General features: G+C 40.6%; 1 protein-coding gene and 1 long non-coding RNA gene across 2 annotated transcripts; one reads left to right on the top strand and one right to left on the bottom strand.

Annotated features, from left to right (window-relative positions):
• Positions 1-7116: 7116 nt before the first annotated feature.
• On the bottom strand, positions 7117-24395 carry METAP2 (methionyl aminopeptidase 2). The gene is made up of 11 exons (XM_072865584.1): positions 24158-24395; positions 23210-23311; positions 19838-19903; positions 19395-19497; positions 14633-14794; positions 12714-12895; positions 12535-12629; positions 12351-12447; positions 11736-11839; positions 9156-9271; positions 7117-7907 (listed from the first exon to the last, which is right to left on the bottom strand). Exons 1-11 carry the CDS (start codon positions 24336-24338, stop codon positions 7655-7657), a joined length of 1461 nt encoding a protein of 486 aa, XP_072721685.1. The 5' UTR covers positions 24339-24395; the 3' UTR covers positions 7117-7654.
• A 166-nt stretch (positions 24396-24561) lies between these two features.
• LOC140661621 (uncharacterized) lies at positions 24562-34020 on the top strand. The gene is made up of 4 exons (XR_012045829.1): positions 24562-24877; positions 31938-32074; positions 32545-32610; positions 33938-34020. It is a non-coding gene; the product is annotated as an uncharacterized lncRNA (long non-coding RNA).
• Positions 34021-63346: the final 29326 nt, after the last annotated feature.

The following is a 63346-nucleotide window of genomic DNA, read 5'->3' as shown; positions in this document are numbered from 1 at the left end:
TTTTCTTCCCCCAAGAACATCTCAACCAGACATGTAGGGGTCATAAGAGACTGAAGTATTAATGGAAGAGTCTATCCTGGGACCCGTAGAGAGCGATGGGAGGCTGGGAGTTCATTAGCCTCAATCATCAGTATTAAGCACATACTCAAGTCCCTTAGAAAGAATCTTACTCTGCAGTCTTTTCTAGAAGGATTGCCTAGGCTGTTCCCCTGCATTTCCTCTCACCATAGCAAGCATTACTAAGTCTCAAGGCTTTCTCTAAAAGACAGCATTAGCTTAGTGAAAGCAAATTCTGCTTCTTCCCATTGGTGTTCTCCAGGGTAGAACAAGAGAAGGGAAGGAGAAAGGACACACTCAAACATAGAGCAATAGTCATAATCCAAGCAGTGGGAAGGGGAGAGAGATGATTGCTGCAGTCCAGCATAAGGATGAGCTAATTCAGGTGCACTTCTCAACAGTTTCTGCTTTGGTTCTTAATACTTGCTGGTTCATAACTATCTAGCTCTGCACCCTTTATCTAGAATAAAGCTTAAGCACAGCATGAGTCTATGTGCTTATACGCTGCCTTGCTTCGCTCAAATAAGTGTTTAAAATAGAGCTCTAACTGGAGCCAAGGAAGTGGCAAGGTTCAGGACCAGTGACAAAATCAGCAGCAATACCATAGCCAGTGCAGAAGCCTGCATCACGCTGTAGGCCTGAGGAGACCAAAGGCCACACACCCATTTTAGCAGCAGCTGTTCCTGGGGTCAGGGTTCCACAACTCACTTGCAGGAGTTCTGCAGAGCTGTAAAGCTAACGGTCCAGGACCCGTATCAGCAACAAGGGGATAGTAACAGACCACTCCACCTAACAACAGAAGAGACCCAGGCAAACTCACCTGATGGTTCCAGAGCTCCCTCCTTTATCAACAGGGAGCTGGTCTGGTAGCCAAGTTCTTTGCATGAAAGACTAATCGTGTGAAAGCACCTCAAGAAGCCATAACCCTTGTCTCCTCTCTTCTCCACTTTCATTTTAATCTACATTCAGAAAAACAGGTTCAGGTTGAAGATTCTGCTCCACTGCAACCTTGCTGAGCTGTCTCGAGCCCAGATACCTGCTACCTGGTTACCTAGAGCTCCATATGCTGCCCTTGCTGAATTTCCTCTCATTGCACAAGCTATCAGTGCTTATAGGAACCTGGTAAAGCAATTGTGTAGTAATTATTTTTAATGAAGGGTTCAGGACCACCTCACACACACAGTAACGCTCCATGAGTAGTAATTTGGCAGCCAACCACAGTGTGAACATGCACACAGACTATCGCTCAAGGTAGAAACGTTACCAGTAATTACAGTTTTACATGCATTTTTGAGTTCACTTGCTGACTCCCTTCCTCAGCCCTTCAGGAGAGAGGCTGAATTTTTTCCCCAGGTACACAAAGGAAGTGGTACTGCACCATAGTCACCTACCAAGTACATTCGAGGAGAGTGCACAAAATTGTTGATTGAAACGGGGAAGGGGCCTCTGGAGATTGTAGAGTCCAACTCTGCTCAAAACAGGGTCAACTAGAACAGGTTGCTCAGGGCTGTGTGCAGTCAGGTTTTCAACAGCACCAAGCACGGAGACACCACAACCTCTCATGGCAGCCTGCGTCAGTGCTAGACCATCCTCACAGTAGAAACAGTTTCTTCTTATGTCTAAACAGAACCTCCTGTGTTTCAGTCTGTGCCTGTTACCTCTTGTCCTGTCACTGGCACCACTGCGAAGAACCTGGCTCAGTCTTCTCTACTCCCCCCCCATCAGGTGTATATACACAAGGATAAAACCCACCCTGACCTTCCCTCCTCCAGGCTGAACACTCCCAGCTCTCTCAGCCTCTCCTTGTATGTCAGATGCTCCAAGCCCTTTCATCATCAGTCTGAAGTCCCAGTAAGTCTGTATCTTGTACTGGGAAATGCAGCCCTGGACCCAGCACTTCAGCCGTGTCTCACCAGGGCTGAGGAGAGGGGAGGGATCCCCTCCCTCGACCTGCTGGCGATGCTCTAATGCAGCCCCGGAGGCTGTTGGCCCGCTTTGCCGCAAGAGCACGTTGGTGGCTCATGGTCAGCTTGTCCCCCAGTCCCTTCTGTGGGGAGCTGCTTCCCAGCCTGTACTGGTGCCTGGGGTCATTCCTGCCCAGGCGCAGGACGTGGCATTTCCCTTTGTTGAGCTGCATGAGGTTCCTGTTGGCCCACTTCCCCAGCCTGTCCAGCTCCCTCTGGGTGGCAGTGCCCCCAGCTGGTCTACCAGCCACTCCTCCCTGCTTTGTATCATCCGCAAACTTGCCAAGAATGCACTCTGACACATCATGCTGGTCAAATTAGCCCATTCTTAAACTGAAAATACCACCATTTTCCAGGCCCAGCTGGTAATAGATATATGCATCCAGACAGCATGCAGTGGGATTATGTGCCTTCACTTTAGTGGTAAATAAGGCTTCTATAGAGCTCTCTCCAATTTAAGGGATTCAGAGATTTGGCCTTATTGAGAAAAAAATGTTAACTTCAAAAGCTGTGGAAGCAGGCATCTAAAGCTCAAAGACAACTAGGCAAAAGCCTTACTCTTCATCTTAACTGCTGACTAGTCTACATACATAGCTTTTTTTTTTTTTAAAAGCACTGTAGCTTTGCAAAACAAGAGAGAAGTCAGCATCAGTGTAAAAGCAAAGCCAAAAATCTATGACTTTCAACCTTAGTTACACGAATTGGGTGGCTGCCACAACAAAAACACAAATCAAAAATCCCGAAAGAGTCACAGCAGTTGTCTAATTTTCTCATTTACTTTAACCGTAAATTTCAATTTAAATGTACATTTCAATTTGTAAAAACAGAACTGCCTCCTGAATCCATGTAGAAAAAAAAACATACCATTGAAAAAATTCATATAAAAATAACATCGTTTCAAAGCATGCTATGCTGTTCTCAAGTTACATGGTCTTTATCTCTAAACACACCTTCATAAAAAACCATTTGGCAGAAACGTTATCTTGTGAATGGACTTAAGAAAATATACTGCCCACCTTTGTTTATGGGCAGCTGATTGATGTTCCACAGAATGCCGAGTACCAACAAGTTGGAAGTGCAAGATGCTTGCAAATGATTAACTATAAAAAGCCTACCTCTCTTCTTCCTTCCTGTAAGAAAAATATTTGAAATAAGTAGGATTTGGCAAAGTTCCTCTACCTTCAAACACCACCTGTAAAAATCAAATGAACAAATTCCAGTCATGTTTACACATCACATCATTAAGTTTCCATGATACCATCTTACTGGTTTTGTACTTTTATGTAATACTATTTTGATTTGCTGAAGGTAACATAACACAATGAAGTTGGAAGACGCAACAGCCATTTTCTCACTGTAACAGCAACTTTATCTCCCTCCCTAGGTGGAGGGAGATTCTATTTCATAGAATCACAGAATGGTTTGGGTTGGAAGGGACCTTAAAGATCATCTAGTGCCAACCCCCCCCGACCATGGGCAGGGACACCTTCTACTAGATCAGGTTGCTCAAAGCCCCATCCAACCTGGCCTTGAACACTTCCAGGGAAGGGGCATCCACAGCTTCTCTGGGCAACCTGTTCCAGTGCCTCACCACCCCCATAGTGAAGAATTTCTTCCTCACATCTAATCTAAATCTACCCTCTTTCAGTTTAAAGCCATTACCCCTTGTCCTATCCCTCCATGCCCTTGTAGAAAGTCCCTCTCCAGCTTTCTTGTAGGCCCCCTTCAGGTACTGGAAGGCTGCTATAAGGCACCCCTGGAGCCTTCTCTTCCCCAGGCTGAACAACCCCAACTCTCTCAGCCTGTCTTCAGCCTCCTCTTAAAAAAGTTAGTTATACTTAAAATGCCTGCTCCCTTGCAAGGCAGGTTGCTACACAGCAGCTTCCACAAAGCTAGTGCTAGAACTGCTTTGTTATTTCACAAGCTGGAGTCTGAAGTAGAAGAGCATGTCCCTAGGGATATACCTTACAGTTGCTACTTAGCACCAAGTTTATTTCCATTTTCAATAAAATCTGCTACTAAAAAGGGAAACCCCTGATCTTTCTGGTAAGGTGGTATTTTTAAGCCAAAATGTCAAGTGCAAAACTCCAAGGAAATCTACCATCAACACACAAGCTGACATTTTTAAACAGGAGACCTGTGACTTTGAATACTACTACCTCTGATTCAAGTAAAAGCAGTAAAATCTATCCTTTAGAAGGAAAGCCCCTCTAGCTTTAAGAAAATTTTTTTGTTTTCTACAAAGTACCCATGCTGCAGAAGCTTTGAGAAACAAAGACGACCAAACCCATCCCTCCATGCAAGACTTCCACTTTATGGTTGGCTGCGTTTGTATCTGCCAGCCCCGTTTTCCCCATCCCACGCTACAAAAGGCATTTGACACGGCCTCCCACGCGGTGCAGTCCCATGCCCAGCTCCAGCCAAGGGGCAGTGCCCAAGGGAAAGCGCCAGGGCAGCTCCAGCGCTCACTGTTTGCTGCAGGCAGTTGCTTTCTTGGCAACTGCTAGAGGCTTTCACCCAAACTCTAATGCAATAGAGCTTTTTGGGCTGGGACAAAGTCAAGTTCACTTTGCTTTCGCAAGCTGCAGTCCAAAGTTTCTGCCTCATCCTGCTGCTTTCGTACAGGTAGAGGGGGCAGGCTTTAAGCATTTCAACCACCTGGGAAAGAAAGACTCCTGCAAACTGACAGTGCCTGCTGCCCCCAGCGGGCACATGCACTGCATTAGGGTGCTGCTAATGCAATTAAACACAAGACAAAATAACTTTGCTATTTTACAGTTAGAAAACTAGTACAAGGCTCCATGAAATTAACAGAAGACTTAATTAGGTTGAAGACTTATTCAAGCAGGTGATCAAAAAGCAGGGGGAGGGGGGGGAACCACCACATCTAAGAGGAGAAGCATGTTGTTTTAAGTCTAAAATTAGTCTCCTGGTTAGGAAAGCTTTAGGCCCTACCTTCACCAAAAGGACAGATCATACGAGGTCAAGCTGTGCATTCTCTAATGATGCATGTGTCTCACACAGTCTGCACGAAGGAAAAACCCTGCAAAGCAGGTTCTGAACTCTCTGGCACCTCTAATAAACGTACTCTCTACAAAAACTATTACCATTTCTGGTGCTGCATGTACTTGAGAAACAAGATGATCCCCATCTTCTGGGTATTTGAGGAAGACAGACTTCAACATCTGGCTCAAGAGTCTTTGATCAACTTTTGATTTTGTCAAGTGACAAGACAGTACAGTCCAGTTATCAGACAGCATGGCCAGGACTGTATAACTACACTTACAGCAATAGGAAAAGGCAGCCTAAAGAGCAGGAAAGCAGTAGAGGAATTTATTTTTTTTAAATGCAAGGTGCAAGGAGGAGGTGGAAATAGGGCTTGCCTTCTGCACCAACAGGTGTAAATGTAGGATGGTCAGCAGCACAGGAAGCAGTATCCAGACAAACCCAATTAAGTTTAATGGCAACAAATAATCACCATGTTCTGCAAGTATTTTTCTGAGGCATTTCCTCTACAATTTGTTATGCATTATTATCAGCTTCCATATGTGAATTAGCAAACAACCAGTAAGTTAAAAAGTTAAAAGAACAGGCCTTAGTCCATAGTCCAAAGTAGCTCTGCTAGTTTGGATCTTCCTATTATGCTCAGGTCAAAGAAAAGACAAAGGGATGAAAACAAATAATTGATCTGTAACACTAAGTGTTCTTGAAGTAACCATCAGTGAAGATAAAGCCTGAAGCTGTAGGAACAGTATCAAGTGCCACTGAGCTACTAACAGACTACCTTTCTAGAGAGAAAAGTCTGGCATTAGTGGATAAGAGGCTGAGAACCAAAGCACATTTGTCTTACTTGTTTCTAGCAGAATTTGTAGTAACCAGGCTTCTTACCAAAATAGGGTAAGTGAGCTGGAAACCATTAATTCTACCCTGTTCATCACAGATCCTTTCAAGTGCCAGTTTTCACTTTGCAATGCACAAGCCCCTACACTAGCTACTCTTTGTTTGGAAGCTGAGACACACATGCCCACACAGCTGCATAAATTACTTAAAATTCATTGCTGGGATGCCAAGACTCCCAAACAGCAACAACAGAAATACACATTTCAGTATCCTATTAAATCCATTTCTACAAGCAGAGCTAAGTTTAAATAATACTTATAACCAGGAAAAAAACCCACCGATGTCTATTGTTTTTAAACTGTAGGCAGTACATGACACTGCTCCCCTCTAAATTGCAGCTCACATATCGGAGTTTTAAAGGACAAACTGCAGCTTTTACCCAAAGACAGAGGGGGAAAGAACTAGTATTTCTAAATTAATATGAACTGCTCTGTAACAAACACATGCTGTCACTGTAAAGGAACAGGTGAAGTGTCTCTGTTTTCTAAGCAGTTTAAGGCACTGTTATTGACCTATTAAAGAAGCTGTTGTTTTTGTTACCAGTAACTACGTAACATTTTAATATGTGAGTCATGAGGTAAATATACAGCACTGGAAGACATAAGGCATCTAGACCTGAAGAGCCATGGGATTTAATTTACCTTTGCAAATGATATTCACCAGTCAGATTTGCTGCAGTGGGAAGACAGATAATGATCTCTTATGTCAAGAAAACATCAAATACTCCAGACTAGTTTGCCTGTATGGAAGAACTTTCAACACTCCAAAATAAATTAACATTTTCATTGTCCCCACAACTTGTCCAATCTAATGTATACTTAAAGGAGACTGAGAATCACATGAAGGAAAATTCTACTCCATGCAAAAGGGCACGCCAATGGCAAAGGATATGTGGGGATATATACCAATATTCACAGTTGACTTCAGCCCAAAGTTGCATATTGCTGATAACAGCAACACAGACCATGAAATGCATCTGACATGTTCCAAATACAGCTAAAGTCTAAGCTGAAGACTGGCACTCAAAGCCAAATCACACCACGCATCTCTACTGAAGTCACATTCTGTCCTGCAAAGAGTTGGTGACTTCTTGCCCTGTATTCCAGCACTGACAAGACTATTTAAATAAGCACTAAGAAGCAAAGTTTCACATTAAGGGTAAGACAGGTCCAGTTTCAAGACAAGAAATGGCAAATCAAGTTTGTAAAATATTTAATAGAGCAGTTTCCCAGCAGACTCCTGGCCAGAATCATCACCAGACTTCTAAAAAGTATATATATTTTTAGATCTGAAAATTTGTCTTTATTTTTTACAAAATGGATTCCAGGAAGTTTAAAAGGCAATATCATAGAGGACTTGGGCGCAGAAATCAGGTGTAGTCATTCAAAGCATTCAAGTAGGAATATGGTAATATAAATATTTGAAAAGCATCTTTTATCATAAATGTTCAAAACAAAATGTATAACTCATTCCAAACTAAAAACTGAGCTTTATAGCACGTATTTCCCTGAACAGAAAAAATAAGTAACTTTTGAAATATTTCTAAAGGCCTGAAAGCTTTTTCCTTGGTTAGTTACATTAGAAGACTTGCCTTTGATTAAATTCCTTCCTTTCCAAATATGGAAAGTATTACATCAGTCCACTGTTAAAACAGACAATATGTTGCAAATTAATTCTGGTATAGTATGTTCCAACAAAGCCTAGAGTGTAAAGGTGCTGAGGTGGCTTTGAGTTTAGTAGTCATCTCCTCTGCTGACAACCTCCTTGCACGTTGGGCGCAACAGTATAGTATGCTCAAACTGTGCTGTGTATGAGCCTTTAATGTCGCATAAGGGAGGATATGGATCCACTATACCCAAGTCGCACAGGTTCTTCAACGCCATTAGGTATTTACTCTCTCCCAGGCGATCTAGCCATCTGCGGCAGAAGGCAAGAGTACCAAAGTTTTCATTGATAACATTTAGCAAGTGTTTTGCTCTTGGAAGCCTGCAGAAAAAAGAACAACATATTTGAGAAGAAAGAGGTATCACCAGCAAGCATTCACTACAGAAATAAAACGCACCAATTAAGAAAAAGGTTAGATTTCAAGGTATTTTAAGACATCTCGGGATGTCTTTCTACATCAATCAGGTGTTCTGTTCACAAAAGAAAGTGCGTTTTCCTCCTGCAAAAAGAGATCCTTCCAAACAAATCTGAATGCTGCCAAACACCCTGGCCATCCATTTCAAATAGGGGAAGTTAGATTGTGAACATATCTGCATCTAACTACACAAGCAAAACTAAACGCAGTGACAAGAATAATTCTTTTAAATAATAAAAGGATGATTCATTTAATAAAGAAAAACAGAATTCTTCCTGATCCAAAGTGGTTAATAATCTGAACTGATTTAGGCATAAGCTTGTTGGCTTAAAACTCTGAAGTTTTACTTCTGAAGTCAAATACTTGGTAAGCTTTTTGTTCATCCTTCTTACAATATATAAGCCTAAGAATTAGAGGTTTATAGATCTGCTAAGAAATAAACTTATTTCCAAGCATAAGCAATTCCTTTCCAACCCTTAGGCTAATTCTCCACCCCCTCGCCTTTTTCGTATTACTAGATTGTTCTATGGAGACAAAACAGAGCTATCTGGAAAAGCATGTCTGCCTGCTATGTTTCTAACGATAATAGCCTTCACTTCAGGAAATATGCTGCACCCCCAGAAATGCCAAAATGCAATCCCAGTGAAAACTGAAAATTAATAATCTATTTCATTTTATAGCAATATGCTGAAACAAGAACTTAAAACCCACAAAATATGCATACAAACAAAACAGATGACATGAATAGCTTGATATATTCTGGGAACAGTACTAAGACGAAGATTGTGCCACACAACCATAATACAGATGTTGATTAAAAAAAACCCTATACATTTAATATAGAGAGTAATATACAAACATAAGCTATACATTATTAATTATACAAAAATTACTAATGACAGGAAGACTGTTAAAAACAACCTAGATTTCTGAAGATGTAATAATGTATTTTCTCTGTTTCCAGATTCTTTGGAATAATTCCATATTGTTCCAGATTTACAATCCAAGCATATTTCATAACAAGAACATTGCTAACACCACCCTTTGAGTCCTCTGACAGTCCTATTAATTAGTGAAGAACCCATCTCAAATTTGAACCCTAAGAGGGTGGTAGCTCTAGCACAATATACCAACAAAAAACAACAAAATCCAACCTTATTGGCACGTGCCCAACATCGAAGTTCTTCATATAGTGAGAACACTCCATATCATCATGAACAACACCTTTTCCTGTGCTACCAAAGGTTTCTATAGCATATACTTCACCTTCCTAAGGACAGAAAAAAAGGGAACATGTTGCAATATGAAGTAAGTGACATTGGGCCAGTCCGATACAATGATCTCAGTATAACAACTTCTGAATACAAGTAATTAAATGTGAACAGATTCAATCACCAAATCAATGCAGAGAAAAATTCAATACGGAGATTTCACACAGTAAAGTTACAGACATCTCCAAATCATCAGCTATTTATGTTAGTACCATTTTATTTGTTTCAAGCCATAAATATCAGCACATTTCTAGTCACAATTACTCAAAGTTAAAACACTGTCAAAGCATACATCTAACATAGCTAAGAAACTACATTCTGCTGCAAAACATTTGCTAACTGGAAGTAATTCTCCTTTGCTATTCAGATAGAAGTCCTAGGAAATGTATAGCTTAGACATAGCAAATAGATGTTGATTACAGAGACTTACTGCACTGAAGAACTTTCTGCCCAATTTCTGCAAGAATTTTCTGGTAACAGCTGCTAGTATAAACCCTTAACCTGCTCATTTCCACTCCACAAGATGAATTTCTTCAAGAAATGAAGGTGATATATATCTGCAAGGGCATTATCAAAATTCTAGCCAAGAATGTACTGAAATGCCATTATATAAACTCATTTCTGCCAAGTGCATTCACATATCCTTAATGGTAGGACTGTGAAAGGGACTTAAGATAGGGCACCAACGATTAACAGACAGCAGGAGCTGGAGTTTTTCAGTTTATTAAGCTACTTTGAAAGTCACAGCCCAAAAATAAGAAGCTGTATGAAAAACAGTGACAGGCTTCAAATTCAAGACAAACTCTTAAAGATGGCCCTGAATATTCAACTGATTTCATTTAAATTAAAAAAAAAAAAAACAAACACAAAACCACAAAAAACCCCACACAATGCCACAAAAAAAATTCACTTTACACCCACTTTTTCAGAATAAGGATTGTCAGAGGCTGTATTTCTCTCCGTCACAAAAAACTAATTGGATTGCAGTTTGATACTATAATTAGCACAGTACAGTAAGAGCTTGGCTATGCTCCACATTCTTCATTGGCAAAACTCGCTGTCTTTAACGATGTAGGACTGTGTCCTAAATAACCTACAGAAGCTAAAGAAAATAAAAAATGACTTCTCCCCAGTGTCTGGATATTCAATTAAAACAATCTCAAAGCTCTGTAATCTTTAAGTAAGATTTGCTTAAAGAACACTTAAGTTTTATACTAGTAATATACTGATGATTGATGATATACAAGACCTAACCATTCACTAAGCTAAAACAAGGAGGGCACACAAGCTTTTTCTACCTTCCTTTTCCAATACTCTTTAATCCCTTTGCACACTCCTATAGATAAGATGATAGTTAAAACTTTGTCTTTTTGCTCTCATCATTAACAAGGGAATCAACAATTATGACAAGTTTTAGGTGACTAGAGTGAGCCTACCTCAAAAAACAATCCTGTCCACACCACACCTGTCCCTACTCAGCGCTTACAAGTCTTATCTACTCTGATAGGCTTACTAGTGATCACTCCTGATCAGTGATCAGGCTTAGGATGAAATCAAAAGATTCTTATCTCATTACCAATCTTTAAAATAAGCCTTCTTAACTTGTTAGAACACAAGCTTACATCAAAATGGTGGCTAAATCTCAGGTTATGTATTTTAATACTGCCTTTCCCATTGGTATAGCTTGCCACATCATTTACAGCAATTTATCTTCCCTGCTCCAAAACGCTATTCAAACGACATCTTTCATCTAGCCTCTCACATTAACTAGAAATATACTTAATTATTTTGTATCTGCAAAGAAAAACTGCACTGGAAGCTTTTCAAGAAAGATATCATATCTAACTTTACTTGCAAAAAGTCATCCAAAGCTACAACATTACAGAAATATTTCTCAAGAATTACCTGAGCAAGAGAAGATCGTTATTTTGTCTTTTTAATTACAGAGTGAGCAAACAAGGAAATTGTGAATGACTGGCAAGTCCAAACACCTTTCAGGAAAACTCTCGTACCTCAAGTTCACCCCAAAATCTGAATTTCTGTCCTTTTCCCTGCTCCTCAGTGCAACATTCCTAAGTGCCACATTCCAACACTGCATTTAAGTAACAGATACACATTGAGAAATAAATATGCAAGCATTTCCGTAAGCTCTGCTAAGGCCATTCAGATTTCAAGGGTTTTTTTGGGTTTTTTTTTTTGTTTTTTTTAAATAGTAGGGTTCCAAGGCTTCAATTTCAGAAAGTGTTAGATACCAGAACACTCCAGGGATAAGTGGAGAAGCCACTGAGATGAAACAAGAGTGATCACTCCTTTACAGGAACACTATAAAATACAGCAAAGTTTTTCCTCCGCTGCTATTATCCACCAGGATCACAAACACCACACATTAGGACTGCACAGGAAATATTATTCTTGCAGTGACAGTTGAGGAAACTTAACAGAAAGATTTAAGATAACATTTACCTCCATTCTTGTGGCTTCTCCTCCTTTCACAATGGGCACCGTTTTTCCAGCATGTATCCTATATGGCCCAATCGAGTGTCCATTCAAATTGCGAATTGGTTTCACTTTTGAAGAAAACATTAATATTACAGGCAATTTCCTAACACGTTAAACCCTTTAAAGCAATTTGGTTTGTTAGCCCATACTGAAAGTACAACAGCGACTCATCATAGTGCAGAGGAACTAAACACAAAACTATCCACGCATCTTGTACAAATTCCAGCTAAGACAAGTTAGTTTTGTATGCGACATCAAAACTTCATTATTAAAGACTAGCAACTCCAACAGTAACAAAAGTTTATTAATAAAGCCAAACAGCAGGTACCAAATAATTTGTACATTTTGAAACCGTTGTTTAGCCTCCATGTTATCTGTTAAGGATACAATACTTGGAAGGATAAGCCAAGAATATTCCCCCAGAGGAATGGCAAGCCAGCCAGAAACACGTATTTATGCAAGTCACTCAGACCATACTTCTAGTACAGAGGTCTTTTCAATATGATACAAATAAATCAATATTTGTACAAACACATATACTCTAAGAGCAACTATCCTTATATAAAGAAAATAACTTGCCTTGGTATGTTTTGCCATCAATTTCAACCTCGTAAGACTCCATAACTTCTTGTATGGCCTCCCCCACATCACAGAGACGTACGTCTATTCCAGCACACTGAAAATAAAGTGCAAATGTAAATGGAAAATAATTGCAAAGTTCGCTGTAAAAAAACTTGGTAAATGACTTACATAACGATCATACCTTTATTCCAGTATTTGTGGCATCCTTTACAGCTTGTAATAGTCTGTCATATTTTGGATTGAATGTGACTGTAAAAGCACAGTCAATAATACGACCTGAAATCAGCAGAAGATAATTAGCTTCATAGTCTTTGCACTGAAGAACGTTCTCAAAATTTTAATTCATAAATGAAAACTAACCACTAATATGTGTCCCAAAATCTATTTTGCAAATATCATCGTACTGAAGGACTGTTGGATCTCCGGCATTGGGAGTGTAGTGGGCAGCACAATTATTCAGAGAGCACCCAGTAGGAAATGCAAGACCTGCATTTAAACCATTTTCCTTTATCAGCTTACGTGAGCAGTCTTCTAGTTTTTCACTAAAAGGCAGAGGGGAGGGAGAGGAAAAAAAGAACATAACAGTTGTCATTAATAGTTCTTATGATGACTTCAAATAAAATCAATGCAAGGACAAAACCTCAGAAAAATATTCAAGCAAATGTTTTAATTTGAAATCTTAAACTACTTGTATGCTAACTAGAAGGAGACTCTAGACTGGAAAACATAAGTATAACATAACGATCTTCAGTTCTTCATGTTGTTCCTTCTACCCTTTCTTGGGCAACATTGAGTACTTCGCTAGTGTTTTTACTCTAAATTTAAAATATCCATCCTTTACAAGCGACATTTAACCCATTCTTCCTGAGCAGCAGAGGTTATACAAGTAAAGGTTAGGCAAATTAAATGCATTTTTTCAATTACTGGGATTTAAAAAAAAAAAAAAAGGCAATAGTATAGTCCTCATTTATTAAAAAAAAAATCTAATTAAAGAAGGAAAATAATATTTTTTTTAAATTTAAACAATAACTGTGATAAAATTAAACCTTATGAGACTAGCACTTGTTCTTGGTTTTTGTCTACTCTCAAGCTGTTAGCCACTGGAAAGCTACAGATGTCCACCAGTGCATACTCCTATAGTGGCAGTGAATGATGTAAACTGCAGCTCACATCAGTGCACCATACTCTGATTTTATTTAAGCAAGCTATTCACTCAGAGCAATCTGGAAAAAGAAGAGAGCTTATTTTAACAGGCAAGTCCCCATAGCCTGAGGTACTTTAGGAAAAGTCATGTTTTGAGAAAATTATTGCTTTTAACTGTAACAGTCAAACTGTATAATTCAATATGACACGTTTGTTTCAGCCAGACTAGTGATTATTAAGGCAGCTGTCTTTCTTCTACTTTCCCTGATGGTATATTATTTCTTTCCGTTATCCTCTCACAGTTACCTTGAGAATCAACTCTGATTAGCTTTCTTACTATCCTACTCTTGTCAGCACAGTCCTCAGTCATAGCAGGCTGAAAGCACTTTATTTTGGAAGCTAAACTGTCCTGGATCAGTGTAGTACTTGGACAGTAGATATTCACCCTAGATAAGCTGAAGGACAGAAAGGAATAGTTGGAAGAGTCAAGAGAATCAGTCCAGGCTAATTATTTCTTTAAACTTTACCTTAATCAAACTCATGTTTATCTTAAATAACTGAGCAAATGGATTATCAACTGAGAACAACACAAAGTAACACTGTGTTTCTCCAGAAACATCAGTCCGTGAAGACTAAACACAGACAAAATCTTCCTGCCCTGAACTGAGTACGCAGCCATGCTGTTTTTATGCCTCTTCACCAACTCCCAGCCTCAGACAGCACCTGCGTTGCTCATCCACACAGCATTTCACTGACAATTCTGGCAAAAGCCAGGATGTTTACTACTGCTACTGCTGCTTCTCTCAGCACCGCTTGCAGAACTTATGTGCAAGAGTAGCCAGGGCACAGAACATTAAAATCAAGCACGTGCTCAAAATAAGTGAACATAACTGAAAGCTTAGTTTGAAATTCAGTATGATCCCAGGCCCTGTAAAGCTGCATAAGCTAAGAATATGTTATAAGGGCAAACTTAAAGGAAATAATTGGGGATATTGGTTGCATACTTCAAACAGAAATCTCTCCCAACACTCGTGACACAGTCAATTAAGCACACCAAATTGAGACTAAATCCCTCCCCCGCTGGAGAAACAAAAAAAGTCTACAGCAGAGGTCTTTGAGAAGATCTGTGTCCTCACCAGATTTCTATCATTGTCATTCCAGGTTTTATCCAGCTCATAACGTATTTTCTCACTTGTCTGTGTGCCTCTGCAGCCTCCCGAAAATCATTCCAGGTTTCCTCACTGGCTTGGTCTAGTGCTTTCTTTTCTTCACTAGTTGTTCTCCAAGCAGCAGTTCGCCTTCAAAATAAATAAAGGGTGTCATGAAAAGTTACTATAATCACAGTAGTCATTACAACTTGTCTAAAGCCTGCAAAGCGTATAATAACCAGTCAGGCCTATATTCCCCTGTGCAACAGTAAAGATCCTGATTTATAAAATTTTCAGAATAAAGGAAGCCTATAAAAATCTACCAGCACCACAGACTGGCACCTGTGAAAGGTAGTTACACTGCAGCAAAAAAATTATGTATACACAGAAATTTAACTCAGACCACGAACCATACTATTCCCTTTACATTTTCAAAAGCCTTACCTCCCAACCCTCCCAAAAGCCCAGAGAAGCAGTGTGCTTGCAGGATGCATAATACTTTTCAAAGAGACAGAACAGGCATATAAAATTCATATCAATGCCTCAATTCTACCTTGAGTTTAGCAGGGCAACATGCTCTGCTCATGCAAAAAGTTTACTTTTTGCACACTCTTACTCATTCAGACAGTGCTCTTCCTGTATGGAGAAGAATCTCAGCTACACTGTAGTGTAGCTACTTGGCCCAGAAACTGTTACTGACACAGAGACAATAAGCTCATTCAAAATTTAAGAGCTTGCAGTTCCAGTATTACTTTCACTCATCCTCAGAGTATTTAGGTAACAACACCTAACACAGTGCACAGTAACTATGACACATGCCAGAAAGTTACTTTCTAGATTTTGTGGATGGTGAATTAACATTTGTTCCAGGAGGATACCACTCATTTTGGCTCTTCAGTAGGTTCATAGAACAAATACAAGAATCATTTTCAATACAAGACTAAATATAAGATTAGTTTTGAATATATTTTTTAATGCATGAAGCCACACAACTAAGGTTCCAAGAAAGCAAACAAACAAAAAAGTAATTTAAGCACTCCAGCACCTGTCAGAACTTAACTAAAAGACTACTCTTCTGACTACAAAGTAGAGATACCCTTCAAATGGTGAAGCTGGAGCCCTGTAATGATGCTCAAAGAACTCCGTACATGCTATGCAAGACAAATACTACTAAAAACAATACATAGCTGCACATCCTGGTCGGTGGGTCCTAAAAGAAAAGGGAGGATAGACAAGATGGAGCAAAGATGCTGAACTACACCAAAGTTTCCGAATTTAGAAATTAACTTTTACCTTTATGTACGTGAGCTGATTCTAAGCAAACAACTGAATATGCAGAGTTAAAGGATTACTTTTTGAAATCCAAAAGTGTAGCTACTTACCTGTTTCATAGACATTGAACTTGGCCCCACTCCAAGAATTTCCTTCACAGCCAAAAAACAGGTATGAGTGAGCCAAGAGACCATGCCCTGCAATTTTGCTGTGTTTTGAACTGAGTATTTACATAGTGTTAAGAGGCCTGCAATCCTAAAGCCGAGTTGAAAAGATTAAGAAGGATGACAGGCTATTCCATAAAATTTTTCTCACAATGACCAGAGGATCCAAGTATTTTGAGACCCTTTTGCTTGTTTCCCTTGAACTTCCTGCTCCTTTTCAGATAAAGTAACAAAAGTGTGAAGGAGAAATCCCATGCTTACTTTTCTGAGCAGTTTTCTTGCTCCAATAGCAAGCATCACATGTACTACTCTTAGAATTTGCCTTAACACTGGTAAATTCCACCAAAAAAAAAAAAAAAGCAGCAGGCTGCAACACCCAAGTCTCCTTACTGCACTTGGAAATTGGACTACTGCCACCACAGTAGTCATGGCACAAGAAGATGGAAAAGGTATACTGCAGAAAAAAGTGGGGAGAGGGACTCGAGGATCCTTTCAGACTGCTCTGGATTCCAGCAGGGAACACCCTCTGGTAGCAAGAGTGGCTGACAGACTCTGGGCAGCTGCTCTGCCATCAGTCACAAACTTAAGCGCAAACCCCAGCAAACTGGCAGGAAGCCGTCCTCACTCTATCCTGCTGTATTTCAGCATATAGTCACTCCATGCAAGACAACTGGGGGACAAAATAGCCTCTACATTTAAAAATACTGTATCAGACCCAAAGCATTTTGCTGCCAAAGCTGCACCATTGCCATCTGGGAGCTCAGGAAAGGAGGCGACAAGAAATCCTGCTTGAGCCTAAGCACTTCAGGACATGTGAAAAATCAGTTGATCAGATAAAGGTCTGGCACCAAACATCAAGTCCTCCAACAGGTACATGAGCTAGCAAGCTTTTCTGAGAACAGTTTCCTAAAGTGCTGGCTACCACATAAATCAGCTTAAGAAGTTCACCTCCAAGCCATTTGTTCCCGTCTTTTCACTCCAGTTCACAGCCCCAGTTTTCACTAGTACAAATCTTTATAGGATTGTGCTGTAACCTAGATTTCAGTGATCAAAGATAAGAATTCCAGAAAATAACTCCCCCAGATTATTTTAACCCAGATAACAGCACTGGGGCAGAAACAAGCAGGCAGGGACAAGAAATCCTTAATCCCACTTTAACAAAATCAGTGTATCATGAAATATTGCTTATAGCTTTTCCACCCTCTCTGTTGCATCATTTCAAATCCAGGTGTCTTCAACAAAAAACCACAAGCCTTCAAACAGAACTAAACACCCGAGATATAAAAATATCAAAGCTGTTAGTCTGTTGCCTATGTAAGAACTGATTCTCTGCAATTTTTTCCCCTGAAAATTGAATGATACCCACTTCTAGTTCAACTTCCTGCACAAAATACACAATTCTAGGTTGAGGAGAGGTAACTTTAGAAAGCATGCGACATCAAGAGTTAAGATTAGAAGTGCAACTCTTTAAAAAAATCAAACACAAAACCCTACTGACCTCAGCACAAATAAGAGAAGCAGCACAAAAATGCTTCACCAATATATAAAATGAAACTATTATTCAGAATAGGAAATATCCAAGCATTCATGTCAGCTACTAATTTAAGTAGCTGCTTATGTTAGGAAATGCTGAAGTAGCATCATAAGAGTTAAGATATTTAAGTTAGGAACAACACTAAGCATGTATTTGCTCAAGGAAATTATATAAAGAAACTATTTCAGGTTCCTTAGACAAGTATATTCTTCTTCCACAACAGAACATTCTTCGTACAGAAAAGATGCCCCACTTAAATCCTGTTAGAAAAGGTGGTTTGTTTTTGTTGGTTTGTGTTTTTTTTCCCTTTCAAATGAATAGCAGTGAACTCAGAGTAAAACATTTAATCTTCAATAGCTGGATACATAACAGAGGTGTAAAAATAGTGTGTCATTTGTTAATAAACCATGAACATGCTTAAGATATTTATAATCTAATTTCCTGGATTGCTTAACTCATGTCTTTCTGAATGTGGCATATGCATATACAGACAAACATTTAACTCTTAAGCATGAAAGAATCACTCCTGGATCAGCCCATCAGGACTACCCTGTGGAAGTCCTTCATTAGCATGCTAATATTGTGCATACAAACAAGGCAGCCATTTATAAATAAATATGAGCACACCTTGTGATCAAATTGAAGTCATTAAAAAGAAGAACAGGCTTCCTCAAAACCAAATTTTAATGTCATAAAAATGAAACCATATTATTTGTGAATATCTGAACACAATTTATAGGATGTACTAGACTCTTAAGTATGTTGCCTACTCTCTATGAGAAACAGGCATTGACTTTAAACAACCAATAAATGTTTCAAAGTAATTTGATTCTGGAAAAAAAAAAAGTCATTGAAAACTAAACAATGCTTTCAGAAATATAAATATTTATCTACTTTGGCCCCCCCACTTTGGTTTAAACTATTTTTTCAGAGTTTTGATTCAAAATTGCCTGGGAATTTTTCAGTAATACTTGGTCTTTTCATTCAGCTTTTCATGCAATTCAAGTTAATGCCACACCCTGTCCCCCGTCCCGTCCCCCCCCGCCCAGTAAAACATGACCTTCCACAACACTTCATGTAGGAAAAAAATCAGGAAACTTGGTCAAGCTGGTATATCCTAGTTCCTAACAAAGCATAAGGAAATAGTAGGACCCTATGAAAATGTAAGGATGCAGATCTTTGTTCTAGTAAACCACTAGAAGCCGTTGCTTGTTTAGTAAAATTGCGCATTATTCCCACTTCACTATGAATTATAAAAAACAGTTTAGGTTATAACGATTATATATTCATACAAACAAAAAGAAAATAAGTGCAGAATATACCACTTAGACTTTTAAACTGAACTGTCTCATACTCCGAGATTGACATGTCTCTACCAAAAAATAAACAAATAAAAATAACAAGAAGCTGACATCTAGATGCCCCCAAAACTGCTGTATAACGGTGTCTCATCTCCCTAAGTTTTAAACGTTATGGTCTGAATTAGAACTGAGTTATTTTTCTTACAGGCTGCCTACTGAAATCCTGTTGGTCCCCTGCCTCATGGCAATTCAGCTCATACAGGCTATACCATAATTAAAAGGGTAGGGAAGGAGGAACATTTCTGGCCCGAAGACTTCTATTCATTAAGTTCTTAGATGATCCAGTTAAAAAAAAAAGGGGGGGGGTGGGGAGGGAAAGCACATTACCACTCACTTTGTCCATTTAGTTGTACGTTAACAGTTTTGCAATTCAGCACATCCAGATGACAGCGTTTATTTTTTAAGCTTAAAACACTCACCCATCTTGTGTTGGTGGGTATTCACATTCTTCTCCCTTCGGGAATATGTTGCTGGGAAATAGCTCACATATTGGAATAGAAGGTGGATCTGTCTGGACCTTAGCTGTTGAGTACAATTTAAGAAAGTTTTACATATGGTACACTGGAAATACTAAGTATCTTATTTCAACCATAAAAGTTAAACGGCAAAAGTTACTTAAGATCCCCTTACTAGAATTTGGGCTTCTACCAAGACAATCACATAATGATGTCTTCATATGACTTTATTTGGCCAATGCTCAAGGTGGCATTCAGGGATACCAGAAAGAAGAAAACTCAGCCAGACTTAGTCTACAAACCCAAACCAGCACCCAAAATTTGTTTCAACTGCCAAGAACAGCACTTACACATGCTTATACCAAATATTCATGCAGTCTATCTTTACTTTTGTGCTTGATACCTACGTCCTTTCTTCTTTTTCTTCTTCTTCTTCTTCTTCCCTGTTGCTCCATCTCCTTCACCCTCTCCGTCTACAGAAAAGAAAGTGCTCAGGTGAACATAAAATAACCTTAGATAACCACCGAATTTTGAATGAGACACAAAACCATCTGGACTATCTGGAAATACTTCTTTCACAGCAGAATTTAATGGATTAAAAGACAACAGCTAGAAGCTGCCACCAAACCATTAGCATTTTCAGTCCCTACACCAAACACAGATCTAAGAAAATACTTTCTAAAGTTGATGACTTAAACATATCACCAAACAGAGAAAAAAAGAAGCTCAGGGAAAGAGTTTTCAGAAAGTCCTACTCCAAATTCCTCTATTTTCAATTCACCCAAAAAGATGCCTGGGACTGGGGGAGGGCATGAGACAGAACTGTATTAGACACAACAGCTAACACAAAGCTAGGAACTACTGCTTCAAACACACCTTCTGATGCTTCAGCTAAAGGAACTTAATGCATCTGGAAAGATAAAAAACCCAAAGAAGATGACAGCACTTAGGTCAGGATGAGTTTAATCTGGAGATAACAGGGAAAGTCACAACCAGCACTGAGCAAAACTACTGCGTGTGGGATGTACCAGTGGGAGGTTTTCACAGAGCACAGCATGTAAACACCAAGAATCGCTACACCATGTTACAGTCACATTTGGGAGTTAACAGCAACCCTGTGGACTTGGTGTTTGGCTACATCTAATGCTTAGTTACTTCATACACAATGAAGTATTTATCTAATGTGATACCATCTAACTAAACCTGCTGGACCTAACTACAAGTTAATTTCAAAATGGGTAAGTACTAGTCATCCACATTTAGAACATTTATTTTTATCTAAAACAAAAAGTAAAATTGAAAGAACTTTTAGAATCAAGTCAAAGCACTGCCATTTCAAATGCATTTATACAGAAATTTGTATTTGCTCATTTATTTAAAAACCAAACCAAAACACTGACCAGTTGTTCCAGTCACTAGATTTCAAGCCTCTCATGACAGTCAGCGTCATCTGCGTTTTTATGCTGTAGTGACTGCTATAATCCTGCAGCTGGGGCAAATTTCAGTAATGTGTCACCCCTGTCCCTCCCCAGCTCATTTTGGCATTAAGTATTTTATTTTAAATTTTTGTAAAAAATTGCAGGTATAACTTGTACTACTAGTGTAACTACATCATAGTCCAGTCTACCGGATTCTCTATCAATCCATATTTCATAGGCAGCCGAAAATCCTTAACAGCGCATATGAATTTTTTAAAAATGTGGTAACTTTGCCGCATTTCTCTTGGCCTTGAGCTGTGCTCAAACCATTCATCAAGAAATGAATTAGACGTGACTCCAGTTCATTCACCCAGTGATTTTTGGATTTTTTTTTTTTAAACACTAGACCTAAACTGCAAAAAAAGTACCGCATTTCTTAAATGTTGTTGCTGTTGCTATCTGCTTATTGTGTCTTTCATACCTCACTGCACGTGAATCTGCCAACTGCAAGCCAAACTAACCAGGCCTATGCTTTCACGTCCTTGAAGACTGGTGCAGACTAACTGTGCTGCCAGAAACATAACTACTGCATCTGGCCAATACTTTGTTTGTCTTCAGGTTATTTAGCTGGTAATGAAAAAAAATTTCACCAGAAAAGCAATTTAAGATCTTTGCAAAACTGAAGCCCAACCTTACGCCATTTTGGTATAGCTGTTTAATAACTTAGCCTAATATCAGGCAAAAACATTATCTATCAGCATGTTTTAACACTGCAATGGAAATCTGACAAGCACTTTCTAATCTATCCCAGATTTCAAAAAGGTATACAGTCTCACCTCTGAGGCCTCTCAGTTATGGGCTTATCAAGAAAAAAAAAGGGGGGGCGGGTAGCTATTTTATTGGTTTTAATCTAATGCAGCACCATGTCTTAAGCAACACCTCTGAAACTACACAATTAAGATAGCAAGTGGTGAGAACCAGTACAAGCAAGAACACAGTTTTCTTCAAAAACTTACAGCAATTATTATTTTTCTGCAAAAAAAATATTGTTTTTCTAAAAACACATCCAAGTCTAATATGTGGAAAAAAGGAAGATTATTTCAGTGATAGCACCACTTCATATTTTTTATATACTTTCTAATACTGTAATACTAATTGCGAATACTGTGAAGAGCATAAAAGAACACAGCACTTGATCTGCAACTAACAATGTTATTTCTCCTGAGATGGAACTATAACTATTCTAATAATTTTCAAATAATTTATTTCATTGTATAAAGTTTTCACTATCCTCCTCAATACTTCTTATTTTAGTTGCAAAAATGGCAAAGCACATGTTGCATTAATTATCTTGCAACTCCATAACCTGAAATATAGCATAAAACAAATAATCCATCAGAATATATTTCTACGGAAAGTAATTGCATAAAACTGGATGCTATATATAGATTAATGATGTTCAAAGATAAATTTACTTGTAATTTTATATATCCCATCACACTTACTTCATTTTTTTAAACTTCTATATCTAATTTATTAAATTAAATTCTGGAACGATGAATTCCAGCCATAGTCAACTAAGAAGATTTCTAAGCAGAGTAATAAGAACCATTTTAGGGTGCCAAGCCAACTTTAAATGCTAATTCACAAGAAGGAAACCAAATTACTAACTGGAGAACTGTAATTTCTTAAATGTCCATTTCTACTGAGAACCACTCATCAAAACAAAGCAGAGACAGCATTTTTATCTGATATTCCTACAGAAAAGATGCATTCAGCCTGGATTTCAATACCAGACATTTCCAAGGCACTTGCTTAGAACATCAGCTGTCTAGCACAAGCAAGACACAAGGTGTATGCCTTGCTTGTGTATTAATCTCTCCCCAGTTCAGTTTTAATGAAAAATTAGGATTACAGATGAACAGGTTTCAGGTCACTGGTAAAGACTCTAAGACCTTGTATTAATTAAAATGCTTCCTTAAAATTTTCTCTGTATTTTTTGTTCTAAGCCAAGAATAAGAGACATAATTTGGAACGTAAATTTATACCGACCATGGTAATACAACTGAGAATGATTTACAGCTTACCTTATCTTAAACTAAACGTTTCCCTGCAGTAATAAGATCCTTGAAAACAAGAAGCTTTAACAAAGCTGTTATCCCTGTTATTTTTTATATATATGCATGTGTGACAGCTAAATTGTTGCCAAAAAAGTAGAAAGCATATACAGTTGGACCTCAGCTCTCCCAAGCAAAAAAAAAAAAAACCAAACCAAAAGGCATCTCTAAAGGTTTGTTAAAATGAGAGTCTAGGACAAAGCCAAAACTGGAAATGTCAAGAGAAAAGATAAGTTACACTTGCCTTCATCATCATCATCTTTTTCTTTCTCCTCCAGTGCTTGCTTATCCAATTGTTTTGCTACATCATCAAGAGCACCTTCCATTTCTTTATCTGTTTCTTGTCCTGTTGGTAAAATTAAAGTATGACTTACAGTAAAAGGATAGCTCCACATTAGTAAACAATAGCCCCCAAAATTTTATAAAAATATTATGTGGTACTCGTCCTACAGATACCAGAGCACATGGTGCTTTTTTTTTTTAAAGCAGACCCCATGTGTAAGATTGCAGGGCACTACAGTGACAGGTACTGTTACTGAAACTTGCATATAAAGGTAGTGTTATCCAGACACTTATGATTACTTTTTTTCTGCCAGGGTAACTAATTCTTCTTGCCATAGCTGCAGCCTGCTCTTGTGAGATAATATGGGCGTAAAGTAGATAATTATAAATGCACAGCATGATCATCACTAACTGCTAGCCTGCTAAAACAAACCCAAACCGTAGTTTCTTTACACTATACGCCCAGACTTGCTCCTGCTCTCTTAGAGAACTTGGGAGGGGTACAGAGACTCCATCATGCGGGATGACTTTTACAGCAGCAGCCTTACGCCTTTCTCCCCTCAGGGCATAGGAGGGGATGAGGGTAGGGGTAGCTTCTCCTGCGCGCACCGCAGCAGGAAGGACTTCCTTCGCCCCAGCTTCCCTGGTGCTGAACAGCAGCAGCATCCTCCCGGCACCCGCCAGCCCCCTCCTCGCCGAGGGGATCCCCCTCAGCCCACATAGCCGCCACGGGCCGGGACAGCGGCCTCGGCGGCGCCCATGACCCTACCCGCGCCCCGCACGGCAGGACCCTTTTAGCCACCCACAGCCGCCCGCCGCCGCATATGAAGCCCGATCTGCCGGGTCCCGGCCCCCTCAGGCCGCCCCGCCGGCCTGTCAGCGGAGGGTCCCGGCGCGGCCCGGCCCCTACCCGCGGGGCCCGCTTTGCCCTTCTTCTTCTTCTTGCGCTTCTTCTTGGCACCATCCTCCGCGCCGAGCCCCGCCGCGCCGCCCTCCGCGCCGTCCTTGTCCTCAGGCTCCGGCAGCAGCTCGCCGTTGAGGTGCTTCTCCGCCTCGGCGGCAGCGCTGCCCGCCTGCCCCACGCCCGCCATGTCGCCGCGGCCGCGCCGCCTCCCACACACGGTGTGAGCGAGAGAGAGCGAGAGGCGGGGCCAGCCCTCCGCTCTATGGTGAGCGCGGGGCACGCCGGGAAGGCTGGAGGACTCCGCCAGGGAGGGGAGGAGGAAGAGCGCGGGAAGCTCTTCCTACCGTCTCCCTCCTCCCACCGCACCGCCCTCAGGCGCGCAGGCGCGCCGTGCCCGGTGCGCGGGGAAGGCCTGTGAGGGGACGAGGGGGCTCGGCGGCTGTGCCTGGCGGCTGTGCTTGGCGGCCTGCCGCCGTCCCGCTGCCTCTCGTCTTTCCCTGGGCCTGGCCGCCGGCTGCTAGCGTGCCCGTGCTCTCGGAGCGCCGCGGCCCGGCAGCCCCGCTGTCCCCCGCAGCCTGCCCCTGGGTCACCGGCCCGCGGCGTGGGCACCGCTGGGTGCCGGCGCCGTCGTTGTCGTCAAGCTCTGTCCTATGGCCGGTCATCTCGTGCTTCGTTTTTGTAGTCCCCACGGACACGCAGAGCTGCGACCGGATGCATTTTACATGCGTAGGTGTTTCTTAGGGGGAGCGTGTGCCCTTGAGTTTGAAAGGCCTTTTTTGGTCTGTGTTTTCCAGCGGGCTGGAATTGGAGGAGTCCAAACTGCTTGGGCGACACAAACCGCTTTCGTGTGGTTGGGTTTCAGTTTGGAGAGGGTCAGTGGAATAAGATGACAAGCCGGTAGCCATCACAAAGGAAGATTTCAGAAGTGCGGGCTGAGGGCCAAAAGCAGAAACTTACTCTGTCTTCATCAGCAAGTATCTTCTTGGGGAAATAGAATAAAAAATGGAAAATGCTGCTAAAACAAAGTAGGCCTTTCCCATTAGGAACAGCTGTCGTGAAAGGTTTTACAACATTTAGGACTGTTAAGCTTTTACAACGTGAGAACACTGAACAAATTAACTAAGTCACATGAGAGAGAACTTGTACGGAAGGAAAATAATGTAAGAAAAAATAACTTGTTCGAAGTCCCATAGAGCAAAAAAGGGAAGATTCTAATACATGGTAAAGGGCACTGCCTTGTCCCCTTTCCACCACTACTTAGAAAACCAAGGAGAAATATCAATATTACTGGCATCCACTAATGGTTCATTAAATCAGCCTAATTCTTGAAATTCCTGTACTGAGTTTACACTTTTCACAGGTTTTCTACTAATATAACCATGCTGACTAAAGATGTATTTTTTTTTTCTTCCTTATTGGTGTATTTTAACAACTCTTGCCAACTTGTATTTACAGTATGTAGTATAATATAGTGTCACCATAATTTATAACATACAAAGGTTATAAATGGGCCTTATCCTGCATAGCTGTGTTTTAAAATGCTTCTGCAGCCAGATCTTTGCTTGGGGAAACTGGTAATACCTTGTACCTCAAAGAGGTACAAATTGGCCCCACTGAGGCCAGGTGCTTGCTCCCATTTTTCCCCCTTGGCTCACACCCATGGGCATCTCCTCGCTCCTGGCCTGCTACAATTCTCAGCAAGTACAAGGCTTCAAAAGACTAAGCTGATGCTCTAGTACTGATCAAACAAACTCCATCCTGGTCTGTGCAGGTGTCACAGCAGCATGTTCTCCAGTGCTTTTGCTTGTAAGAGCACTTGAACACGGAAACATGAAAGCTGGGCCTTTCATGGGACCAGGCTGGGTGCTGGGAAGCTGACTCGCCTGGGCTTAAGGCATGTTCAGAGCAGTGAGACATGCCTCACCAGTTGGGAACTGCTGTGCTACCACTTGTTCCCCCTTTAAACCATGTTGTTATATGCTGGGGTCAAGTAATACAACTGGACCACTTCCAGGAGGGTCCTATCACTATGCTTAAAGCAGAATAAACCTTGCATGATAGAGCAGGTGAGCCATTTAACACTCGCTGCTGTTTTACTGCTGTTCTGTTGCCTCTGCTCCAGTCAGAATTGATGTTGTCTGAGGCTGATGAAGAGAGCCATGGAGGAACAGCTCTTTTTCATACTGAGAATGGATGACACAAAAGCATGTGCACTAATGTTGCCTAGAACACTTTTTGTTTATTGCTTTCCATTCTAGTTTTCTAATTAGGTAGAAGAGGAATCTACAGAGCTGGGTTTTTTGTGGTTGGTGGCAGGGGGAGGGGGAACATCGGGTCAAATTCCCTGAATTCTCCATTTGAGTCATCTTAGACCTTCCTGTTGTACATTTATTGTAGCTGGACACTGTAATGGTTTTGAGAGATCCTATAGCAGTGTTTCTACTTTTGCGTTTGATTTTAATTCATGAGTCTCTCATATACCAGGCTGTTCTTACCCCTCGCTATATCCCCTTTGGTGCCTTTGACAGCTTGAAAGAGAGAGTTACTAGCTTGTGCTCCTGGTCCCTTTGCTCTGGTGTGTGCCAAAACAGACAAGTTGCCAGACCATGGATTTTGTTGACTCTAGAACTGAAGTCGCAGATAAAGGAGGCCATAAAGTCTACAGAAGCTCAGGGAATACAGGAGAGATACTGACCAGAGATAGATAAAGGAAAGATAAGGCAGGTATGAATATGTCTTGTGCAGAGGCTGCAGAGATGAGATCCAGAAGTAAGGGCATCAGAGGAAAAAGGGCAGCAAGCAGAACAAATATTTCTGTCATCGGCTGAATTAATGAAGCCAGTTTTCTGAGAAGGTTATTTCTTTTCCTCCCCAGAATGACTCCAGCACCATTCATAATCACTGAGATACCCCAACAGAGAGAGATGGCTTGCGCTGTAGTAATACTTGTGCAGTTGGCCAGCTGACTGCTGCCACACAGTTCAGCAGAGTTTGGCCTGTCTCTCTTTAGGTGGGGACACTTTCTCTGGCCTCTATCGTCTACCCAGCTGCTGATTTTCATGAAGTGTGTTCAGGCGTCATTATCTTTGGGTGTCTTATTCTGCCAAATCTGGATGAAACTGGACATTTGCATAAGCCTCCTTTCCTTAAAAAAGTAGGCTGAAAATAAATTGTAGAGGGGAGTCACACTTTACTTAACAAATAATATGACTAAAACCTAGCAGGGTGAAAGAAAACTGGCAGTGAGCTAGAAGAGGTGGGATTAACAATGTATCTCTACAGTTTGAGGTGTTGTTAGTGGACCCAGGAGCACTCCATAAGCTGTGTTCATGAGGCTTGCAGAGAAGAGGGCACGCTGGACGGAGCGAAGTTAAGCACCTTCCAGGTTACACTGCTTCCAGCCCCAGAATTAGCACTATACTCTATAAAGAGAGTACAGATGGCCAACAGGATAACAGCATCATAACCAACATGCAAAAATAGGAATGCTGTATGAAAAAAATTGCAAAGTGGGAGTAGGAAGCTGGACTGACTGCATTAAGAAAGCATTAACATGAACAGACTGACAACTGGACTCCACATTCCCCACCTGGCCGCTTTTAAGAGGATCTGGTCTCTTAGAAGCAGAGAGAGTGAGCCACATCTTGTAGCATGCCCTTACCAGCTCAGATTTTTTTGTCCTTCTTCTATTACTGCCAGTCAGCTGTTCCTAGCATTTAATACGCATTATATTAATGAATGCTACGTTTTCCAATTTCATGCTATACTAGGCAGCATGATAAGAAGACAGTATTGGACAGACCATAGGCCAGAAGACATGTGAGTACCATTTTTAGCTGGAGAAAGATACTGTTTTTTTTCCGTTTTCTCACACTGGCTATTCCTTTTTCCTACCCAGCCTCCCGGACAAACGCAGGCAGTGGCTGGGGAGTTAAGGAAAGGGCTGAATGCAGTCCAACGTGGTAACTAAGCAGCAGGACTTGAAACCCTTTCCTGAAAGACAGTACAGAGACTCACCTCTTCTTTTTCTTCCAAGGAGGCAGCTCCCATTGCACTTATTTTCCTAGCAAAAGAAGTTACGATCTTCAGGAAAAGACTTCTTTCAGGGTATGTTATGCTTTCTTTTGTGTTTTCTTTTCAAGCTGTATGTAAGTGTCAAGAAATGGCATGGAATGGAGTGGGGGAGCTGTCTCTGACAGCTGTGGTTTAATCCTGGAAAGAGGGGGAGGAAGGACGACTAGGGAGTAAGTGGCCTATATCAGTCCCAAGAAGAGTTGAACAGAAGGATGTTGTATTTGTTTCTGTTTGTATTTCTGGGACTGATGCCATTATTTATGTGTTTATGACACTTTAATACTCTTTTTCCTAGCTTAGGGCCAAAACTCAGTCCTTACTCAGCTCTAAAAATCCCACTGAAGTAAATGGGACAATTTTTATGACTAGAGGTTTAATATCGGGCCTAAAGGCTGGATGTAGACAAAGAAAATGTTTCTTGCATGAGAGCAAATATGTCTTATGAACTCTAGAAGGAAAGGTATTCCCCCTCACCAGTTGCTGAGGACAGAGGACACTTGTCCTTCGTCAGCCATCATCACTCATAGCATTTCCTATGGGAATGACAGCTGTCACCAGAAAGTGTCTTCCTTAGCATGAGCAGGATAAAGGGCTTCTTTAACTCTGAAACGACGTCTCTAAGATTTTAGTTGAAACCTAGATGAAGTAGCTAAATCAAAGTTAAAACTGACAAAAGCAGCCAAAGAATTCACATTTAACACTGTTCACTGTGGACTTAATTCCACACTCCTTAGCAATTTCTTTTTTTTCCCCACCAAACAGTAGTTTGATTACAGCCTGTCAGCCATAATCCAAACATACTGGCTTGCATCAGCTAGTGTCACAACATCTGTCTCCTTTGGAGGGCAGATTTTCAAAGGATGCAATGAGTGCTTCTGAAAAGAAGCAAATTTCATCTCTCTTACTGCTGAAAGTCACGTTGAGAAGCACAGACCACTGTTTGTGCACTCAGACTGGGGCAAAGCAAACGCTTTTCAGGTTGCATGAATAGATGTATGCTGTGAAATATAAAAGTAAGTCAGTGTTGTAGTAGTCACTTTAGCATTAGTACCAAGGCTTGCTGAAGTCTTAGGCCACAAGAACTTTCACCTAGATCCACTGACCGTGCACTGAACTTTTACTTGGCTACATGAAGGAAGGCCCCCAAAACCGGTGCAAACCAGAAAGATAAGGAGGCTTCAACCTTAGCAAAAGCTGCGATCTTAGAGATAAGAGAAGAATCAGCCCACCTAGAGACAATGAAAGGGCCCAATGAAGAACGGGAAGACCCCAGACCCAAATACTACTATCGGTCTAAACTGTCTCCTGAGAGGAGGGGAGTTTAGATTGTAAGGGTGTAATTACCCAGGGATTTCTTTGTTCTGGGTCCCTCTCTGGAGGTACCCAGCTTGAGCTGTTTTCACTGCTGTACCAATAAACTCATCTGGTGTACGTCATATCGGAGACTCTGCTTCAGGAAACCTAGGGTCGAGCCAGAGGGGAGAGGAAGCGCCTGAGAGTGAGTGTGAGTGTGAGCGAGGAGTCAAAAAGGGGCACCCGCCAGCTCACTGGAGCTGCCCGCTGTGAAGGGACTCTGGTCCTAGCAGTTAAAGTCTCAGGTGGTGTGTGTGCAACTCCCTGGATGGTGTGTGAATGCTCGGGCAGCGGCTTCTCCTTTAACAGCCAGTTTATTGCCTGCTCTGGAGCTCATATTTAAAATTGCTTTTAAGTTACAAGATTCACATGAACAAAACAAGGTATTGTCTGGACCAGTGCTTCAAAAAGACTCCTTACATTTCTGTGATAAGGAGCTATTGCATTAGGCATGCATGCAGATAATGTGCCTTAGGATGTGCTACAGTGAGCGACTCCCTGACAGCAGATTTCTGTGCCTGTGTGCAGTCTTGGTAGGGGATGGAAGGCTGCACAGAGTTAGGGTTCCCCACACTGGTATCTTTCAAATAGATTTGTTATATTTATGATAGAGTCATAAAATCCCTTTTTCAATAAAGGCATATTTATTGATGTACTCACTGAGTCATAACTGCAGATGCAAGCAGTCTTCTTTTTCAGGTAACAAACTGAAACATTACCTATCATCAGAAATAATTGTAGGTCATATATCATGAAAACACTAGTTTAGAGTAGTATAAACCTAAATTATCAAAAACTGATATTTTGATCTTCAGTTTTGTAATCAACTTCATATAATTTAATCTACTGATGCATTAATCACTGGGAACTACTGGCCTGTCAGCCTCACCTCTGTGCCTGGGAAGATCATGGAACAGGTCCTCCTAGAAGCTGTGCTAGAGCACATGGAGGACAGGGAGGTGATTCAAGACAGCCAACATGGCTTTACCAAGGGCAAGTCCTGTCTGACCAACCTAGTGGCCTTCTACGATGGAGTTACCACATCAGTGGACAAGGGAAAAGCAATGGATGTCATCTGTCTGGACTTCTGTAAAGCCTTTGACACAGTCCCCCACAGCATCCTTCTCTCTAAATTGGAGAGATATGGATTTGATGGGTGGACTGTTCGGTGGATAAGGAATTGGGTGGATAGTCGCATCCAGAGGGTAGCGGTCAATGGCTCAGTGTCCAGATGGAGATCAGTGATAAGTGGTGTCCCTCAGGGGTCCGTACTGGGACCAGTGCTGTTCAATATTTTCATCAATGACATTGACAGTGAGATCAAGTGCACCCTCAGCAAGTTTGCAGATGACACCAAGCTGAGTGGTGCAGTTGACACGCCAGAAGGACAGGATGTCATCCAGAGGGACTTGGGCAAGCTGGAGAAGTGGTCCTGTGTGAACCTTATGAGGTTCAACAAGGCCAAGTGCAGGGTCCTACACCTGGGTCAGGGCAATCCTCGCTTTCAATACAGGCTGGGGGATGATGTGATCAAGAGCAGCCCTGAAGAAAAGGACTTGGGGGTACTGATGGATGAAAAGCTGGACATGAGCCAACAATGTGCGCTCACAGCCCAGAAGGGCAACCGTATCCTGGGCTGCATCAAAAGAAGCGTGGCCAGCAGGTCGAGGGAGGTGATTCTGCCCCTCTACTCTGCTCTGGTGAGACCCCACCTGGAGTACTGCCTCCAGCTCTGGAGCCCTCAGCACAAGAAGGACATGGAGCTGTTGGAGTGGGTCCAGAGGAGGGCCATGAAAATGATCCGAGGGCTGGAGCACCTCTCCTATGAGGACAGGCTGAGAGAGTTGGGGTTGTTCAGCCTGGAGAAGAGAAGGCTGTGGGGAGACCTTATAGCAGCCTTCCAGTACTTAAAGGGGGCCTACAGGAAAGACAGGGACAGACTTTTTAGCAAGGCCTGTTGTGACAGGACAAGGAGCAATGGTTTTAAACTAAGGGAGGGCAGATTTAGACTGGATTTAGGAAAGAAATTTTTTACAATGAGGGTGGTGAGGCACTGGAACAGGTTGCCCAGAGAGGCAGTGGAGGCCCCATCCCTGGAAACATTCAAGGTCAGGTTGGACGGGGCTCTGAGCAACCTGATCTAGTTGAAGATGTCCCTGGTCTTGCAGGGGGTTGGACTAGATGGCCTGTAAAGATCCCTTCCAACCCAAAGCATTCTATGATTCTATGATTAATGTATTCCCATTCATACAGTGGTGCTTCCTGTATTATTTGAAGCAGATTTTCAAGGCCTCACACAGAAAGTAATTCCTCAGCTTCACTGTTAGCGTAAAAAACATAAACAGTTTCTTTCTCACAGCCTGCTGATGTAGTCTATCAGGAGCTGGTGGAAGGCCAGGACTTATGTAAAGTTGATAAAGGGGATTCAGACTGGAACGTGGAACGTCTAATCAAGAATGACTGTCCTTGGGAGTAAAGCACATCCTGGAGAAATATGTAAGCTAATTAAGATGTTTTGGGAACCATCTGAAACTACTAGCAGAAGTGTGATAAGAAGCACCCTCACGCAAACTGTCCTCATTATAATACTAAAAGTCACACCCCTTGAGCTGGAGACCCTGGCCCAAGCAGAGACCCCTCACCTTTGAGGATGCGCAGAATATTAAAGTAGCACTCCAGCTTTAAGTTGAAATAAGAGAAATGTAGACCAATAGAAAACTGCTTTGTGTAATTACTTATGCATATGCATAACTAGACCATGTAAATACTGTACCTGCATGACTGAACTTCGTGCTAGCTTTGTGGAGCTAACACCTAGCACCCATGTCTGCGCACACATGAAATAAAATAGCTTTGCCCTGTGTGTATATTGGCGTCTCACACACCGGGTAAATGACCTCACGCTTGTGGGATAACACTGACATAACCATTTTCCTGTGGGGTGCTCCACCCCTTCTTCATTCTAGGGAGTAACGGAACCAATGTTTACAGCTGCAGCACTGGAGGCAGGACCTGTATACTTCTTTGACCAGGTATTTTCTTGTATATCCAGGACATTCTTCTACTTCCCTCTTCCCCTTCACACCTCCTCCAGTCTTAATTTGGAAACATTAATTTTGTTGTAGATGAAAACTAGAATGAAAGACAGGGGCCAGAAGAGCTGTCCTCATATTTCACTACAGATCTTCTCCCTGGCTTTACTCCCAGGGAACGGTGTGACACCAGTAGTGGTGGGAGCAGGGAAGTTTCTGTCAACTATTTTTTCAGGGAAGACAGAAAAAGGAGTCCCAAGGTAGATGTGGCCAAGGCAGAACGGGAGAGAGAGGGGAGGCACATGACCAGAACTGGCATCGTGCCATGCAGTGTGAGCAGAGGGAAGGTGACAGTGTCCTACCCCTAACCCTAACTCCTTGAGGTGTAGTACCTAATGTTCATTTCTGCTGTCAGCATTTCATGAGTTCAATATATTTAACGTACAAATCTTGAGCAGTTAGTTAAAGAATGCCACATAATAGCCTTGTTCTACTGTTATGACACGGACTGAACAACAGCATGTTGCAGAGCTCTGTGGATTTCATGCAGTTCATGTCTGCTGACTAACGTACTGGGAGCCAGCGTTCACAGCATTCCTCTGGGGTGTGACTCCTCCGGATAACTGGGTTTGAAATTCAGGTTTCATCACATTTGCTTTAAACTGATATTTTTGTTCCAAGGACAAACCTTGTTTTGCCTAACTTGCTTTTGAATTTCAGAAATTTACTCCAGATTGTTTCAGTCTATGAACACATTTGCACTCAACTTAAAGAGTGTAAGAAGCTACCATTGAAACTGGAGGGGTAACCATGTGGTTACAGCTAAGCTTGTGTGTGTTGAGAGGCTTGAGGACTAAGACTTTTTTGGTAAACTTTCTTTGTATTTTAGATTTTAAGACTCCTAAAACTTGTTAATAAATTTTCCACATTGGCAGTCCTCTAATTAAACTGTTATAGTTTAAAATAAAGATGGTCCTCTCATAACCTGGAAGATCAGAGTTCCCAAACTGGAAAAAAAAAAGCCCAACACAAAATAAGGTATATAGAATCAGCAGCTACTGGAGAAGACTTCTTTAGACACTCAAAGTTTCATTACATCTAAAAGTCCTTTGCATGTCACATCTAAGAAAGCAAAGTTTTGGATTTATTTGATTACCATTTTACTGAGGGAAGAGAAAATAATTTTACATAGGAGAGAAGAAATCAATTGGCATGTTACATTACATTACATTGCACTTCAGCGGGCATAGTCCAAAGCATACACTGTCAGTGCAGAGACTCCCTGGTTTGGCAATGGCTGCACTAAATCTTGTGCTGCTCCACACAGGTATTTCTGAGCTTGATCTCGGAGTGTCTTCCTTGGGAGGAAATGTGGCTCAGTCTCAACTGTGAAAGGGAGCACTGCCAGCCTGTCCACATAAGTTTCAGGTAGCAAAGCTAAGAGGTCTCTTTTCTGTGTTCTTTAACTGTTACCGCTCTCACTTAATGATACAGCTTTTTTTTCTCCTCAGCCCGATTGAAGGCAGGAGTGCCATCTGTACAGGTGAGCATACAGAAAGGCATGAAGATGGTTTCGTAAATGATGATACAACAAGAAAAGAAAAATTGTCATTCCCTGTGTAAAACCACTACGGAGGACTCAAACCCAAAGATCTCCCAAACATCTTTGATCCCACAGGCAGATGAGGACTCACCACTGAACATGTTGTTGGCTGCTAACATGTTACAGGAACTTGGAGAGAAGTTGCAGCTCCTTGCTAGGTATGAGACTGGTTTCCCTCAGGGACTTGTGAATGTGCTAACCTGTAGCTGGAGAGAACTCACTGAGGGGGTTGATTACCGTAAATGGCACCAGAAGTCACTAGCGTACAAAACTGTGAGAAGCCAAGCCTCAGAGGAGGTTAAGAGTGGTGCTCCGGGGTCCAAATGTACAGAGTGTGAAATCACTGCCGTCAGAAAAGAACGATACAAGAAAAGCTTTGCTCTACCAGCCTGCACTACAAAGGAAAAAGAAAGCCTGAGACAGCATCAAACATGCCTATAGGAAGTAAAGGTAAGGTTGTGCTGTGTACATGTGCTGTGTTGTAATGTTTGGCCGCAAAGGGAAAAAAGCACTTTCTGTTGAGACTACACTCTCTGTTGGGTGGGTAGGCCAACGTGCTCCACTTTATAGCTTGTTATACTGCAATTCTCTGCAAAGCATTGTTTTAGGAGATGATGAAATAGCTTTGCAGCTGAAGCAAGAAGTACAAACACTTAGAAGAACAAAGCTGGTGAAACTGGGCAATGTTTCAAACCATTTATCAAAGCATATTTAGTCTCTTCTTTCAGGGTGAGTGATAGAGTCATAACATATTGCGCCAGTAAAAATCATTTGCATCCAGAGCATTTCATTCAGCAAGTGTCAGTAATCCTCAGTGCAGAGCCATAGGTTGGGGTCAAGCCTGTTCCAGCCCTGCAGGTGCTACTGTAGTCTTCCTCTTTAGAAAAAAAGAATAATCTTTGTTTTTATGGTTTTGAAAGCTGACTCACCCTTGCACGTGTGATCATGAGCATTGCACTCTGCCTTCTTCCTGTCTAGCTCCTGTTGTGCAAAATGATGCTGGCCAGTCACCCGTCACTATCAGCTACTTGCTCTCATCCAGCATTTGTGAGGAAAGAGGTAAGAGTGGCAGACAGCTCGGCTGGATGGCTGGTGCTTAGCAGAGGTGGTTAGAATTATGCAGTACCTGGACAGCTGTTCTGACTGCCTGAATTAACTAAAGGATGGATTAGAATGAGAAGGGAGTAATTGTCAAGCAATAACCCTCCCTGCTTTTTGGATACAATCTGTTTTTAAATACCCAGTCCTTCTCTGATTATCTCTGATCATCTGTCAACAAGGTTTTCTACATAGCCACTGCAGGTCCACTACTTTTTGCTAGCAGAATACAGGGTGAATAATTGCTTTGGGATATTCTTTTAAGCCTTTCCCTACTGGAAACTGTCTGACCACATATATTTGACTTAATAGCTTTTGCTCTGAATGGGAGCACTAATGCACTAACTGAAAAGTTCTTCACAAGGCATTATACCAGTTCTGCCTAAAACGTGGACAAATTTGATGATCTGAAGGGAAGAACTGCTTTCTCTGCACCTCTTTTTGGATTTCTGTAATAACATTGCCATGTGTAAAAAAAAAACATTTGTGCATTTTCTTCCTAATCCTGGCCATGAAGTTGGTCCGGTGCCACCAGGACTGCAGAACTGAAATTCCTTGGCTGGTGAAGGTTAAAAGTGCTGCAGAGACACCCAGAATCCTAGCATGGAGGAATAGCTCCATAAGCAACTATATAGGCACTGAAGGGAGTTATACCCTCTTTTGTAATTTTCTGAAAATGTGGTATCCAGTTTCTTCTGGTTGTAACAAAGCAACAGCACTTCTGAAACGCTTTGCTGTACAGTTGCATGCTCTTGGTGTCTCTGAGCTATTAAGTTTGCAAGAGTATTGATTCTACCTTTAGCTCTTGTGCTCACAAGCAGCCTCTCTATTCTCCTGTCTCAGTGATCTCAGGATCATGCACACTTCCCTTCAGCGCCCCACCAGTGGATCTGCCAGTGCACTGTATAGTCAGGCAGCTGTTGGAGTTTTCTTAATCACAGATGAACGTCTAAAGGGTCGAGACAACCAGCTTCCACTAAACTGTCCCTACCCTTTGCTATCTCTTGGGAGCTCCCATTTGCTTGGTCTGTCATCACAGGTTTATTTTTTATTTGGTGAAAGGAATGCGCAGCAGCAGGTCATGCATTTCTGTAACTGCAGTTCTAACCCACTGGGTTCTTGTTTCTGACTAACTTGCTTTTCAGTTCGTTCATAGTGAAACAGTAAATCTAGGGAAACTGAGCTTCCCTGCAGTAATTTTAACAATTGCTTGACCCATTCTCTAGCAGTCTGTGTCTGTAGCCATTTTTTATCACCTCATTTGGACTTTCACATCAAGTAATCTGATTTCTTGATGCTAACCATTGCAACAGAAGATGTTCAGACAGAATAGAGATCACACCCTGACCATTCATCCTGGGTCTTCTCACCTTTTTATAAATCGAGTTAGAATAACTGAAAATCTCCAGAAGTTAAGGAACTTCTTCCTCCACACTCCCACAGGCCTTCTGAAATCATCCACAAATGCTGCAAATGTGAACTAAGTAAAATATACCTGCTGTAGTGCAGCTGCAACCACAGATCTCTTACAGAAATGCACACTAAAAGAACTCTGTGCCCCTGCTGCTCAAAGCGGTGCATGGCTTAATTTTCCAACTACTTCTCCAGATTGCTGCTGAGAATAATTGAAGAGTCTGCATTATCTGCATCCTTTTTCAGCAGCGGTCCTGGGCTGTACACAAATCAAACAGTGACTGTGACTGATGTGGGAAGTTAAGGTAGTTCATATGAAGGTCTAACCTGGAATTTATTTAAATAATCCATTTTTCTGGATTCCCATCTTCTTCCTAGATATAATTTTCTGTTCTTCAATTGAAGGTGCATACAATGCACATTCCCTCTTTCTTGCATTGCATTCTTCAAGGCAAAGAATCTGTTTAATCTGTTTAAGAAGGCAATTCCCAAAGCTTCAGCACTTTGTATTCATAAGAATGAACCTGATTTTCTATTGACAGATGCCATAGAACAGGACTGACATTAACATCAGTCTTTACTTAGGCATTTAATTCTAATTTCTCATTCTGTTTCTCTAGGTTGGATTTTCCAACTTTCTGACTCAAATTCTGAAGATATTCGACAGAAGCTGCCTTATGTGTGGACACTGGAGAGGCTAGAACAAATTCAAAAACAAATGTAACAAACGGATGTTTTTACTTCCATAAGCAAAATTAGAATAAATGGCGATGTTTTCATGATGAAGAATACAGATTATGGGAGACCACTTAACCAAACCAACACGCTAGTCTGGAGAGCGTTATTGCTTTGAAAACTCCTAGAGATCTGCTTAACATTTCACTATTCATGAAAGAGAAACATACACTTTTATTTTAGCTACTGTAATAGAAGTTAAGAATTATCTCAACAGAGACATTTTCAGAGATTAGTGGTGAGACAATATTTTCTGATTATGATTAATTTGCAGATAAACTTCCCAATAGTTGTGAAAAACTGTTTGAATATCTTTTGCAAAAGAAACCATGGTCCATGAAAACCTTTTTGCATTTTGATAATTTGCTGTGATCTGTAGCCTGTTGCCTTGCTAGGGCCTGAAAAAAGATTGCCATGAGATACTCTGGCCAGAATCAGGCCTTTAGACTTCTTCTTGCTGCTTATACTTAAGCCTTCTATTTTTACATAGCACAAGATAGCCTTAACACCCTGGAGGCTCTCCATAGAGAACTGGCTGTGTGTCTAAAATGGATGGTAGCTTCCAAATACATCAGCCATTCTCTGAGTACCAACTATAGTGCTAAAATAGTATCAAGGAGATGTCAGAAATAGTTAAGATTTACCCTGCCTGATCAATTCTCTGAGGAAGAAGTACTGGAGTTTATAAAGCAGGCTAGGTTTAAATGAAAGAAATCTTTGCTGGTAACTAATTATAAGCATTAATTACTTACAAGGACAGTTATTAAAGTTAACCTGTATAATTTTGTATCTACAGCACAGTTTCTGAATTTCAGCTGTTACATATCCTGCTATTTAATTGACAGTTCCTATACACTGGCAAAATTATAAACATATTCAGATTTAATAAAATCAGCATTGTATCTTAGGTGAAAAATAATCATTCATAATAATAGGTTTAGCAGCTAGTGGCTGTATAACATCAAGCCGTTTTCAGTGTGTAAGAGTGTACATGCTACAATGTATTGCACATTGTACAATATAGTACACTAGCATATTATTCATCCGGGAATGGGTTATTATCACCGCTTTATTCCTTGGGGAACTGAGTAGCCCGAAGTCCAAAAGAATTGGTGCTGCAGCAAAAACTGGAGTTTGCATTGTTTGACCAACCTCTGTATGTCACCCTCCAATAGCTATATAATGTGTTTGCAAAGCCAAGAAAAAGAAAAGCAACAAAAAAGCTTAATATTTGAGGTTTACACTGGAAACATCATATTTTCTGATTATTTAAATGAACGCTGTTGTCTTCCCACCCATGAGACATATCATGTCTTAGAATTACCTGTTTTGGAGAACACTCTGAAATGTATCTGGATGTAATGAAATTATCCTTCTGGATTCTGGGTTTTGATACACCCCAGCCTGCAATTGTTAAGAAGAACTGGATAGAGCTCATCGAAACACGGAGGATACCTGTGGTTGTCTGTGGTGTAACTATTCTGGGGTCTGCCATATTACTGTTCCCAAAAGCTCTGCAGTCAGCTGATTTAGTCATCTAATTGAAGACAACATTTATGCCACAAATGGGGTCACAGGGTCTCCCTACAAGCAAAGTGTTCCCTTTCACAGGACCTGAGCATGTTTGCAGGATTTGCAGACCCTGTTGGCCCATCAGGTTGGAAGTAAAATGCTGTTCTTCATATTGCAATACCCCGATGCTGTCACCAGATTCCTGTGTCAGTGCCATGAAGGTTGGCTTAGTGTTCTCGAATATTTATGCTTAGCATGGTCAGCAAAAAGTTTATACTGAGCAATTTTTTGTGGCAAAATTGAAACAGCAAGAAATATTGGCTTGAAGACAAAAATATTCCTTTGATTTCTATCAATCAGCTGATGTTTTACATAATTAGATTTCCTCAAAATTGACCAGCTTTTGTGCTCATTTTTTTCCTTTAATGGTTTCATTTACCTAATACTACTGTGATGACCTGCACATTTTTATAACTGCTTAAAGACTAACAGATAAAAGTATGGATGCATGCACTCATACATACATGTAGAACAATACACATAGAATGTCTAACTGGAAAGGATGTCAGCCAAAGGCTGGCAGGACTAAATAGCTGTCTCTTAGGTTTGGGTTAATTTAGCCAGCCTCAAACTCTCTCTGCTTCTTTCTCAAGATCAGTCATGGGACTGAAATAAATACGAATTTGGCTGTTAGATAAAGAATTTTTTAAATATTTAAGTATTGTTCTTTCTCAGAAGGATGAAGTAAGCAATAGCAGTGAAGAGTAGCACAATGGGTATATGGAATACAGGATGGGGAAGGTGAAGAAAAAAAATCAGTTAGACAGACTTTCAACAGGGGTCAAGTTGACTGCCCCTCACAGTCAAAGGATCTCTACTATGTACATGTGTAGAGGGTTGGTGCAGTCAGTTCTAGTGCCAGCTTAACCACAGGTGACTTATGTGGTCTTGGGCAACTTACTGGACCCCTTTCTATCTGAGACTAATGTGTTTAATAATATTTATCATCAATGTTTACAAAGCTCCTCAGGATTCTCCTGTGAAAAACAATTTAGAAGACTGCAAAATCGTATCATTAGCTGTAGAGAGGCCCTAATGAAACATTATTGATGAAACAAAACAGAAATCTGCCACTTCAGGCTGATGCTGCTTGGGGAGGGAATGGGGAGATCAGCAGGTTCTTCTGCATTAAGTAGAAAGGAGGAGATTAGAGAAGAACAAACATTTGGGCACATTTTACTCATACTGTAGCTGAAGATACAAACCTCGTGACTTGCTAAGCTAATTGTAAGTGTGCAATAGCTGAGACTTTAAACCAGAAATTTTCACTGTCACTCACGCTGGCCATGCTGATCAGTAAGAACTCTGAACCTCCACACTCTTCTGCAACTCATGGGCTGGGTCCAGTGACAAAGTACTGAAATGTCTGTAACAAATTCAACAGGCAATGGGGCTGTTCACTGATGTTTGTGAGGCTGCCTGAACTCCTAGCTAAATTAGTAACCTTGATCATTTCTGTCTCAGCTGAGAAACTCACAAATCAAGGTATGTTTTCTGCTTATGTTCATTCTAAATTAATGGAAGTCTTTCCTGAGGATTCTGCTTAGCAAGAACTGATCAGAGGTGTAATTTTTTTTCCTCCCTCATGTAAACAGAGAAGAGAAAACATCTAAGCTGAAAGAAGCAGGGTTTGACAAACCAATTATTCTCTGGCATTATGGTGATCACAGAGATGAAAATTTCTCCAGGACATGGAAGGTTCAGCTTGGCGTGACTGTCACACCAGAGCTGACATAAGGCAAACCTCGGATCCCAGCGGTCAAGAAAGCAGGCACAGCATCAGAGAAAACTGCACTATGGGCTGAACGATGGCTCATCTTTCATTTAATATCCTTTCTGTTTACACAGCACATGTGAATTCTAGCAAGAGTATGCGAGGTAGTGGGAGGACTTCTAGGGGGGGAAGACTCAGACTTAAGGTGTAGCTGACCAGCTTCCAAGACTTGGCTACATGAAAATGTTCATTTCTTATCAGACTGTATTTATATAGTAACAGAGCTATAGCCAGGGAGTCAGATTATAATTACTAAGCCCAGTATGTGTCAGGTGGGTGGACATGCCTCAGAATGAAATATTCCAGAATGAAAAATGCAGTTACAAGTTAATGGTGTCAAACTGCAATCCATTTAGAGTATAACCTTGTCTTGAACAAAGGTCACTTGATCAGTCACAGTCATCAAACTGGATTAGGAACAGTCTGCTCCATCACAGGGAAAACCACTGAAGATACTGTGCTTCATAAATGTATTTCTGATTCATATGTTGCTCCTGCAAAGGTCACTTTTGGCCTGTACCAGCCATGTTAAGCTTAGTCAGGTGGGTGGATTTTGTACTGAGAGCTCTGCCCATCCTCCATCCCTCCCAACCGACTTGTTCAAGGAAGGAGATGACTGGGTTAGTAGCTTCACTTCTCCGTATGCATCTGGCCCAAACACCCAGGATATAGAGCTGATAGAGAGTGTTAGTCCTTGTGTTCTCTGCAGGGGCATGTAGCAGAATCCATAAAAGTGGAGAATGATAACAAGTTAACTCCTTGACTCTCATTTTAGCTATCCTTCTGAGTATCTTGCTGTTTGCCAAAGCTGCTGCAGTCTCCCATATGGGGGTTTCTATACCAACATATTTAGCCCTTCTCTAGATCACTCTGTGTTGGAACTTTCACCCCTTTTGGACATAGCAGCATCTGTCTTCCTAGCAGGTAGGTAGGTGCACTATGAGCACTTGCTGGATGCTGCAAATTAGAGCGGAGACCATGAAGCTATACAAGGATGTGAACAATGTTCAAAACCATAACGGACATGAGAAGGGTGATATGTTGTGCAACACAATTTTTTTTCTGCAGCTTAGAGTTATATCTTAGTTGGGTGTCTAACAATGGCTTGGGTTTATTTTGGTTGGTTGTTTTTCATCTACTCTCTTCAGCTAAAAAAGTAAAGCCAGGCACAGTCTTTGGTGACCAAACTTTTGCTCAGACAGACTGATAGTCCATGGAGAGTTTGGCATTGGAAGAGATTGATATCTTCTTGTGTGGGAAGATGAAAAACACCACTTCATCTTGTTTGCAGGTCAGCTGGAGGTGAAGGAACCTGGAGGTGAAGGAACTTGTCCCCTCTACAAGTCCCCTCTAGGAGTCAAATGCCACCATTTTTTCAAGCAGCCCAAAACCACTATGTTATCTAAATTGCTAAGCCGGACAGAAATCGCTTTGAAAATTGAATTTCCCATTTGTGAAACCCATGCTGTGAGGACAGGATGCACTTTGGCTTACTAGAAAATTTACACGTTCAAAGGAGACAGCAGGCAATTGGGAGCCAGCCTTCTGGCTGCCTTGAATGCATGTCATGAGCTGCAGACGGATATTCCACACAGACAAAATGCAGACACCCTCTTACCCCCTCCACCCCTGCCACTTCTTAGTGCCTCACAATGCAATGCATTATACAGGTCCTAAAAAGAGCTGATCAAATGCTATTTGTTCTATGTATTGTTCAATCATCATTATGACTTTCTGTATTAAAAATAATTGGCATAACTTTAAGGAGAAAGTGGAGCTACTGGCCTAATCTGGAATAATATACACACAACAAAGAACTGAGATCTTTGTGCCTGGCCACCACCAAATATTTGCAGAGTTGTTTGGCCCCTCCCTTTATTTAAATGTGTCTGAGTGACTTCTGTAAGTCCCTTCCAGCTCCTTTTTCTAGAGTCTGTTTTTAATAAGGATGGAAATTAAGGCTATAATTGTCTTCACTGGATCCTAGTTAGATGCATGTTTTAAGAAAAGTCCTTTAAAAAGTATTGCTCATGGTTTTACATTTTCATCATGATTCTATTTCGTTCACTGCGTTTCATTTATTCTCCCAGGTTTGTGTTACACCATCTTGTTAAAACAATTGCAAGGATTTGTTTGGATGCTTATCCTATACAGCTTTCTTCCTTTTGCGGGTGGGTCCCCTAGCTAAAAGGGCATAGATAGCTCTGTCATTAAAAACCTATCTAACAAAAGCTGCAGGATGAACACTGATATTCTCAATATCCTCTGTGTCGATTTCAAATGCAGTTGTAAAGAGCAGATCCCTACTTGTGGGAAGCAAGCACGCAGGTGATTTCCTCTGAAGCTTCAGGCCCACCAGACCATGTAAACTGAACATCAGCAGTTCTCTTCTGGATAATGTTACCATCTGTTTATATCTCTCTGTGTAGTTCCTGCACCTTTACATGGTGTGAACAAAGATTATCATTGATTCCTACTTACAGCACAGTCTTTTTCTTGGTTTTCCTCTTTTATCCCCCTTTAGTGACTTTGGAGTACTCAAGACATCTGGGATGAAAATTTCATGGTCTGCAGAGAGGAACAGTAGCTAAAAATGAGGGACACATTAACTTGCAGCTGCCTTCATTTTTAAAGAAGTTAAGTTCATTGGCTTACCATCCTGAATGAGCTCTTGCAGTGGGAGGAGTATGTTTTACTGGAGCTGTGCAGAGAAGTATTGTTCAGCTCTTGTATCAAAGGACTTTAAAAGGAGTTCAGTGCCCTCATAGCTACTGGAAGGAGCTGGCCCTTGTTTATAAAAAAAAAGTCTAGGAGTCCAAAATATTAGAAGAAATTTTTTGAACCATTCTCAATTAGGATATAAAATCAAACCAAGCAAATTTATCTACACTGGCCAACCTTACTTTATGGAAAAGCAAGCAAAAATACATAGAAAATATAAAGTACAAGCATTAAATCTCAGGATTCCTGGTGCTTCTTGCTTTGTCCTTGTTAATACATATGTATTTATTTTTCAAAACCCAGTGGAAACTCAAGACAAACATATCTTTTATTAAAAACTCAGCTGCTGTGTTAAATAGAGAGAAAAAAGAGCAAACCTACGACTATCCCTGGTACTTTAAACCTCAAAATTCTCCAATTCCCTGTGTCCAAGGAAGGCCATCAACACACAGAATCCACTTTAAAAAACTTTTTTGATGATCTGAGGATCTTTTCTATGTGTTTCAAAATTTATGTCTTTCTGCAGGTCACCAAGTGTTATTTGCTTACAGGTAGATAAAAGAAGCATCAGAATACATATTATTCTTAATAAATATTAAGGATAGAGACATAAAAATATTCCTGAAACTGTCAACTGAAGGCTCATACATGAATGGCATCTACATGCCATTTTACGTTATTTATTTCTTCCTTTAAATTTACAATAGAATTTGAAGTGTTTTAGAACTCCTAGGAATGTACTAGTAAGTGAAAATGGCATTAAAATCATACCATTTGGCACCAGTTTCTTTTTAATTTTAATTATTAAAACAAGAATTTAACCCAACTCTTTTATCTGTATCACAGGGATAATTATTTATACCTGCCTCACAGGCCTGTAGCATGAGAAAAGCTTGATGAAGGCATGGATATGCAAAGTGGCTTTTTAATTAAAGACTCATAGATCAAAGAGAGCTTCTTGGATTGCTTAGGCTTTACTGAGATGCACCAGGAAAAACAGGTTTCATATTTCTGCTTGTTTACAGCAGCACTGTAACAGTGATGTTTTCTCAGGAAGGAGCTCTGGTGACTAATAAAGATGAAGAAATGGTCAGAGAATGGAAATGGCCTTGGGATGGCAAGCTTGCCCAGCCAGTCATAGCACAGGTAATATTTATTGCTTTACTTTTCTTACTGTTGTTCTTGCCTCTTTTTTTTTAATTTCACATCTTCTGGTCACTCTGAGGTGTCTTAATTGCAAGGAACACGATGCTTACATTTCTTCTTCTTTAACACATTCTTTACAAAGAATGGGTCTCCCAGCAGCCTCTACATCAGTGGGTATCTTTAGCTCTGTTTTACTCATGTGGCACTGTACTGAGAAGAAGGAAAAGCAAATTGCCTGGAACTGTTGTAACTCAGGATTTCAATAAAGCAGAGGCCCATCTTCCCTGCTGGAAGCATCTTGGAAGTGTCTTTTCTGAGCATGGGAATATGAACGAGCCATTCCTCATTTTTCTTTTGGGCATGTTCAGTAGCAAGCAGTTGTTTGCCTTACTTCAGGCCTGATCCAATTTCCACTCAAGTCCATGAAAAGTCTCCCACTGCTTTGTAGTTACCAGAGCTGAGCCTAGCATGCTGCAAAAATACCAGAAACAAAGGTAAAACTTCTGTCATCCAAGTCAATAAGCGTGTCTTCAGGCACGGAGTTTGTAAACACACCCATTATTTATAGGGGTTGGATCAGGTGGTTTTTTTATTCCTTGCTACCTAATATAGAGCTACTGGCATCATGCTTAGTATTTTATACAAGGCATACGTAAGGCCCTGACAGAATGACAGGTAGCTAAACCCATACCAGGTTTTCTTTACTTGGCTCATACTACCAGGCTGGCAGCTGACATGAAGGAATAACTTCAAACAAACAGCAATAAAATTCTTACAGCTGCCATGACTGTTTCATATAGGCAGATACTCTTTTTTGGGGTTGGATTTTTTTCTCTAAACTGACTTTTGTTTATTCTGTAAAATCTGCAAGAGTTTGAGACTTCCGAAATGTCATGCTGTATCTGCAGATTTGGTTTTTACAAAGTCTGTAAAAATTAAAGCAGATAATTACTGAAACAGTTTGGGTTATGAAATACAGATTATAGAGTGTTACAGATTATAGAATGTGAATTATGTGCTACATCAAATTAATTTGACATTCTTCAAGAGCCACATGAAAATAGAAATTAGTTCAGTAAAGCTGTTAGGTTTTGCAACATAGTATTTACTTTGTTTGAAAGGGTAGGAGTGTCCGAGGCTGGAAAAGGCTGGTGCAAACTGGCTTTGGGCTTAAATGGAAGCGGTTCTAAGTCCCCTGCATGGTATCACCAGGGCATTCTTCATGGTCTGTGTGCACAGACAATGCTAAAGTCTTTAGTGACCATGATTTTAATAAAGTACTTCGTATGTGTCAAAATGCTAATTCTTTACTGGGGACTAAACAATGTCTGAATCCTGCCCACTCTCACCAACAACAGTAGTTAAAGGGCAAGCAAGGACTAGAGCTTCCCGAGTCGGTCCATGCCTGACTCCACAGCCTCAGAAGTATACATGCTTTCCTGAGCGGTTTGAGAGGTTTGGGAGTTTCTCAGGTCTTCCGGCTGTACAGCATCACCTTCCAAAACATGCACAGTCTCAGTACGTTTGCTTTGGGCAGGAGTCATCCAGACAAAGGGCTGGGAGCTGCCTCTGTCCACAGGTCTTATGCTGCAAGCTTAGCTCCGCAGGATTCAAATGAGAGCGACAGCACTAAAAATTCTTTGTAGGCTTAAGCCTAGAGTAACTGATAATTCCCCTGACTATGACCAACTGTCTTGGATAACCCTTTGAGACTTCAGTCTGCCTCTTCCATCCAAACATAAATATGAAAACTTGGTGGAGTTAGTAAATCTCCTTTTTTGCTCTTTCAGGTTAATGAATACATCCCAGTGAGGATTGCAGGGCACTTTGCAATTAGCTTGGTCTACAAGTGGCAACATGAAAGTGTGTGCTTCTCTTTGTCACCGCTGCAGGGTGTGGCTCTTCCACAGTTAGAAGAATTGCTATGTCGTAACTGCGACAGTATTGCATTTTATGAAGGCCCTTTAAAAATATTATTTGCTCTGCAAACTCTGGAATTGATGAGCTTTCCCATAAAATACACTTCCCAAGTTTATCTCCTTTTAAGTATATTAAGTGCAATGCCAGAGTGATCAAGTAAGAGCCTCTAGAGATTAAATATAAACTCCAGTGGATTTATGCCAATGTCCACCTACTATAGGTCTGGCCCAACGGGACAGTTATTTCTATGTACTTAGGTTCCTATTTCTGCCTTTTTTTTCTGGCTGATTTCCTTAATTATTTAATGTATTCCCTGTTCACAACTTTTGGTGATTAAGTCCCTACCACCCTGCATCCAGTGTTTACTCTATAGGTGCAGCTGGAACACAGATGAATCTTCATTTTTGCTCAGAAAGGATGGTTAAATATTACCTGTAATTTATCTAGAATTCTCTGGTCTACCAGATAGAATACTAAGTGCATTGACAGCCCATTCTGAGGTAGGTATAATTTATTGTGCTGTAGGTGGGCAGTACTGAATGAAACCCCAAGAAATCCTGATGCAAATCTTTCTGGTCTTCACTTCCATGCAGTGAGCTAGCTGTCCAGCTAGGTTAATCATCCAGCCAAAACCCTACATCTTAATGGCAAATGCTGTTTTATAGTTGGTTTGAAATACTCTGTTCATAAAACAGATTTTTTATGTGATTTGGGAGTCAGGAAAAAGATAGTTACAAAACAGTTGTTGGAAAAGCAGAAGAAATCTATGATCCAAGTAAAAAAAAACCAAAATTCTGTTTGTTCAGAGTTTATTTCCTTCTTCCTGTTATATATGAAAGCATTTAGCCTAGAAAATGTACGAGCGCACATTGCAGGTCTATAAGAGGCATGTGTACATGTCTCATTGATTTTAAGATAAATTTAGATTAACTCCTAAACTTCTGAGAAATTAAATTTGTTGGAGTTATTAAATGGCATTTTGTAAGAGAGTTTCACAATGTGTAGCTCATAGGCTTAGATGTTAGAACACGATCTGTGAAACTACTACAACTAATATCACCATCATTAGCAAAAAAACCCCCCAACTTCTCACTCGCACACCTTTCTGCCTATGTGGGCAAGGAAACAGTCTAAATGAGGGAAGATAAAAGTAGTAAATTAATGTATTCAAAATCTAACCTATTTTTTATTTGTTTGGAAACAAAAATTCAATCTAAGTTTCATAAGCTGGACCTTAGTTTTTCTAAACAGTTTGGCAGTTCTTTGATTAAAGAAGATTGAGAAGCTCTTAATAACTTCTTAATAAGCTGTGATCCATCTATAACACTGGGATGAGAAACAATACCTTATTCCCTCTAATTCTGGAAATGGCTGGGCCATAACAACAATAGGGCTACTCCTGAGTCCCTGTAAGACTGCCATCTGAAAAGCCACCAGGACAAGGCTTCCTTTATGGAAGAATGGAGAATTTGAGCCTCTCTCAAAGCAGAACTAGGGAAGATGAAGCACCATGAGGAGTTCACGGGATATCTTTCCCTGGTGGAATTGGAGTGGTCACTGCTCTGAGGGACTACAAGGAAATAGGGAGAATTGGTATAGCAGGAATAAGTCTTTTGACTCATTCACACCATTGAGTAGGTGTTTAGAATTTATACAATTCTCAGTTCAGACCTACTTTTTTACACACAAAGCCTTCCTTGACACAGAACTGAGGTGGAGAATTTGACTTTAAGAGGATTTGACTTAGAGGAGCTGACATAGTGAATTCCACCTGGAAGAAATTATAGAGAATATATGGCAGACAGCTAAGGTCTGAGCCAGAGAGAACCTGTGTCTTCACTTATTCTACCGGCATGAGGGTGTGTCAGTAAAAACCTATGAAGAAGGTATGACCAGAAGCTTTTATTGAGTCATTTTAGTTTGATTATGGGTCTCCACTCTCTAAGACTCCACACTGACTCATTAAGAGATACCCCAGCATCACACACCAGATGTATATGGTGTTCTGCAATCTTATTGTCCTCCCTCCTCCAAGCAGATTTATGTAATTTTAAACATCACTGGTCCAAAAGAACCAATTATTTTGAAAGGTCAGACTTTTTTGAAAATGGATATGAGAAGGTGGCATTTGCTTACATCAGAATATTAGCTGTAGATACTGGCATTTTAAATACTTGTACCTGTTATTTCATTATAGATTAACTGACAACACCAAAAATGGTCTAAACTTTGCAGTAAATCAGCATTTGTCTTTGCACTTTGCCCTTTGTTTCTTATTAATGAAAATGATCTTTCCTCTGAATTTTAAACAGTGCTGCTTACTTATAGTCAGCAAGAATCTCTCTCTCTCAATTAATCTTTTTCTCTTCCAAAAATCAAATAATCTCCTTTTATAGCAATTAAAATAGCTCTAATTTTTTTTCAGTTGTCAGCAGTCCAAATAATAAAAGACAGTGCACAGTAAAACCTCATAAAACAACAAATATTTAAATGCCACACAATGAAAACTGTGAATCATCATAGCAGAAGTGATGAATACTCTCTTTAAAGCCAGTTGAGCATACTGGGAATTTCTCTTTCTTCAAGTGGTAGATTCTAAGACTAATACCATTCTTTTTGGAGTCCCATCAGTGTCCGCTTTCACATCAGCCTGTTCTCTCTATGAAGGTTCTTTACCCTAAGAACTCTCTCGCACTAGACATGGTCTTCATTACGGGGAGCTGGACAGTAGGCAACATCATCCATATCCTGCTGCTGGCTACACCTTTAGAAACCAGTTAAGCCTTTCAATTCTTTCTGCCCTAAGTAAGCATAGCATAATCAGAGACCATTAAGACCAGACATATTGCCACTACCTGTCACTTAGTAGTTCCCTTGCATCTATATTTTCTACCAGCACAAAATGCTTTTCTTCAAAGCTAAGATAATTTGGACAAACTATTGGAAAGACCTGAAATTTAGAGGAGATTGCAGTTCATTCTGAGAAAATTCTTCTGATTCCTGTCTCTCTAGCCCTCAAATATGTTTACCCATGGAGACTTTGAATTCGTTTCTTCTGAAAGGGCTAGGTAAGATCTAATTCACGGGCAAATCTGAAAGAGAAAGAGGAGTATTTTCAGGTAGATTCAAATTAATAGTCACACTGTGGCATGGTAGAATCTGTAACATTTTTAGAGAATACAGAATGTTGGCATGCAAACTAAGATTTTGTTAAAAAAAAAAAAAGTTACATTAACCTTCAGTGGGTAAGCTGACAAATTGCAAGTAAAGACGCAGGTATTCGGCTGATTTTGATTTATGCAAGAAATTAACAAGACCAAAATCTCCATAGAATATAAAAAATACATAAAAACCACACTTCAGTCTTAACTGGAGAGAATCCTACAGCTCTGGAGAAGAGTGGGTTATCTGGTATCTACTCCAATTTAAAGAATTAGGGAAACAAAAATAAAACCACAGTAGTCCTGCCATAGCTACTTTCTGGCTGAAAAAAAACCAAATCTCAAGGAGCACAATATTGAAAATGTTTATTTTTAATTTAAGAGCATTTTATTTAAGGTATGAAGTAGGGATTTTGTGGGGAATTAATTTTACATTAATTTGAGGTTACATTTATATTTTTCAGAGGGGCCTAGCTGTATTAGTTGTTAATTTTCATTTTCCATAGTTATCAAGGGCTCTTTCAGACATACACTGATGTACGATTTATTGTTTGTAAAATGTTATTACATGTATCACGCCGTTACTATGTATGTTCAGAACAAATTAAAGGTAGAGCATTTGTTTGGAATGCAAAGATTTAAATGGGTCTAGATTCAGTGAAAAATCTAGCAGTTACATCTGCTTCATGCTTTTTTTTTTAATAGCGCAAAGTGCTACCTTCTTCCGCCACTGGAATTTTCATGAGCCCAGCCAAACAGACAAATACTAACAGTATCTGCTCTGCTTTTCAGTATTTATAGTCTCCTTTGTCCAGGCTAGAAGAGGGCAGGATTCACTATTGCAACTATTCTCCAGTGATGGTTGAGTTGGCTAAAAAAGTTTCTTTTTAAATTACACCTCATTCTATCAATAACTTGTATTCAGAAGGTGTTTGTATCTCTGAGGCATTTAATAATGTTATGCCAGTGTCAGCACCATTAAACACCAGATGGAATCATTAAGTTCTTTAATTTGTTTTTCCGTTGTTATTTTTTAAATCCAAAGTTGACAGAGCTGTTGATGAAAAATGAAGTTCCAGAGGCAACTGCAAGCCACATAAATGACATCAGTGCAGCTAGAGAACTGAGGAATTTGCAGAGAAAGATCCGAAGCATTGTGGATGACTGGCTGTGATATTATCACACAGCCCTAGGTCAGGCACGGTCAGAAAACAGCTGGGGACGTGGTTTTATGAGCTTGTTTCTATATCAGCAGGTACCAGAGTAGACTAAATAGTCCTCTGAAAGTCAGCCCCAGACTGACCATCAGAGAATCCAGACACTGCTGGCTTGAACACTGAACTAGTAAGGAGGCCAATAGGCGACCTGTTACTCAAATCGGTGAACTTGGGATACACGGTTCCTCTGAGGTCAGCAGATATTTCTATGCTGTGGATATTTCTATGCAGCAGATATTCCATACAGCATGGCATTAGAACTGCCAGGCAAGTGCTGAAGAAGCCCACTCCACAACTGACAGCGGTAGAGCTGCGTCAGAGTGCCACTGCATTCAGGCTGATCCGTCCTACAGGGGCTGGGCCATTTAGCGCAGACATAGCAGCATGTTAACACACTGTACTGTTCCCAGGGCCAGGCTCATACCTCTGCACCAAGCCAAGCACATCGATTTGGTCAGGGATCGCTGCAGTGAGGTACGTTGCACAGTACAGACATGCCCCGTGTAGATCCTTGAGATATATTTGGGCTGAACAGACAGTGGATTCCAGTCCTGTACTGAGAAAACTACTGGGGACAATGGGACAGGTAATGACCGCTCTGATTCCCTACTTCCCCGGTAGTGCAGCTTTTGTTAGAATGAGACTGTGGAGATGAAGGAAGAAAGGTTTGGAAAAGAGGAGGAAAAAAAGGTGTGTAGTAACTAACCTTTTTTGAAGACTGTTGCTCTATAGGCATTAGCTATAACATTTAAATGAACTATCTGATAACGTAATCCACTGTGAATTCATATATAACTCCTGACAGCATGAAAGCCAGGCCTGGGCAGAAGGCTAATATAAACTTGATTTCAGCCTTGAATGGAATGAAATTGATTTAGAGAGCTCATGCTGGTGCATTACATGCCATGGGAATCATTCTGTGAGTGCTTGATACATAAAAGCCTCCTTACTAATACAAACAAAAGCTGTAAGAACATGCTCTGGTTTACTGAACATGGTTCAGTAAAATTGGCACTGGCTGAATTCTGTGTCTTTGTGGATTAAATTGGCAAAATATACATTCCATATGTTGGAGCCCTCTTATGGGGAAGACGGCTTGAGCATCACCATGTTCCTTTGGCAGGATTCATTGTCCCTCTTCTACCTTGTCAACATCATTGTCAACACTGATAATTTTTTCTTCTGGATTGTAATCTAGCCACCAGAAAAACCTGCCAACCTGCCAATTAGTTATACCTAATCCAACAGTAGATAACCGGTTCTGGGCAGGAAGAGGGAGGTATAAGAGGGTGAGGATCAGATTTAAGATCTACTGCCTGAGTTAAGACTTCGGCCTTAGCAGGTTGAGGGAGGTCATCCTTCTCCCCTCCTTGGCACTAGTGAGGCCATACCTAGAGTACTGTGTCCAGTTCTGGGCTCCCCGTACAAGAGAGACATAGATACACCGGAGACAATCCAGTGAAGGGCCATGAAGATTATTAAGGGACTGGAGCATCTCTCCTATGAGGAAAGGCTGAGAGAGCTGGGACTGTTCAGCCTGGAGAAGAGGAGGCTTGGGGGGATCTCCTCAATGTATGTAAATACCTGAAGGGAAGGTACATGGAGGATGGTGCCAGGTTCTTTTCAGTGGTGCCCAGTGACAGGACTAGAGGCAATGGGTACAAACTAAAACACAGGAGGTTTCCTCTGAACATCAGGAAACACTTTTTCACTGTGAGGGTGACCAAGTACTGGCACAGGTTGCCCAGAGAGGCTGTGGAGTCTCCATCCTTGGAGATATTCAAAAGCCATCTGGACATGGTCCTGGGCAACCGGCTCTATGTGGCCCTGCTTGAGCAGGGGGGTTGGACCAGGTATCTCCAGAGGTCCCTTCCAACCTCAACCATTCTGTGATTCTGTAATTCTGTGATTAACTTTCACTCTTACTTTTCCAGTTTGGATCACACAGCACATGAGTTACATTTATAAGCGCAAAACCACCATTAGTTACCAAATCAGGGCCTACTTTGTCACTGATTTCAGCAGTGGTGGTGTATTTCAGGAACTGACCACATAATGCCTTCAGAAGATGTTTGACCTTCTTCTGTGACCCTTAAGGAAGGGCATAATTCAGTCTGCAGATGCTCTCCCAGTTACCTTGGGTTTGCAGAGATCACAAGGGAAGAGGAAAGAGAACAGCCCAGCTCCCAAGTCAGAAACTCCTCTCCTTCTAGATCAAATGCAGTCGGCTCCTCCTTACAGCATGCAGCAGGAACCATACTGTTATCCTCTCATGTAAATGAGGGGGACAAGGGGAGGAGATGAAAGAACTACTTTTCCCCCAAGTCACAAGTCACTAAATGGTTCTTTTATGATCATTTACTTATGCCACACAGTAAGAATTTACATCCTTTTTCCATGAGATGTTATTATCAGTACCTCAGAGCCTTCATATATCCCTGTATGATACTGTAAAAGCAGCAACAACAATGAAGCAGCAGTTGAGAAGGTTGGGAAAAATGCCTGTATTAGATCTGTAAATACTACTTCAGCAAATAAGATTAATTTTTTTATTATTATCAGTCACATTTGTGATAGTAGCATCCAAAAAACGCTAGGAGCAATACCTCCCTGTAACGGCATTTATGAAGATGCAAACCCTGTGTGTCATGCACTTGGCTGATGCTCTGCTTTTCCAAGTGCCACCATCTGCCAATTATAACATATAGGAAATCTGAGCTTCAGACTTGCTTTCTAAGAGTTTGTTTAGAGTCGTAGTCATGCTACTTTGTTTCACTTCTTAAAAATATGTAAGGGAAGTCACAGAAATGGAGGGAATATTGTTTTCAGCATCTTTCCCAAGTCCATGCCTTTTCAAGTACAAGAGAGTCTGTATTTGATTTCAGATTATCTGCTGGTCTCAGACAGATTTTTTTTTATTCAATCCATTAAAGCAAAGAGCTTTGCAATATTCTTAGCAGTTATCTGAAACCTGACTTCACCCATCCATGGCACATATTGCTAATGCAAGATGCTTGTCCGTTTTGTTTTGCCATTAAAGTTTCACTTACTTGCTGCTATTTTCTCATACAGGGCTTGTGTTTTACTAAATAGCAGTACCAAATCAGAGAAGCTGCATACGATTCAGTTCAATTTAAATAAAAGAAGGAATGTACTGAATGTCATTAATTCACAGTAAGGAAATCTAAGCTAAGACTGGACAATGATGGCTCCAGTGTAAACATCGATGGTAGTAGTTTACTAGCAGTTCATTTCTGGGTATGGTTAAGTAGTTCACCTATGCCTCCAAGCTGTTACACCATTGCACAGGATGCATTGCCTGTGGATCAAAAGCAGTAGTAACTTTGCAAACCTAAGTAATCCACAACTGTCATTCATGCTGTGCCTGCAGTTTCTCATAACAGGAAAACAAGGTGACATGATTTCTCACTGTATTTTTGGTGGCTAAAGGTTCCCTTGTGTCTTTGAGGCAAGTTTGCTTTTATTGATTCCTTTCCTACAGATGAATAGCAGCAGTGCTTTTTTACAAACTCAACAATGTCTAAAAATGAGGAAAATTAAAGGAACAAACTGCTTTTAATTTCATATGACGAGTCTGTAGCTCAACTAATAAAGTAAAAATACCATAAACCTCAAGTATTTTATTATTGCTCCTAGTATGCTGAAATTGGTAGTCTTGTTTTACATACAAGTGAAGCTGAAAACCAAAATTTTGCACATTCTCCTGCTGCCTGTGAGATCACTTATGGTCTCTTTTCCCTGATCCATTTATTTTGGACTTATTTCCTTTTTCCTTCTGCTCCCACCAGCATGATATACCCCCGGCAAACATCTCATTCAGGCCAGTGCTCCTCATAGCTCTCTCTGTTTTAATGCTTTTCTCTTGGCACAGCCATTTAGGGATTGATCCAACGTCCCCAAATACAGCAACAATCTTTCCATTAGCTTCAGAAGGCCACAGGGGAGGCCTGTGGTCTTTAGAGTCTCTTTTTTTTTTCCTAGTCCAAACCTCTCATAGGATTTGCCCTCACTCTGAGGAAGTTGTGTTCAAAAGATACCGTCACCCAGAGCTGTGTGGCAGGTCCTTATTGACGACATGATGTCATCACTCGAGGCGTGAAGATAAGGCTCTGGAACTTGGCACTTCTGCTGCCTGCTTTACATGACCAAACAATCTACAGAATCCCCCCCCCAAATGTCAAAGGACTTCTCAAACAAATTAGTCTTCACCACACTTGCGAAAGACAAATAATACCAACACGCATAGCACATACACATGAATATAAAATGAGTGTACTACAATCAGTTGTCGGAGATAAGAGGTGCCTATGGGACCTTCAAATAATTAGGGAGTAGCCTTTGAAGTTTGCTCTTGGCTGCTACCAAAGCCTGCCTGGCTAGCTCCTCTGGTTAAAGCACATCCCTTTCTCCTGTCGGCTTGGTTTCAGAGGCTGTGTTTTGGCAGAAGCCAGGAGCTCCACAGCACTCATGGTTGCATCAGACCTTAAGAAGTACCTGAAACATTTAGATGAGTGCACGCCTCAGATAACAGGGGATGACTGGGCCTAGGCCTGTCATTTATAGAGATGATTTTAAATGATTCTTCAATCTGTGCTTGATTTATTTGACAATCTAGCTTGCTAACACTTTCCCCTGTATTTTCTCTTCCTCGTGACAGGGACAAGCTGTGGGTCACATCCCAGGCTGCTTGTCCTGCTGTGCTTTGAAGAATTATGATGGGAGAGGAAGGGGAGACATGCAGGTGTAGTAATCATCGGATTCCCTATGTGTCAGACCTGGAGTATGATCACCTCATTAACACTCAGATGTCCTTTAAGGAGCAAATTTTAGGGCTCTGTGTCTCATCTTCACAAACAAATAAGGATCCTAGCGAAGACAAGATAGAGCAGCTATATGAAAGAAAGAACGCGAACAGAAGTATGTCTTGTGCTCAGGTGGGTTTTATCAGACAGTAAATAGTTTTTCTAACACGTGGATGAAAACCTTAAAGAGTCTTTTTGGAATAATTTTCTGTTTATCTGGTTGCTAAAATATCTGAAAAGTTGTCTCACCATAGATGTCTAACTGGCACCAACTCCAGTCTAGAAATGCTAGAGTTTCCTACAAAAAAGAGCATTTTAAAACAAATTGTTTCTGAAAACAAAATATTACTTGAATCCCTGTCTTTGAAGACGGAGTAAATTGCTATTCCCATCTTAGAGGAATTCCTCACATCATTCTTTTTTCTGGAACAGCTGAGGGAGTAACCCCGAATAATCCCTTGATGTAGAGCAAGGACCTCAAACCTTGATTAAAAATCCCTAGAACTGAGTCTTGGGGGGCTTTCTAGCTCTGTGGCACAGTACCAGGAAACCCTGAGGCTGTGTGTGTGTGTGTGGCTACTGTGGCATTGCAGGCCCCAAGGATTAGTAACCACAACAATCTATTGCATCAGTTGAGCCGAAATCTGTGATTTGGTAGCAGTGTGACAAAATATCTTTTTTTGTTGAAACATTTTGGCTTCTGGGAATCAGTACTTTCTACTAAAGATGAATGAAAAAAATTCCACACAGAAGCACGCTGCTAGAAAATTTCAGACCAGCTCATTTTCCTTACAGTATAAACTTACTGAGTAGTGATTTAATGCAAGCCCCTGTCCTCACATTCACATAGCCAAACGCTAAGGAAATACACAGCATGAAGTATCTTTGTGTGAGTCTGTATTTAGAAGGACTGGAAATATGAGTAAGTTAAAGTTTAGAAGGGCAAAAAAGCAAAAGATAAGTGATATGATAAACACTTTAAAACAAGGAATGTTTTTTGTTTCAATGTCCTCCAGACACTGTCTATTCTTATAATTACCTGAAAATTTCTCAATAAAGCTAACAGTGGAAGTGGCAGTAGACACTCAACAGGCATTTTTATCATCTTGACATAGTGGGCACAACAGTAAACATCAGTGATTGCTGTATTCAAAATCTTCCGCTTTTTCCTAGAAGTTAGTGGAGCTGCACTGCGATTAAAATGTTAAGAGGATTTGAGTCTGCCTAGATGCAGCTTCAGTACCAATTAAGGCATTAAAATGACTTCTTTCACTATGTCTTATTTATCCATTCCTTGAGAAACTGGTCACACAGCAACTATCATTTCTGATTTGCATTTGAAAAAGTTAGCATAGAAGGGGTCAAATTCTGGCCCTCAGGAAGTCTTTGGGAAAACTCCCATGCATTTCAGCACCAATAGGATTTTTAGTTCAAGAAGCAGAGGCTAAATATGAATTAAATACCTACATTTTATATAAAGAGAAGAGGAAGAAAGTAAGGGTGTTTTCAGACCTAAATTTTCATATTGTTCTTTCCTCCTGGAAGCCTGACCTGAAAACCTATTTGGGAATCAGTGGAAAAAAGGCTTGTGTATTGCCTCCTTCTCTCACAGTGTGGTCCTGTATTTGGCCCCTGTCCACTAATGGCAGGAGCACAAGACTTTTGGAAGCCAGGATTCCAGAGAATTATTACAAATCCGTAAGGAGGTTGCACAGTGACTAGCCAGCATCCCTGTTCACACAACTATGAAGTCTGGTTTTATAAATCAGAAGAGCTGCTTCTTTGAAGAAGAGAAATACAGTCACGAAGAGAAACTGAGAAATTTAGAAGCCTCTGTCATCAAACTTACAGTGTAAAGAACCATTGCTACCTGGTCTGAAAGAGAAAGACAATTCAGTTAAGTTCATAAGGACTTGTTTAGAAAGAATGTTACTAGCTTAATTGGTCAGGCAAAATTTACCACCTACTTAATTATATAATTGTACTACCCTTGTTGCTTCAGGGTTGTCTGGATTCCTTTCACCTCCTCAAATATGCCATCACTTCTGCAGATGCATTTACAGATCATAAGGGTTCCTTATTGGAAAAGAGACATAATGTAGCTCCTGGCATGTTTTTGGTATGTTAAACCATTACAGTCAATTATTTAACTTTTAATGCTATTACTGTGGTCCGGTTACAAATGAGTGACTTTGGGATTGCCACATCATGAATATTTGGGCCATCAGGAGAGCGGAATGCTAATCTTCCTTCTTCAGGAGTACCGACTGTTGTCCTAGTCTTCTTTATCTATTAGCAGTTCAGGATTTATAATGCATCAGATTGTTCTCATTCCACCTGCAAAGGGCAAGAAGCACATGCTAGTTGCCACAGCATTAGAAAAGGAACATGATTTCTTCCTTTGGACTTTGTAGGTTAGATCTGGCTATCTATGTGCACTTAACCCTATTGCTGCTTCATCTGTGGCAAAATGTCTTGAAGCACATCACACAACAGCATGTTTCAGTCTTTAAAAAAAGAAAAAAACCTTTTGCTTTCTAACATTCTGAGAAGTACTCTTTGCAAATCAGGAAAAAGTCTTAAGATGAAACATGCACTGAAGTTAGTTTTAAGTACTTGTATAGTTTTCATATGTGGTCTGGAAACATTAGAATTTCTTGCAAGAGATTAATTCATAGGTGATTTATTCTATTGAAGTTTTGCATGCAAAGCATACATTGCATGTTTTGAAATACATTATTGTTGTAACACTGTGAAGAGAGCATTCTCCAGGCCTCGTTCACCTCTGTTGACAAGCTGTTCACCTCTGTCACAAGCTGTTATTACGCTAAGAAAATGCAATCTTGTTTTGCATCGCACAGAATTGCATTATAATTGGATTTTCATAATCCTCACATCTTTCCGTAAACACCAACACAAACACTGCTTTGCTTGGTTATTTTAGTTACTTTCTCCCAGTAGGAGAGAGCGCCCACTAATTATTGTTTGATTATTCTTTGCCTGCTTCCTAGTAACGGTGAGGAACAAGTGCTGCTTCCTGTGTTTGCTCTGTACATTTTTAGTAGTGGCCATGGCATTAGAACAGAGGACCTTTCAAATATTGTCTCATCCCAACTACTGTAAAATTAAGGCTATTTCTGTCAGTTAGGAACGAGCTATTCCTGCAGAAAGAAAAAGTTCTCTCCATGACACCTACCTGTGATCAACTTCTCTGTCCACTGGGTGACACCAGCAGCCTATCTGACATTGCTTAGCTGTGTATAGTACCACAGAACACATGTCTGAAGAAGATTAAATTCTTAACCACACAGCTTCTTTTTTCCTGGTAATATAATAACATTTTCTTTCCTCTCTGCTGGCGAAGTGATATAAATAAATAGGAAAAACAAAATGCAGAAAAAACAAAACGTCTCCCAAACCTACTACTTGTAGTTTACAAAGCTAAAGGAGACAAAGTGGGAAAATACTCTGTAAAATACACAATGAACTGAGGGTCTGTTGTAGCAAAAGATGAAGATGACATACTTTAGTATGAATGACCCACAGTTGATGAAAATGATTGTTAACAGCTCTGAGGAACTCAGGTAACCAATTACAGAGGTGCGGTTTGATTCTGTTACCTTTTTGCATTCCCATATGGAAATTATTCATTATTTTTGAAAGAAAAATCAGGATAACAAGCAATTTTTTGTGGCTGATGAACTGATTAATCCTTAGAACAGTTCATAAACTACTTTTGTTTAAAAAATCATTTAAAGACATTCTGTGGTATATGTGCAGCATTTTGGTTTGTTTCATTTTTGTTGGTTTTTTTTTTTACTTTACCTGCAATTCACTGCTACAAAGATTAGCCACCAGTACAAGCTCCGTTTCAGTCAGCACCTAGATACAGACAGATAGATGCAAAAGATGCATAAGGAGTAAAACCTGAAACCTAATTAGCCTGTCAGCATGGTCTTAATTACTGTTTTTAAAAACTGAACGGTAAAGGCAAGGTGGCTAGTTCCTTTGCTTGAACAAGAAACTAACCATTGTTTAAGGAAGAATGGAGTTTGTTTCTAGAAGGAATGTGTTAGTAGTCCTTTCTATCAATACTCCTAATGTCTCTCAGCTGACAATCAGTCCAAGCAAACAAAAAGTCCCAAAGGTATGAGCCTATGTCCCCTGGTTACAACACCTATGACCTTTCAAATGATATAGATGGAGCCGCCTTTGCTGTTTCCAGAGAGCTATTCAACCATCCCCAAGCAATTCCCAGTCAGACTCATCCAGCTGTTACCATGCTCAGCCAGAGCAGTTTAATCTACCAACAGGAGCGGTAGCAATTCAGAACAGTTTCACGGGCCTGGCTTTGAAGGGCAAGACTTGACCAAAGCGGTACTGCAGGATACAAGCATTCTCTATGGAAACCTGCCAGAGGTAGCAGCTCCAGCTCTCCTTATGTTATCTGCGTACATTGGTGACTTGGAAAGACCAGGAGAAAGAGAAGCGGTTGAATGCAACTCGACCAGAAGTCACAAATTGGAGAGGGTCACAGCATATTATATACTCATTTCCAGAGCAGCTCAAAAGCAAACCCAGAAATGATATTCAGAAGTTCTGGAACCAAAAATAGGCTATGGTTCTTTTCTGTTGGACAACAACACGACCTCTGCTGAAGAACTGGGGCTGGCCTGATTGCAGTTTAGAAGGAATAATCATTAAGAATGAAGTCACTACATTTAGGGTAGAATGCAACTCTCAATTTTTTTGTAGTTCTGAAAAATTGGTCATGTGTCAGAGATGACAAAATTCCAGGTCACGCCTGATTGTCTGGAACATTCAAAGCGGATCACAGAGAGCTCCAGAAGGATCAAGCAATGCTCAGTAATTATCAGTTGGTATATGAAATTCACTGTCAATAAGTGCAGAGTAATTTACATGGGGAAAAAGAATCATAATTATTTATACAGATGCAAAGATGGACACAATAGCTCTTAACACTGAAATAAGAGATCTAAGACTCGTTCATTGACGTATCCCTGAAAACTTCTGATCAGTGCTCTGCAGCAGTCATAATGCGAGCAGAATGTTAGTTAAAGGGTAAATAAAGCATTCTTGAGATTCTGGTACACAACACGTGACTGTCTTCACCACATCTCAAAAAAGGATATAATGTGGAATGGCTGTTTGTATAAGGAAGGACTAAATAGGGTAGCTTACAAAAGAGACTAAGATGAGATACGAGTGTGTGCAAAAGTGGTGTGGCAAAGGAATAAGAAATAATTATTCATTGTTTCTTAAAACACAGGAATGATCAGGCACCAATGAAGAGATAAGCAGCAGATTTAAAACAAAAGGAAGTTCTTTCTCTCACAGCACATCATTAAATTGTAGAACTCTTTGCCACAGGATGTTGTGGAGGCCAAAAGCATAAGTGTGTTCAAAATGGAATGAGATACATTCCTGAAGGTTAGCTCCATTGGCAGCTATCAAACGTTATGGCCCAGACAAAGCTTTTGGTTGAGGAAATCCCTGAATTGTTAACTGCTTATGGCTGCTATGGGTCACAAAGAATAGGATTTTCTGAGAAATGCTCTTCCACTCCTCCCCCTGCTACCAGCCACTCACAGGGACAGGATACTGGACGGGTTAGATGAGCCTTTGGTATAATCCTACACAGCTGCTTTTACACCAGTATGTGCAAGGTTGTTGCTTTAACTTGGGTAGAACTTTAATAAAACGAGTAGGGGGGAAAATGCACAGAGTTCATGAGGAGAAGGTTCTTTGCCTCTGAAATCATCCTCAGCTACATATATCAAACAATTTTGTATATATTTTAATTTGTAAAGCTTCAATAAAGCAAAATGAATGTTCCCAGGAAGGGAAGGTCTCTCTCAAACTGTGTAAAAGTAGGATTAAAAATTTACTTAATTTTACATGCTTTCTTCTTGAGGCAGATAACTAATTTCCTCTAGTCCTTGGGAATTTCCTCAGATGATCAGGAAAAAAACTTCAAAATGAAACACAATTGTTGTCTGTGTCTAATGAATCAAAAGGCTACCCGTAGTACACTTAGAAGGACAGAGTCCATCCTTAATTTCCTACTAAAATAACTATTGTTCAGCTAAATAAATACGAGTGAGTTTCAGAGAAGGAATTCGTGGCTTCAGAGAAAAAGAATTAGGTTCAAGTTTTAATGAATGTATTAGGCAAGAAGGAAATGTTGTATGATATTAAACATTTGCTTTTAGACAGCTTTCTATATAGTCTTTTAGATGCCTCAGGGAAATGGTTTTGCAGAAGCATTACAGTAACGCAGTTGCTCCCGGGGCAGTTGCTTCTCTCTGATCGTGGCATGTACTTCCTGCCATATGGACAATCCCCCTCTCTCCCCCTGCCCCCCATCTAAAGATCTTCAGCCAGGACTTAATTCCTGTGCCTTCAAAATGTTAGGCAGTTGTGTGTTTGAGGGGCAGGAGACAGAAGGGAACCAAAGTTGTTTTGTTTTGTTTTGTTTTTCAAGAAGTGGCTTTTCAAAAGCATTGTTTGTGCTAAGTTAAAAAAAACCACCACCAAACACCAAACATTCCTGCTGTTCTCTTTCCCATAGGATTTTAATTCCTCTTTTTTTCCAAAGTAGATGCCTTTTCTGTGTAGTTTACAAATTTATAACCATACATTATTTGTTAAGAAATTACTAGGATAACAAACATATGAGCCTAACACTAACAAAGCATGGTGTGCTTACATACATACACACATGCAAACACACCCTGCTGTTCCAGTTTAAGAATGAACTTAAGCCAGTATACTTGCTTTCATCCATCAGTGCTGTATTCCATGGAATGATGGTTAAATATCCTGAGAGCTAGCTGAAGGAAACTGGCATCAAATTGTTACGTTTCTAGATTTATAATTATCTCTGGATGTGACTACCTGAGCCCTAGCAGCACAACTCTTAAAGGGTTGCGTTTCCCAATTGCTAAAGCACGTCAGACTGACAGTGTGATGCAACGGAGAGGAGGAGGCAACTTGACGTCAAAACCAGATCCATGGGTCTGGAAATGTGTTCCTGCACTTGAGGAACGCAACGTGAGCTGTGTAAGTTACTTCTGTTCACTTAGCTTTCACTTGCAGTGTGGCCATGTAGTTACAGGTGGAAAGGAGCAGCTTCAGATTTCAATCCATTAGTCCAGATTCTCTGTTATCCCAAACAACAACTAAGGTAACTGGCCTCTCCAGTAAGCAGCAGCGTGCCTGGTTTGAGTCATTGGTAACCTTCTGCTAAGTGTGAAACACAGACTGAAGTCCCCCAAATGTGTGAGAAAGCTAGAAGAGGAAAAATAAAAAGGAAACAAAGCAGAAAGGGGACAAAGCTTGCCCTCAGTCACACCTGCTGCATTTGCCAGTAGTGGTGAAATTCATACACACCTATAAACAGACGTCTGTGGAGAAATCAGCCATCCAAGCATAGATGCAAGGCCTAGGATGAAGAGCAGAAGAATCCGTGGTTTTTTCACCCCAAGATGTGAATATGCTCAAGACTTCCAGAAAAAGTCCAGTGAAACCAC

This window comes from Ciconia boyciana, chromosome 1 (genome assembly GCF_034638445.1).
Source record: "Ciconia boyciana chromosome 1, ASM3463844v1, whole genome shotgun sequence".
In the NCBI taxonomy this organism is placed as follows: Eukaryota; Metazoa; Chordata; class Aves; order Ciconiiformes; family Ciconiidae; genus Ciconia; species Ciconia boyciana.
The sequence above is the reverse complement of the archived record's forward strand: the minus strand, read 5'-3'. Positions and strand labels throughout refer to the sequence as shown.

Excerpts from the sequence above, each read along its gene's own strand:
- METAP2 (XM_072865584.1), bottom strand. The coding sequence starts at position 24,338 with ATGGCGGGCGTGGGGCAGGCGGGCAGCGCTGCCGCCGAGGCGGAGAAG. Across the intron at positions 19,904-23,209 it reads AAAAGATGATGATGATGAAG|ACGGAGAGGGTGAAGGAGAT; the intron begins GCAAGTGTAACT and ends TCTTTTCTGTAG. Across the intron at positions 11,840-12,350 it reads TGATGGCAAAACATACCAAG|TGAAACCAATTCGCAATTTG; the intron begins GCAAGTTATTTT and ends TTTCTTCAAAAG.